We start from the raw sequence: 60948 nt of genomic DNA on the forward strand, positions 1-60948 counted from the left end.
GCAGCAAAAATGAGATTGTGGAAGACTCCACTAAGAACCTAGTTTTTTTCAGGAACTAATTAAAAGGAAAAAAAGTGAGAGAAAATCTATAGATTAAGATATTTAACATACAAATTCCAACATATGGATGTTGATTTTGATCTTGATTCCAACAATCTATACAACACTTAATAGATATTGGTAGAATTACTATTAATTACTAAGGTGTGCTAACTGGATTGTGGCTATACATTGTATATGTGTGTGTTTGTGTGTGTGTGTATTAAAGAGTTCTCATGTTTCACAGATGTGTCTCAAAGTATTTTCAGATGAGAGAAGCCGAGAAACAGACTAAACTATAGAGAACAAACTGATGGTTACTAGAGGGAAGTGGGTGGGGGAATGGGTGAAACAGGAGATGGGGATTAAGGAGTGCACTTGTTGTGATGAGCACCAGGTGATACAGGGAAGTGGTGAATCACTCTAGTGTACACCGAAACTAGTATTACATTGTATGTTAACTAACTGGAATTTAAATAAAAACTTAAAAAATAAAACTAAAAAAATAACTTGTCTGGCATTTGTTCTAACATAATCCAGTATGGGGAGATATATACGAAATAAAGATTGCTATGTTTTAATAACTTTGAAGCTGAGTGATGGGTACATGAGGATTCATTTACTATTCTATTTTTGTATGTTTGGAAATTTCCATAATAAGTAAACAAAAAAAAAATGTTGTGGAATGGTGTCTTAATGTATATCACTTTCCTACACAAAATCCTTCAAGGGTTCCCTTCTGATGACCCAAAGGAGAACATCTGCTAGACTCAACACTCAACTTTCCCATCCAGTGTTCTATACTCTAGTCTCAAACACTGTAACATTTCCCATCTGATCTTTGCTTTATTATTTCCAACTGGAATACATCCCCTCTCTCATTTGTCTTCTCAATTTTTATCTATCCTTTAATGTTTATCTCAGATAACAGAACCTGAGACTAAAAGAGGACTTAAATTTAGATGTAACTAATTTAATGGCTTTTGAACAATTTTTTAAGATTTTATTTATTTGACAGAGACAGAGACAGCGAGAGCAGGAACACAAGCAGCGGGACTGGGAGAGGGAGAAGCAGCCTTCCCACCGAGCAGGGAGCCTGATGTGGGACTCTATCCCAGGACCCTGGGATCATGACCTGAGCCGAAGGCAGCCGCTTAACTGACTGAGCCACCCAGGCGTCCCTGGCTTTTGAACAATTTTATAAGTTGAAATTTAGAAGTCTGAATTTTGAAGTTTGTTTTTCTTCAAGCAAAATATCTTATACAACCATAAAACATAAAAGAGGCAATAAGCATTGCTGTTTTTGATGTAGGGCAGTCTAGAGTCCTTTCTATCAAGCTTCTATCTCTGAACAAAGAATGACAACCACTAGTATCAATTTCAATCTTGCAAAGATACTTTTAGAATAGACAAAACACAAAAAACTTATATTGACCTCATCAGAGATTATAAAGACCCAAGCTAGGAGGAACAAAGTTTGAGACCAATAATGTTTAATTAATCTGTGATTGAAACTAAGGAATAGGTTGAAGAGGTTGAAGTATGGAACAAACTCAAAATTTCACTGAGGATATATAGCCTAATTCAAGTATAACTAAACTTTCTCTTTTGATCTAATCACTGTATAAACAAATATAAGTGTAAAGCTAAATAATTTTTGTTGATTATCAGAAATCCCTACTTATCTAAATTATAAATATTAAATCACATTTGGATGAATCTTACACAACACTTGAAAATAGTCAATCTTATTTAAAGCATTTATGATGACCTTTAATCAGAAGATAATGGTTAACATTTTTCTGCATGTATATGTGCAGTTTGCATTCATAAACTTCTTAGACATGAGAAATGGTGTTCTAGTTGTTGTTTTTCACTATCACACAAACATGGTTCCTGGCAAATATTAGGCACTCAAATGTTTGTTGAATTAATCAACAAATGAGCAAAAACTATTATTTGTATTCCTGGATTCTAATTTTTAATTTAAAAAGAAACAACCTGAATGAGATACCCAGAAACAATGTTGAGTATATTTGCTAAATAGATAGCTTTAAAGCAAAAACTTAAAAGAAATTTTCTTTTAAAGTACAAAAAGGGCAGTGGCTTTATAATGCCTGTAAAAATAAAGGCAAAATGGCTGCATAATGACCCAGGTTATAATTTTTCCAAAAGGCCACAAAAAATTCCCCAATATTTTAATGTAAATTATTACTATCAGCAATCTCTGGACACTGCTGTTGCAAGACTTTGGTTGTGGAAGCTGCAAACCACCAAAATTTTTAAAATATATTTACTAGTCAAAGACACCAAAAAATAAAAGATTTTTAATATGACAATGGATTGCCCGAATCACATACTAAATTGCTCTATACAGGGAGATTTCACAATCCAGGAGCCATAGCCATGTTGCTGCAAGTAGGATTTCAGCAAAGTTTTAGCTTCTTGATAGGATCCAGACATACACTATAGAAAGAAAAAAAACTGAATTATAGGATATAGGCAGAATTTGGCTTATGAAAAGTAAGGTAACCCTAATCTTGCTTCTTTAGTTTGACATTTTAAAATTTAATGAAAATAATTTTGAATTCCTATTTTTCTCATTTTTGAAACTAAACATTTTTCTTGCCAACACTCCCAAAGAGACAATTTTTGGGTTTTTTTTTACATTTTTTATTAAAATAATCATACTCATTACAGAAAACTTGAAAAGTAGAGAAAATATAAAGAAAATAAAATCTGCCTATAATCCCCAAACAATAGATAACCACCATCATTTTGGTTTATTTCATTTTTTTACAAATGAACATATAGATGAACTTCTTAAAAAGCTTTCCTGAAGTGTAATTACATACCATAAATGCACTCACTGCAAGTATAGTTTAATGATTTTTAGTAAATTTATAAAGGTATGCAACCATCCCACAGTAAAGTTGTAAAACAATTCCATCACCTGCAAAAAAGCTCCACTGTGCCCATCTGCAGTCCAATCTGTAATTCCCAGCTCCAGCCAACCACGAATCTATCTATGTTTTAGAGTTTTACTTTTCCTAGAAATTTCATAAAACTCGAGGAACACCATATGAACTCTTTTGTGTCAGGCTTTTTTTGTTTAGCATAACGCTTTCAGATTCATTCATGTTGTTTCATGTATTTGTAGTCTGATCTATTTTATTGCTGATTAGTATTCCATCATATGGATTTATGACATTGTTTAAGGATTCACCAACCGATGAACAACTGAATGTTTCCAGTTTTGGGCTATTATGAATAATGCTGCTGTAAACATTTATGTACAAGCCTTGTGTAGATATAAGTTTTTGTTCCTCCTGGACAGATACCAGTGAAAGTGCTGGGTCACATGATAACTATATGATTACCTTTGCAAGAGACTGCCAAACTGTTTTCCAAAGAGACCGTACTATTTTACATTCTCATCGGCAGTACAAATCTCCAGTTTCTCTGCAACAACATCTAGTATATAGTGTTTTGGATTTTAGTGTTTGTGCAGTTGTATGGTCAACACCTAATGCCTGATGAGGCTGAGCATCTTTTATATGTGTATTAGCCATTTGCATATATTCTCTGCTACTTTTAAAAACTGGGTTGTTTGCCCTCTCAATACTGAGTTGTAAGAGTTCATTATATATTATTACAGCTCCAAGACCTTTATCAGATGTAGGATTAGTCAGTTTTTTCTTCCAGTCTATGACTTGGATTTTCATTTTCTTAATGGTAACTTTTGAAAAGCAAGTTTTAAATCCATTTGAGTCCAAATGATCAATTTTTTTCTCTTACAGATTGTGCTTCTGGCATCACATCTAAGAAACTGTTTCCTAACATAAGAATACAAATACTTTGACATTTTCTTCGAAGTTTTATAGTTTTAGCTCTCTTAGATATATGATCTATTTTAAGTTTTTCTTTGTATGACTCATATGAGTCTAATTTTTTTTTTTTGTCCACAGATATCCAACAGTTCCAGCACCATTTATTGAAAAGACTATTCTTTCTCCCATTAAGTTAACTTGGCACCTTTATACAAAATAAATTGACCATAAGTGTGTGGGTTTACTTCTGACTTCTATTCTGTTCCATTGATTTATAGGTCTATCATTACATCAATACATTGTCTTGACTACTGCGGCTTTATGATAAATTTTGAAACTATGTAGGGTAAATCTACCTTTTTGAAAATTGTTTTGGTTCTTTATGTCCTTTGGATTTACTTGTCAATTTTGATCAGAATCAGCTCTTCCAATTTCTACACAAAAGCTTGCTGGGATTCTAATGAGTTTGCTTTGAATCCATAGATTAATTTGGAAAGAGGGGACATCCTAACAATATTTAATTTTCCAACCCATGAAATGGTACAACTCTCCATTTATTTAGGTCTTCAATTACTCTCAGCAACGTTTCATCATTTTCAGGGTATAGATCTTGTACTTACTTTGTTAGATTCATCACTAAGCATTTTTTATGCTATTCTGGAGAAAACAGTTTTCCCAATTTTAATTCTGGAGTGTTCATTCCATATATATATACATATACATATACATACACAATTTATTTTTCTACATTGTTCTTATAATGTGTACTAAATTCACATATGATATAGTTGCTTTTGGTAGAGTCCACAGGATATTCTACATACAAGATTACATTATTTAGAAACAAGAACAGTTTTTCTGTTCTTTCCAGTGTCAATGCCTTTTCTTTTTCTTGACTTGAACTTGCTAGGACCTACAGAACAATGATGAATAGAAGTGATGAGAGCAGACATTCTTGTTTTCTTCCCTAATCTTGTTGGGGGCAGGGGGAAGAGTATTCTTTCACCATTAAGCATGATGTCAACGGTACGTTTTTCATTTGAGGAAATTTACTTCTCTTATTCAGTATTTTTAATCATGAATAGCTGGTGGATTTTGTAAAATACATTTTGTACATCTTTTGAGGTAATTATGTGGGTTTCGAGCTTGAATCTAGTCATATAATGCTAGTACATTCAATAATTTTTCTGATGTTAAATCAACCCTGCATTCCTGGAACAAACCTCCTTTGTCATGGTGTATAATCCTTTTCATGGGTTCCTGGATTTACTTTGCCAATATCTTAAGAATTTTGCATTTATATTCCTGAGAGATAATGGTCCGTAGTCTTCATTTTTTGTGACGTTTTAATCCTGTTTTGGTATCAGGCTTATAGTGACCTCATAAAATTTGGCAGTAAACTTTTTAAAAACTTCCATTTTATGGAAGAGTTTTTTTGTAGGATTTTTATCTTTTTGCATATATGTTTGCTAGAACTCACCAGTAAAGCTCTATCTGCACTCTGCTTTTACTTTAGGAAATTTTTTTTTGTTTTTATCTTAATTCCAGTTAACATACAGTGTTATATTAGTTTCAGGTATACAATATAGCAATTCAACAATTCCATACATCACTTGGTGCTCATCAAAACAAGGGCAATCCTTATTCCTCATCATCTATTTAACGCATACCCTCCATCCCCTCTGATAACCACCAGTTTGTTCTCTATAATTAAGAGTCTGTTTCTTGGTTTGTTTCTCCTTTAGGAAAAGAATTTTAATTAATAATTCAACTACTTTAGTTCAATTTGGATATTCTCTTTATTTTTTTTTATGCTACCATGCAACAAAACTTTTATTAACATTTTGAACAGCTACTGAGAAAACCAGTGATTCAGCTATTACTGAAACTGGTAATTTCTAAATTTAAATTGGGGCAAATGGCTATAGTGCAGAGCAATGCCATCACTGGGCACTATGAATTCAAGACTGAAGAATTAACAGCCACCTCTCAGACGGAGAACCAGGTGGAGAGCTGACGCTTTCTGGATGTCATGTTTTATAATTTAGATCTTTCTAGGAATGTGTTCATTTAACTTGTCTAATTTTTTGACAAAAAGTTGTTTATACTGGGCGCCTGGATGGCTCAGTCAGTTAGCATCTGCCTTCGGCTCAGGTGGTGATCCCGGGGTCCTGGGATGGAGCCCCGCATCGGGCTCCCTTCTTTGCAGGAAGGCTGCTTCTCCCTCTCCCACTCCCCCTGCTTGTGTTCCCTGTTTCTATGTCAAATAAACAAAATCTTTTAAAAAAAAGTTGTTTATAATATTCCAATTATTTTAGCTCTTTGGGTTCTGTAGTGATGACCCTTCTTTCATTCCAAATTGTGATCACTTGTATGTTATCTCTTACTATTTTATGTTAAAGGATTATCAATGTTGATTTTTTTTCAACGAGTCAACTTTTGATTTCACTGATTTTTCTCTTTTCTAGTTCACTGATTTCTATACTACTTTATATTATTCTCTCTCTCTTGTTTTAATTTGCTCTTCTTCTAACATCTCAAGGTGGAAGCTCAAATAACTGATTCTACATTTCTCTTCCTAATGTAAGTGATTAAAGCTGTAAATTTCTAACCACTCCTTCAGTTATATTCCACCAATTTCAATATGTTGTATTTTCATTCTGTTGAAGATACTTTTTAATTTGCTTATAATTTCTTGACTCACAGGTTATTCAGAAGTTAATTCTCAAATGGCTAACTTCCCAGATTTCATTCCTCTGTTGATTTATAATTTAATTCCATAGTGGTTAAGAACATGCTTTGTCTGATTTTAATCCTTTTAAACTTATTAAGACTTGTTTTATTGCCAGTAATGGAGAATGCTTCATATGTACTTGAGAATAATGTATATTCTATTATGTAGTGTTTTATATAGGCCAGGTGGGTTGGCACTGATATTTAAGCCTTCCTATATTCTCACTTATTTTCTGTCTAGCTGTATTATCAACTGCTGAAACAAGACTATTAAAACCTCCTACTGTAGTTGTAGAATTATCTATTTCACCTTTCAATTCTGTCAGTTTTGGCTTGTGTATTTTGGGGTTCCTGTTACTAATACATGAGACTATTATATAACTATTTGTTATATGTTTCGATGTATTAGCCTTTCTATCACTATAAAACGTTGCTCTTTGTCTTGTAATATTTCTCATTTTAACGTATATTTGATGTTAATATAAACACTTCGGCTCTCTTTATTGCTACTGTTTGCATATGTTTTTTTCATCATTTCACTTTCAACTTGTGTTTTTTAATTTCATGTTTTCAGCAGACGACATACAGCTGGATCTTGTTTTTTTTTTTTTGTTTTGTTTTGTTTTTTTTACCGTATCTGATGAGCTCTGCCTTTTCTCTGGAGCATTTAGTCTAATAGAATCTAATGTGATTACTGATACAGTGGATTCATGTTTGCCATTTCACTGTTTTCCAAGTCCCATGTCTTTTATATCTCTGCTTCCTCTTTATTGCCTTCTAGCCTTTTAAAAAATGAATTTTAATACACCATTTTAATTCGTGTGTTGATATTTTGCATGTAGTTTTCCAGTTATTTTCTTCATGATTACTTTAGGAACTACAACATGCCTCTATATCTTACATTCTACTTCAGATTCATACTGACTTAATCTGGTAAAATGCAGTACCTTTGTTCCAATACTGACTGCTTTCTTTCTCTCTCCTTGTTACACTATTGCATCTACCTTTGTTACAAAATCAGTAATACACTGTTAAGATTGTTTTAAAGAATTTCCATTTTTTTAAATAAGAGGAAATACACACACATACACACACTGTTATATATTTACCCCCATGATTACCATTTTCAGTATTCTTTATTCCTTCCTGTAGATTTATATGTCAGCTGGTGTAATTTCTTCCAGGCTTCAAGGTTCCTTTGGAATTACTTTTAGAGAAGTTCTGCTAACAAAAAATTTTCTTCACTTTTTTTCTGCCTGGGGATTTTTTTCTTTTGCTTTTAAGAATTATCTTGCTATAAAATTCCTGGTTGCCAGGTTTTTCTTTCAGCACTTTATTTTCTTTTCTCAAATTTTTATTTAAGATTTTATTTTTATTTAGTTAAGGGGCGCCTGGGTGGCTCAGTTGGTTAAGCAACTGCCTTCGGCTCAGGTCATGATCCTGGAGTCCCGGGATCGAGTCCCACATCAGGCTTCCTGCTCAGCAGGGAGTCTGCTTCTCCCTCTGACCCTCTTCCCTCTCGTGCTTTCTATCTCTCATTCTCTCTCTCTCTCAAATAAATAAAATCTTTAAATTTTAGTTAATATATCACGTAATATTGGTTTCAGGAGAATTTAGTGATTCATCACTTACTTATAACACCCAGTGCCCAACACAAGCGTCCTCCTTAATACCCACCACCCATTTATCCCATCCTCCGCACCCACCTCTCATCCGGCAATCCTCAGTTTGTTCTCTGAAGTTTAGAGTCTTTTATGGTTTGCTTCCCTCTTTTTTCCCTTCCCTTGTGTTCATCTGTTCTGTTTCTTAAGTTCCACACGAGTGAAATCATATTTTTCTCTTATTTTGCTTAGCATAATACAATCTAGCTCCATCCACATTGTTGTAAATGGCAAGATTTTCATTCTTTTTGATGGCTGAGTAATATTCCATTATATATTTTATATATATACATAAATATGATATATCTACACACATCATCTTTATTCATTTATCAGTCAATGGGCATTTGGGCTCTTCCCGTAATTTGGCTATTGTTGATAATGCTGCTATAAATATCAGGGTGCATGCGCCCCTTTGAATCAGTATTTTTGATCCTTTGGGTAAATACCCAGTAGTGCAATTGCTGGGTCATAGGGTAGCTCTATTTTCAACTTTCTGAGGAACCTCCATACACTTCCAGAGTGGTTGCATCAGCTTGCCTTCCCACCAAAGGTGTAGGAGGATTCTCACCAACGTCTGTTGTTTCCTGACTTGTTAATTTTAGCCATTCTGACAGGTCTGAGGTGGTGTCACATTGTGGTTTTGATTTCCCTGATGATGAGAGATGTTGAACATCTTTTCACGTATCTGTCTTCTTTGGAAAAGTGTCTATTCCTGTCTTCTTGACTGGATTTTTTTTTGGGGGGGTGCTGAGTTTGATAAGTTCTTCATGTATTTTGGATACTAACCCTTTATCTGATATGTCATTTGCAAATATCTTCTCCCATTCTCTAAGCTGCCTTTGAATTGTTTCCTTCACTGTGCAGCTTTTTATCTTGATGAAGTCCCAATAGTTCATTTTTGCTTTTGTTTCCCTTGCCTCTGGACATATATCTAGCAGGAAGTTGCTATGGCCAACGTCAAAGAGTTTGCTGCCTGTGTTCTCCTCTAGGATTTTGATGGTTTCCTGTCTCAAATTTAAGTCTTTCATCCATTTTGAATTTACTTTTGTGTATGGTGTAAAAAGTGCTCCAGTATTCCCAACACCATTTGTTCAAAGGATTTTTTTCCTTTGGATACTCTTTCCTGTTTCTCTGAAGATTAGTTGACCATTTATTTCTGGGTTTTCTATTCTGTTCCATTGATCTATGTATCTGTTTTTGTGCCAGTGTCATACTGTCTTGATGACTACAGCTTTGTAATAGAGCTGGAAGTCTGGAATTGTGATGCCTCCAGCTACATCTTTTTCAAGATTGCTTTGGCTATCTGGGGTCTTCTGTCGTTCCACACAAACCTTAGGATTGTTCCAACTCTGTGAACTGGTGGTATTTTGATAGGGATTGCATTAAATGTGTGGATCGCTTTGGATAATATAGACACTTTAACAATATTTGTTCTTCCCAACCATAAGCACAACATTTCACTGCATTCTTTTCTAACAGGTTAAGATGTAATTTTTATATTATAAAATTCCTCCTTTTAAAGTGTACAATAAATGGTTCTAATATTTTCACAAAGTTGCATAACCATTACCAGTAATTCCAGAAATTTTTCATCACTCCAAAAATGATTCCTATATCCATAGCAGTCAATCCTCATTCTCTCCTTCCCCCAGTCCCTGGAAACCACTAATCTACTGTCTCTATGAATTTGCCTACTCTGGACATTTCATATAAATGAAATCATATTACCTGTTGCCTTTTGTGTCTGGCTTCTTTCACTTAACATAATGTTTTCAAGGTTGATCCATGTTGTAGAATGTATCATTACTTTGTTCTCTTTTATGGATGATTAAAGAGATATGCCACATTTTGTTTATCCATTCATCAGCTGGTGAACATTTGGGTTGTTTCCACCTTTTGTGTATTATGAATATGGCTGCTACAAACATTTGTGTACAATTTTGGTGTGAATATGTTTCCAATTTTCTTAATGCATATATCTAGGAGTGGAATTCCTGGGTTACATGCTAACTCTATATTTAACTTTTTTTTAAAGTTTATTTTTTAGTAATCTCTACACCCCCAATGTGGGGCTCAAACTCACAACCCCAAGATCTAAAATCACATGTTCTTCCAACTGAGCCAGCCAGGTACCTCTCTATATTTAACTTGTTGAGGAACTGTTAAATTGTTTCCCAAGGAAGCTGCATCATTTTACATTCCTACCAGCAACGTGTGATGGTTCGGATTTCTTTACATCCTTGACAACACTTAATATCTTTCTTTTTTACTATTGATATATCCTAGTATGTGTGAAGTAGTAAATCACTATGGTTTTTTAATTTGTATTTCCCTAATGATTAACGATGTCGAACATCTCTTCATATTCTTCTTGGCCATTTGTTTATTTTCTCTATAGAAATATCTATTCAAATTCTTTGGTCATTTTAAAAACTGGGTCATGTATCTTTCTATTACTGAGTTGCAAGAGTTTTTATATATTCTGGATACAAGTCCCTTATCAGATGTGTGATTTGCAAATATTTCCTCCTTGTATGTAACTTGCCTTTTCATTTTCTTAATTTTTGAAATGCAAAAGTTGTTATTTTAATAGTCTAAAATCCTAATTTTTTCTCTTATGGATTGTAATTTTTGGTATTAGATCTAAGAAACCTTTCTCTAACTTAAGAATACACACATTTTCTTCTATGTTTTCTCCTGAGAGTTTTATAGTTTTCATTCTTATATAGGTCTATCATCCATTTTGAGTTAACTTTTGTACAAGGCAGGAGGTAGATGTCCTCGTTCATTCTTTTCCATGTGGATATCAAGTTGTCCCAAGATTACTTGTTGAAAAAACTTTTTTTTCCCACTTATCTTGGTACTCTTGTTAAAAATCAAATGTCCATAAATGTTAGGGTTTATTTCTTAACTGTCAATTATATCCTATTGAGCTAAATGTTTATCCTTATGCCAGTATTACCATGTCTTGATTACTCTGGCTCTGTGGTAAGCTTTGAAATCAGAAGTGTGGATTGTCCAACTATACTCTTCTTATTCAAGACTGTTCTGGCTATTTTAGGTTGGCCTCCATTGTTGCTAAAGAGAAATCAACCTTTAGATGTACTGTTCTATGACTAATAACATTTCTTTCTTTCACTGTTTTCAAGATTTTCTCTTTGTCTTGGTCTTAAGCAGTTTCAATAGGACATATATAGGTATGGATCTTTTTATACAGTGTTATATTAGTTTCAGGTATGCAATATAATGATTCAATAATCAATACCTTACTCAGTGCTCATCACGGTAAATGTGCTCTTAATGCCCTTCACCTATTTCATCCATTCCCCCACCCACCTCTCCTCTGGCAACCACCAGTTTGTATTCTATCTTTAAGTTTCTTAAATTCCACACATGAGTGAAACCATATGGTATTTGTCTTTCTCTGACTAATGGATGGATCTAGCAGATATGGATCTTTTCAAAATTTTTTCTTTTCCTGGGGATTTGCGGAGTTTCTTGAATCTGTTAGTTTTTCATCCAGTTGGGGGATTTTTTCAGTATTACTTCTTCATATTTTTTTTCCTGCTTTTCTCTCTCCTTTCCATCTGAGATTCCTAATACACATCTGTTGGTGTGCTTAATATTGTTCCACAAATCTTTGAGGCTCTGCTTATTTTTCTTCAATCTGTTTTCATTCTGTCTTTAAAAAATAATTTCTATTGATCTTCAAAGTTCATTGATTTTTATCTGCCACCTCAAATGTGCTGTTGCACCCATCTAAAGATTTTTTCACTTAATACTGTTTCAATTCTAGAATTTTCATGTTTTCTTTTGTAGTTTCTCTACTGAGATGGCTATTTTTTTTCATTTTGTTTATTATTGTAGTATAATTAACATAGTGTTCTATTAGTTTCAGGTGTACAATATAATGATTCAACATCTCTATACATTATTCAGTGCTCCTCACAGTAAGTGTGCTCTTAATATCCTTTATCTATTTCAACCTCCCTCCCCCACCTACTTCCCCTCTGGCAACCACCAATTTGTCTGTGTATGTAAGTCTGTTTTTTTGTTTGTCAGTTTTTTCTCTTTGTTCATTTGCTTTGTTTCTTGAATTCCACAAAGGAGTGAAATCATATGGCATTTGTCTTCCTCTGTCTGATTTATTTCATTTAGCATTATACCCTGTAGGCCTATCCAAGTTGTTGCAGATGGCAAGATCTCATTCTCTTTTATGACTAATATTCCATATTTCTATCTTCTTTATCTGTTCAGCGATCAATGGACACTTGAATTGCTTCCATATCTTCACTACTGTAAATAATGCTGCAATAAACAGGTGCATAAATCTTTTTGAATTAGTATTTTTGTTTTCTTCAGGCAATTGTCCAGTAGTGGTATTACTAGGTCATCTGGCAATTCTATTTTTAATTTTTTGAGGAACTTCCATACTGTTTTCTGCAGTGGCTGCACCCATGTATATTCCCACCAACTGTGCATGAGGGTTCCTTTTTCTCCATACCCCGATATTTATTGTTATGTTAATCACCATACATTACATCATTAGTTTTTGATGTAGTGTTCTATGATTGTTTGCGTATAACACCCAGTGCTCCATTCAGTACGTGCCCTCTTTAATACCCATCACCAGGCTAACCCATCCCCCCACCCCCTTCCCCTCTAGGAGAACCCTCAGTTTGTTTCTCATAGTCCATAGTCTCTCATGGTTCATCTCTCCCTCCAATTCCCCTCCCTTCATTTTTCCCTTCCTACTATCTTCCCCCTTTTTTTTTTTAACATATAATGTATTATTTGTTTCAGAGGTACAGGTCTGTGTTGATACACTGTTATATTTTCTTTTAATTCTCTGAACATATTTATAATAGCTGCTTTGAGGTCAGCTATATTTAACATTTGGACCCACTTAGAACCAGTTTCTATTGACTATTCCTTTTCCCAAGTATATGTTTCACCTTCCTGTTTTTTACAACTCCCATCTTTTTTGGTTAAAACTTAAACTTTTCAGACAATATATTATAGAAACTCTGGACATGGTTTTATTTTTTCTGAAGTTTTTTTATTTTTTAAATTTAGCTTACTTAAATTGTGAGATCTGTTTTCTCTGTGGTATGCAGCTGCTGTTGTCCCTTCCCAGGTTTTTTATTTTTATTTTTTAGCCTGGTCTCCTAATGGTTACCCTACATCTGCTTAGCTTAATGATAAATGATTTCAGCAGACACTGTTCAAACACCTTAAACCTATAAGGCATCTACCTTCTCATCAATTTGTGTGTGTGTGGGGGGCGTTGTGTACATAGTCCCTTCACCCTATCCATGGTTTTGCTTTCCCTGGTTCCAATTACCCATAGTCAACCGCAGTCTGGAAGCAGATGATCCTCCTTCTGATATATCAGGAGGTCAACAGTAACCTCGCTACGTCACAATGCCTACATCATTCACTAACTTCAACTCATCAAATAATCATTTTATCATTTAATATCATCACAAGAAAAAGAAAGGTGAGTATAGTACAAGATATTCTGAGAAAGAGACCATATAACTTTTAGTACAATACACTGTTGTAACTGTTCTATTTAAATTATTGTTGTTAATCTCTTGTGCCTAATTTATAAATAAAACTTTATCATAGATATGTATATATAAGAAAACAACAGTATATATAGGATTCAGTATTACCTGTGGTTTCAGGCATCCGCTGGGGTTCTTGGTAGTATCCCCCATGGATAAGGAGGGACTATTGGATTTAATGTTGCAGCCAGTTCTCTTTTACAGTTTCACTCTTTACCGGGTTCTCTAGGGTCTTCCCTGCACAAGTGTAGGTTCTCATTCAGCCAAGGATATATGGAGAATTTATCTTAGCCCTTCCATGGCTCTTTCATTTTTAAAATCTACCTAAGTAAGTTACTAGTTGATCCATCACTTGTCCCAACCAGGACTGCAATCTTGGGTCAGCAAAATTATTGATTTTCCCCATTTGTTTCATACTAGGTTTGGCACTTTTAGCTGACAAAGCTTCAAATTTTTACCCTCTGCCCCAAATCAAGTCCACCCTCAAGCAGCAAATCTACTTCCAGTGGCATCCTCACTATAGTAAAAACTATAGTTCCTGCCACTGAAACTAGCAGAAAGGAGGGAGAAACAATAGGAACAGTCTTGGGTGAAGGCACCACAAACTCCTGTTGTTCTTATCCAAAGCTCAAGAAGTTTTTCAATAATACATACTTCTGTCTTCAATTTCTAGAGTTGTGAAAGGTGGTTTTTTGACAATTTTGTCCAGTTTTTATACTTGCTTTTATAAATATGATCTGCAACTTCATGCCACCAAAACCAGAAATTGCCTAGATAAGCTTTTATACTTAAAAATGTGTGTGCATACCCATAAATCTTGTAGTTAATATAATTGTTTCACAGGTTGGGTTTTATACATGTCTGAGTATTAAGATACTGTTGAAATTAAGAGACTTTCATACAATACTAGATTACGACTGAAACCGAATTTAGGTTATCAGAAACAATTTGTATTTAATAACTTGATGTCTTAGGTATGTCATATTATGATAACATGGTTTATGTCAGACTATACCAAATGAAAAAAAGCAGATTAAAAAACACATTCAGTATATTTTAAGATATATGCATACACAAATATACATATATATGCAAGACACACATGAGAAAATGAAATAACATGCTTACAGGTTTAAGAGTATCATAATTTGAATAGTAGGAAGGATTACAAGTACTATTTTCCCTCTGTATTAAAAAAAATCGCCAAATTCTCTATATATGCATTATGTTTGTAATACTAAAAAAATAAATATTTTAAAGAGAGAAAAAGTCTATATATATATATATATATATATATATATATACACACACACACACACACACACACATCACCTACTTAATCAGGCCCAAGTGACATGCTGAAATTAAAGCAGTTTCACAACTTTAAAACAGGAAAATTTATATGGATATCTTAATGTATTATTTTAGAATACTTCTAAAGTTAGCACAGTTAATATATACAGAATAAATTTTATTACCATTTTGTTTTTCTGGGTATGAAAGCAGGTTTTGATCAAATATCGTCAAAATAAGTACCACCATACTAAGGTGGCTACTTTAAGTGGCAGCACTCATTTACATATTCAATTTCTGGCATTATCATTTAAAAATTAATCCTACCAGTACATGGCAATACCTTATATTCAGTAACTATTTCAAGCAACTTCTATGTCTCATTATCATAAAATTACATTTTTGTTGTCTTAAATTTTATTTCTATGATCAATTTCTTTCCTTTAAGGACTTACCTTTGCTGCATGGTATGTACTAGCTTCAAGTAAATCTTCTTTCTTAGCTTCTTTGGCAAGCAGGTTAAATCGACTTAACATTGCAGCTTTACAAAGTCGACTTGCCATTGACACACCACTTTTAAATGGGGAACTAAAGTAGAAAGGAATGAAACATCCACTAATCATTATTCAAGGATTTATGCTGACAGTTGCAGAGATTAAAGTCAATATAGAATCTACAAATACTTTTCTCAATCATATACAATGAAGATAGTGAAAGATTTTTACACAAAAATTGTTCTGAATATTTACTTTCTGAAGCTAATTTCTTTTATTAACTTACAGCCTAAAATATTATAGTGTTGCATTAAAAATTAAAGAAGATGGATACTGGAACATTTTATTGTTTGAAGCAAAATTAATCTATGTTGATACAAATTAAAACAGTGGTTGTACCAGAATTGACTGGAAAAAGGCACAGAAATATGTTCTGGAAGGATGAGAATGTCCTGCATTTTAATGGAGTGATGGCTATACATGTGTATACATATATCAAAAGGCATGAAACTATATAGTACATTTCACTGCATGTAAATTTTAACTCACTAAAAAAAACATATATACACCCCTCCTCATGACCTTCCTATAATCTATGTATATGTATGTGCATGCATATATTTTTCTGTTTCTAATAAAAGTGGGTCCACAGACCATGAAATTTTTTGCTATAACTCTCTTCATTGTATCTTATTAGTTGTTCTTGTATTTACAAAAATTGCCCAAATCCTTCATTTCTCCCTGTCTCCATACTCTTTATAATGTGACTTTTAACATTCTCCTCTCAGTAACTGTGGTTGATTTCCCCTCCCCCTGAATTTGGGCTAGTTTTGTGACTTATTTTGGTGAATGAATAGAGGATGTGTCAGTTCTGAGCCTGGGCCTCATAGGTTTGTGTGCATTCTCTAGGGAATCATTCCTCTGCCAAATGAGCCAGCTGGGACTAGTCTACAAGAGGGCGAGACAACACATGGACCAGAGCCTTGTCATCCCTCTAAGACCAGACAGGTTGAATTTCAGTTAACCTAGAGTTAACCCCAGATGAATGAGGGAGCCCAACAAAATTCAGCGCAGTTGACCCTAAAAACTTGTGGGCAGTAATAAATGGTTATTTTAAGTCACTAAGTTTTGAGGTCGTTTTATATACAGAAATAGTTAACATATGCTCCTGTGCATGAAATCTATTGATCTCTTTATTAATATTTTCACCATGATACCTTTTGTTGTAGTTTTCCCAATGATTCTCCTGGGCTTTTCTCAGGTATAATATGATACCATATGCAAAGAATAGTAATTTTACCTTCTCCAGTATTTGATAATCACTCATTTCTTTCTCTTGTCCAAATGCTTTAAGTAAAATGTTAACAACAGTAAACAACTGTGTCTTGTTCTGGATGTTATCATCAAGCACGATGATACTTTTGACTAATAAACACACATTTTATCCTTAACAAAAATATCAAACTATTGCTTTTTTATTATCTTTATCTAGAATAGCTGAAGAGATATATTATATGCCTTCTTAGGATTTAGAGAGATGAATATGTGGTATCCCTAGATCATTTAATGACTATTTTAAAAGAATTTCTAATCTGGTATTATTTCTATTATGTTATTTACTATCCTCAGTCCTACAAAAAATACCAATTGATATTGTTGTATAAAATATGTATTTTTTAATGTACTGTTACATTCTGCTTATTAGCTATTTTGCCTGGATATAAAAGAAAGTTTCATCTGTAACTTTTGTGGAGGGAGGGCAGCAATCTTCTATCAGATTTAAGTAGCAGTGATATACCTGCTCCATAAAAGGATTTTAATGTTTTCCATTTTCTTAGACAGCATTGGAAAGTTCTGCTATTTAAAGGTTTAAAAATTCCTCTGAACCACCTCAGAACGGTGCTTTGAGAATAGTTAGTGCACCTTCCTGATAACTTTCTTGTGAAAATAATCTGTTTAGGTTTTTCCCTCTTCTGCACCAGTTATAGAAATAATTTTTCCTAGAAATATATGCATTTCACAAGGATTTAAAAAAGTATTTATATGGTTGAGCAAATAAGTTATGATTCTTTTAATCTTCTATTTCTGTTAATTACTCCCTTTTTATTAAATATGAGATTAGCTAGTGACATTTTCCCACAGAATCAGATTTTTATTACTTCTTTTTGTTATTTAGCTCTTTAATTTACATTTCTAGTTTTGGTGATTTCTTCATTCTGCTTAATTTATTTCCATTATCTCTTGATAGAAGCATCTGAAGTACTGGCTTTTCCATTCAGCTTTGCTTCAGCTGTATATCCTACGAGTTCTGATATGTAATGCTTTCAATATCCTTGTTTTCTAAATATTCTGCAGTTTCATTTTATATTTCCTCTTTGAGCCAAAAGTTAGAGGACTTTTTTCCACAATGAAAGAAATTCCTAGTATACTGATTTTGTTTTTTAGAGATTTACTGTATCATAATCAGAAAATACTGTCTACATTGCTTCTAACTTTAATTTAAATTCAAGTTAGTTAACATATACTGTATTATTAGTTTCAGGGTAGAGTTTAGTGATTCCTCAGTTGCATATAACACCCAGTGCTCATTACATCAAGTGCCTGCCTTAATGCCCATCACTCAGTTTCCCCATCCCCCACCCACCTCCCCTCCAGCAACCCTCAGTTTGTTTCCTACAGTTAAGAGTCTCCTACGGTTTGCCTGTTTTTATCTTATTTTTCCTTCTCTTCCTCTATGCTGTTTTGTTTCTTAAATTCCACATGAGTGAAATCATATGGTATTTGTCTTTCTCTGACTTATTTCGCTTAGCATGCTTTAGTTCCATCCACGTTGTTGCAGATGGGAAGATTTCATTCTTTTTGATAGCTAATATTCCCATATATATACCACATCTTCTTTATTCATTCATCTGTTGATAGACATCTGGACTCTTTTCCACATTTTGGCTATTGTGGACATTGCTGCTATAAACTTTGGGGTGCAGGTGCCCCTTCAAATCACTATTTTTCTGTCCTTTGGATAAATACCTAGTAGCGCAATGCTGGGTCATAGGGTAGCTCTATTTTTCATTTTTTGAGGAACCTCCATCCTGTTTTCCAGAGTGGCTGCACCAGTTTGCATTCCTACCAACAGTGTAAGAGGGTTCCCCTTTCTCCACATCCTCGCCAACATCCATTGTTTCCAGAGTATTATGTTTTAGTCATTCTGACCAGTGCGAGGTGGTATATCTCATTGTGGTTTTGATTTGTATTTCCCTGGTGGTGAGTGGTGTTGAGCATTTTTTCATGTGTCTGTTAGACTTTTGTAGGTCTTCTTTGGAGAAATGTCTGTGCATGTCTTCTGCCCTTTTCTTGACTGGATTTTTTGGTTTGGGTGTTGAATTTGGTAAGTTCTTTATAGATTTTGGATAGTAGCCCTTGATCTGCTATGTCATTTGCAAATATCTTCTCCCATTCCATAGGTTGCCTTTTAGTTTTGTTGATTGTTTCCTTTGCTGTGCAGAAGCTCTTTATCTTGATGAAATCCCAGTAGTTCATTTTTGCTTTTGTTTCCCTTACCTCTGGAGACTGTCTAGTAGAAAGTTGCTGAGGTCAAAGAGGTTGCTGCTGGTGTTCTCCTCCAGGATTTTGATGGATTCCTGTTTCACATTTAGGGCTTTCATCTATTTTGAATTTATTTTTGTGTATGGTGTAAGAAAGTGGTCCAGTTTCATTCTTCTGCATGTTTTCCCAACACCATTTGTGAAGATACTGTCTTTTTTCCTTTGGATATTCTTTCCTGCTTTGTTAAAGATTAGCTAGCTGACTATAGAGTTGAGGGTCCACTTCTGGGTTCTCACGTTGCTTCTAACTTTTGGAATTTGAGATTTTCTTTGTGGCCTAACATAAGATCAGTTTTTTTCAATATTCTATAGGTTCTTCAAAAGTAGGTGTATTTTATATTTTTACGCTGCCATTTCGTGTAAGTTAAACAAATCTACCTTTTTGCTATTTAAAACCACTATATCCTTGCGTATTGTTTTGTCTATTTGATCATGAACTGAAAGGTCAATTATTGTCCCAACCAGTAGTGGATTTCTATTTTTCCTCCTCTTCTGTAACTTTTGCTTTATGAATGTTGATATTATGTTATCTGTTGCATAGGTATCCCTAACTGTTCTTTCTTCCTTGTGAATTATACATAATAATAATAGAGTCTTCTGCCTTATGTAATGCTTTGGAGCTGAACTACACCTTGTGTAATATTTAGATCACATCTGCTCTCTTCATTTGTAATCACCTAGCAAGCATTTAGCTATAATAAATTAGTTAAGTTCATTTTATACTAATTTTAGCTTTGTTATGCTCATATTTTATCTGCTTTCAGTAAAAGACTTTTTCATGTCTTATCAAAGACTTGTTTTGTTTGTGTATAATTTGTCCATTATTAACAGCTGATTCAAGGCAAGAATAGTGTAATTCACATTAGTTGAAGTAATCAATAGTATGCCTGAGTTCATACCAAGAAACATTTGTATGTGGTCTTAATTTAAACCCATCTTTCACAAAGAAAGCAGTTTAAGCATTTAAATTTTTAACATTATTCATTACCTCATTATAAATGTATGGTCACTCTAAAAGAACAGTTTTAGTTTTACTTGATAATCAATGGCAGGGATATTATAAAGAAATGTCTAAAAGTCATAGCGTATTACGGTTATTGACAAGGGCTTTGGAAATAAAATGTCCAGATAAGAATCCCAGCTGTGTTACTTATTATTTGGGGGACTTTAAGCAAGATATTAAACCTAGCTTGAATCAGTTCATCTGTAAAAGAGCAACAATACCACCTAATCTATAGGGTTATTATAAGAAGACAGTATAACATAGTACATATTTTAACACATGTTAAAAATACAGGTTCTTAGCTTTAGATCCAGAAATTCAGATTCAGTAAAAGAAAATGTATTTTTAAAACAAATACATTATATGATCCTCGTGTTAATTAAAATCACAAAATGATACTTAGAAAAATATAGGTTCTGGAAACTGATTTTGAATACTGGCTCCATTCAACTTAATTAACTCCAGTAAGTTATAGAACTTCTCCAGGTCTGTCTTCTCATCTGAAACAAAATGTGTGTTCTTTTAAAATTAGTACAATGCCTACGAAGTAGTCACACTCAGTGGTAACTATAATTGTTCAGAATTCAAAACACTGCACCTAAAAAAGAATAATTTTAAAAGTTCTATTAAAATGCATTTTTGCTTAGTATTTTTAAGGGTTTTGTTTTTATTAAAGTATAGATGGAGGTAGATTTACTGTGAAGCTTAACCTTCTGGGCCCCTAACACTTACACAGGATCCTTCTAAATATAGCTGACCCTTAAACAACCAGGTTTAAACTGCACAGGCCCATTTATATGCAGATTTTTTTCTGACACAGTATTGTAAATGTATTTTCTCTTCCTTAAGATTTTTTTTTTTTAACTTTTATTTAAATTCCAGTTAGTCAACACAGTGTAGTATTAGTTTCAGGTGTACAATTTAGTGATCCAACACTTATATACAACACCCATTGCTTACCACAAGTGTCCTGCTTAAATACGTGATTTTAAAAGAAATTAGTAATGCTAACCTTTCAGTGATCTTTCCACTTAGGCCATCCACAATCTCCAAAGAAATGTCCCCTTGTGCCCAATTCAGACTCAGGGATTTATATTCCAAGTTTGTTTGAAGTAGATATGCAGAAGGTACTAAACTAACACGAGGTCTGTTGACCAAATAAAACATTGGAAGTTTTGAAGTGAGTGTATCATCAACACGTTGCTTTACAGCAATTTCTAAACCTCTAGTATCACTGCAATTCCCATCACCTAGAAAGTAAAAACAAAACACTCAAAGTTCAATATCAAAAGACTAGGCCAAAAAAAGGAAACAGTCTAAAGTCTTTTTATCTTTTTCTTGTAACCTTTCCTTTCCTACTTCCCAGCAACTACTTCTGTATTTTTTTACAAGAACCAGGACAAGGTAACAATGGTCATAATTTCCATTTAAAAAGGAATCTACAGAAAATAACAAATTGACATTCCAGTGAATAAAAGTGAAGAGCCAGAACTGACCCAGAAAAAAATACAGTACTTTTTACAGGGTTCTACCAGAGAGAATTGGCTTATCCTGTCTTGATTTTTCAGATTACAGCATGAGACCAGCAAATAATACAGGAGATGAATGTGGCTGAGACATGGCTGGTGAGATTAAGTTATTTTTCCACATCTAAGGGCCACAAATTATAACTATTCCAGTACCACAATGTTCCAGTTTCACAACACAAAATAATTTAAATAATGACCATTTCCGGTTACAATTTGGGCTAATACCAAAACCTTTGAGTTTTCAGTTAAAATAACTGTTGAAAGAATGCTCAAAAAGATGTAATATCATTAGTATAGTATAAAATAGTGGGCTCATCAAACTTAAAATAGAAGTTAGACAAGTCATTCCTATTTAAAAATTAGTAATTCAAAAGTAGATCTCTTTTCTCCTTAAAGGGTCAGAAGTTCTCACAAAGAGAAATTTTACATACCACTAGACATTACATCACGAAGTTTTGTTTCCGTACATTGGAACTGTTGAGATGGCTACTGGTCTTACACTCATTATGACTATTGGGAAACTAGAAAATGATGTAAAAAGAACACGAATTGCTGTTGACACCCTTTTTCTAAGCACTCTTTTGTATGTGTGTGTGTGTGTGTGTTTTAATCCCAGTATAGTTAACATACAGTGTTAGTTTCAGGTATATAATATACAGATTCAACAATTCTATATATTACTTGGCACTCATCAAGATGTGTACTCTTAATCCCCATCACGTATTTCACCCAGCCGCCCACCTACAACCATTCCTCTGTCTGTTCTCTATAGTTAAGAGTCTTTTTCCAGTTTATCTTTTTTTTCTTGCTTGTTTCTGAAATTCCTTGAGTGAAATCACATGGTATTTGTCTTTCTCTGACTTATTTCACTTAGCATAACACCCTCTAGATCCACCCATGCTGTTGCAAATGGCAAGATTTCATTCTTTTTTATGGCTAAGTAATAATCCATTGTATGTATATACCACATCTTTTTTATTCATCAATAGAGGGTAAGTATTCCACTGAACATTCCAAATTAAGAAGTACTGACAAATGAAGACTAGTTAAAAATATGCTTGGGCACAAAAAAAAAAAAAAGATATGCTGGGGCACAAACATTTGGGAAGAAATAAGGTCTGTGGAATAGTCACTGTATCTATAACGAACAGAAGACATGGATTCAAAAGACAATGTTAACATATTATTACTCACTGTGCTATAGACTAAATGTGTCCCCATAAAATATGTTAAAATCTAATTCCCAATATAATAGTAGGCCTTTGTGAGGCACCCTTGTAAAAGAGGCTCTCATCCCTGCTACAGTATCAGGACACAGTGAGAAAACAGGCATCTATGAATCAGGAAATGGGCCCTCACAAGACACTGAATCTGCCAACACCTTGATCCTGGAATTTCCACTACAGAACTGTGAGAAACATATATTTGTTGTTTAACACACCCAGTCTGTGGAATTTTTGTTGTAGTAGCCCAAACAGAATAAGACATAGTGTAATGAGATAATGCCACTGTTTGTGCCTAAAATACCTTTTGGTATTCCCACACATGTGGGGGAAAAAAAAAAAAGCCTGCAAGTCAAATTCCATTTAAGATTCCTTACATACCAAATTGTTTCACCTAAATGTTTTAAAAGGTGGTATAAAACACTATATCAAAAACTAATGATGTAATGTATGGTGATTAACATAACATAATAAAATAAAATTTTTAAAAAAAGAGATGATGGACTCTGAAAAACAAACTGAGGTTTCTGGAGGGGAGGAGGGTGGGGGGATGGGTTAGCCTGGTGATGGGTATTGAGGAGGGCACATTCTGCATGGAGCACTGGGTGTTATGAACAAACAATGAATCATGGAACAGTACACCAAAACAAATTATGTAATATATGGTGATTAACATAACAATAAAAAATAAAAAAAAGATGGTATAAAAGCAATAATGTAATAGAAAAAAGTTTATTAATACTAGAAATTTTACTTTTCCTCTTTATATATGTATGCTTTAACTATTAACTAAATCTGAAGTATGGTTTTGGTTATATCTGGAGGCTAAATCTTGTTCCTGGAAAAATATAGCTCTAAAATTACATCATATAATAAGGAAAGTTCGATTTATCTCAGGTCATCTAAAATAACATGAAACTCAAAGGTGAAGTCAAAAATTAAATCTCTAATAACAAAAGCAAAGAAACACATCGACAACAATACAGTAAGAGTGGGGGACTTTAACACCCCCCCTCACTGAAATGGACAGATCATCTAAGCAAAGATCAACAAGGAAATAAAGACTTTAAATGACACAATGGACCAGTTGGACTTCACAGATATATTCAGAACATTCCATCCCAGAGCAACAGAATACACATTCTTCTCTAGTGCCCATGGAATATTCTCCAGAATAGATCACATCCTAGGTCACAAATCAGGTCTCAACCGGTGTACCAAAAGATTGGAATCATTCCCTGCATCTTTTCGGACCACAATGCTTTGAAACTAGAACTCAATCACAAGAGGAAAGTTGGAAAGAACTCAAATACATGGAGGCTAAAAAGCATCTGACTAAGGAATGAATGGGTCAACCAGGAAATTAAAGAAGAATTGAAAAAATCGATGGAAACAAATGAAAATGAAAACACAACTGTTCAAAAACTTTGAAATGCAGCAAAGGCAGTCCTAAGAGGAAAGTGTATAGCAATACAAGCCTTTCTCAAGAAACAAGAAAGGTCTCAAATACACAACCTAACCCTACACCTAAAGGAGCTGGAGAGAGAACAGGAAATAAAGCCTAAACCCAGCAGGAGAAGAGAAATAATAAAGATCAGAGTAGAAATCAATGAAATAGAAACCAAAAGAACAGTAGAACAGATCAACGAAACAAGGAGCTGGTTCTTTGAAAGAATTAACAAGCTTGATAAACCCCTGGCCAGACGTATCAAAAAGAAAAGAGAAATGACCCAAATCAACAAAATCACGAATGAAAGAGGCGAGATCACAACCAACACCAAAGAAATACAAACAATTATAAGAACATATTATGAGCAACTATATGCCAGCAAATTAGATAATCTGTAAGAAATGGATGCGTTCCTAGAGATGTATCAACTACCAAAACAGAACCAGGGAGAAAGAGAAAACCTGAACAGACCTATAACCACTAGAAATTGAAGCAGTCATCAAAAATCTCCCAATAAACAAAAGCCCAGGGCCAGATGGCTTCCCGGGGGAATTCTACCAAACATTTAAAGAAGAATTAATACCTATTCTTCTGAAACTGTTCCAAAAAATAGAAATGGAAGGGAAACTTCCAAACTCGTTTTATGAGGCCACCATTACCTTGATCCCCAAGCCAAAGACCCAATCAAAAAGGAGAATTACAAACCAATATCCTTGATGAACATGGATGTAAAAATTCTCACCAAAATACTAGCCCATAGGATCCAACAGTACATTAAAAGGATAATTCATCACGACCAAGTGTGATTTATCCCTGGGCTGCAAGTTTGATTCAACATCCACAAATCAATCAACTTGATACAATACATTAATAAAAGAAAGAACAAGAACCATATGATCCTCTCAATAGATGCAGAAAAAGTATTTGACAAAGTACAGCATCCTTTCTTGATCAAAACTCTTCAGAGTATAGGGTTAGAGGGTACATACCTCAATAAGATAAAAGCCATCTATGAAAAAGCCACAGTGAATATCATTCTCAATGGGGAAAAACTGAGAGCTTTCCCCCTAAGGTCAGGAACGCGGCAGGGATGTCCACTATCACACTGCTATTCAACACAGTATTACTCCTAGCCACAGCAAACAGAAAACAAATAGAAATAAAAGGCATCCGAATCGGCAAAGAAGAAGTCAAACTCTCACTCTTTGCAGGTGATATGATATTTTATGTGGAAAACCCAAAAGACTCCACCCAAAAACTGCTAGAACTCATACAGGAATTCAGTAAAGTGGCAGGATATAAAATCAATGCACACAAATCAGTGGTATTCCTATACACCAACAACAAGATAGAAGAGAGACAAATCAAGGAGTCGATCCCATTTACAATTGCACCCAAAACCGTAAGATACGTAGGAATAAATCTAACCAAAGAGGCAAAGAATCTGTACTCCGAAAACTATAAAATACTCATGAAAGAAATTGAGGAAGACACAAAGAAATGAAAAAACGTTCCATGCTCATGGATTGGAAGAACAAAGATTGTGAAAATGTCAAAGCTACCTAGAGCAATCTACACATTCAATGCAATCCCCATCAAAATACCATCCACTTTTTTCAAAGAAATGGAACAAAGAATCCTAAAATTTCTATGGAACCAGAAAAGACCCTGAATAGCCAGAGGAATGTTGAAAAAGAAAAGCAAAGCTGGCAGCATCACAATTCCAGACCTCAAGCTCTATTACAAAGCTGTAATCATCAAGACAGTATGGTACTGGCAAAAAACAGACACATAGATCAATGGAACAGAATACAGAGCCCAGAAATGGACCCTCAACTCTATGGTCAACTAATCTTTGACAAAGCGGGAAAGAATGTCCAATGGAAAAAAAAGACAGTCTGTTCAACAAATGGTGTTGGGAAAATTGGACAGCCACATGCAGAAGAATGAAACTGGAACATTTCCTTACACCACAAACAAAAATAGACTCAAAATGGATGACAGACCTAAATGTGGGACAGGAGACCATCAAAATCCTGAAGGAGAACACAGGCAACAACCTCTTCCACCTCAGCCACAGCAAGTTTTTCCTACAAACATCGCCAAAGGCAAGGGAAGCAAGGGCAAAAATGAACCACTGGGACTTAATCAAGGTAAAAAGCTTTTGCACAGCAAAAGAAACAGTCAACAAAACCAAAAGACAACTGACAGAATGGGAGAAGATATTTGCAAATGACATATCAGATAAAGGGCCAGCATCCAAAATCTATAAAGAACTTATCAAACTCAACACCCAAAGAACAAATGATCCAATCAAGAAATGGACAGAAGACATGAACAGACATTTTTCCAAAGAAGACATCCAAATGGCCAACAGACACATGAAAAAGTGCTCAACATCGCTTGGCATCAGGGAAATCCAAATCAAGACCTCAATGAGATACCACCTCATACCAGTCAGAATGGCTAAAATTAAGTCAGGAAACGACAGATGTTGGCGGGGATGCGGAGAAAGGGGAATCCTCCTACACTGTTGGTGGGAATGCAAGCTGGTGTAGCCACTCTGGAAAACAGTATGGAGGTTCCTCAAACAGTTGAAAATAGAGCTACCATACAATCCAGTAATTGCACTACTGGGTATTTACCACAAAGATACAAATGTAGGGATCCGAAGGGGTACGTGCACCCCAAAGTTTATAGCAGCAATGTCCACAATAGCCAAACTGTGGAAAGAGCCAAGATGTCCATTGACAGATGAATGGATAAAGAAGAAGTGGTATATATACACAATGGAATATTATGTAGCCATCAAAAGAAATGAGATTTTCCCATTTGCAACGACGTGGATGGAACTGGAGGGTGTTATGCTGAGTGAAATAAGCCAGTCAGAGAAAGACATGTATCATATGACCTCACTGATATGAGGAATTCTTAATCTCAGGAAACAAACAGAGTGTTGCTGGAGTGGTGGGGGGTGGGAGGGATGGGGTGCCTGGGTGATAGACATTGGGGAGGGTATGTGCTATGGTGAGCACTGTGAATTGTGCAGAACTGTTGAATCGCAGATCTGTACCTCTGAAAAAAAGGAAGAAGCTAGGAGGGGAAGAACGAAGAGGGGGTAATCAGAGGGGGTGACAAACCATGAGAGACACTGGACTCTGAAAAACAAACTGAGGGTTCTAGAGGGAAGGGGTTGGGAGGATGGGTTAGCCCGGTGAAGGGTATTAAAGAGTGCACGTTCTGCCTGGAGCACTGGGTGTTATACGCAAACAATGAATCATGGAATACTACATCAAAAACTAATGGTGTAATGTATGGTGATTAACATAACAATAAAAAATTATTTAAAAAATTAAATCTAATCAAGGACCATAGCTGACCTGACTGGACAGCTTTTTATACAGAAAAGATTCTCAGGAGCTTAATCTACCATAAGTGTAATGTAAGTCAGCAGAAATGGTTGCTGAAACAGCTATTAAAAACTGAGGCTGCATGAAGAAGAATAAAGTATATAAATAAAAAAATCAAACATTAAACAACTATGCACTGGTCCTACCATATCTGGAACATCCTAATTAGTCTGAGGCATTACATTTTACCCACACCACCGATATATCACAGAACATCCAGAGAAAACAAATCATGTTCCTGTGAAACACCAATGTGTGGCCAGGAGAAGACATAAAGGCAAGAAGCATCTTGCCTTTGTATTCATAATGCTCACTCTGTATTTTATTACATAAATGGTATCCCTGAGAATAATGCAACAGTGTACAACACCTAATATATAGTAGGGGGCTCAATAATCACTGATAAAAAAAGAATGTGAAAGATTAGATTATCAGAGAGCAATAATCAATCCTGGATGCACATTAGAATCTTGAGGGATTGGGATATTAATACCAATGCAATTCTCACATTATTTTCAAAGCTTCCTGGGTAAGCATAAAAAGCTTTGCATAAAGAATAAAATTTTTCAAGTGTTCCAGGCAAAATTTGTTTTAAGTAGAAAAATAAAAGCACTTTCAAAAACAAAGCATGCTGACCCAAATCATTTATTCATGAAATATTTACTGACCCCCTAGCACAAACTGGACTAAGATGAGTGTGGCAACGCATGTGCCTTCAAGAGTGTCAAGGTTAACAGACACAGCAGTGAGATTCTAGTACTCACTATGCTCAGACAAAGCTATCAGAGTTCAATTTAATACAAAAAGCCGCAGCATGAGAAGTTATAAAACTGGTTTTGAGTCCAGGCTCTGCCAATAGGCAAACTGAATGATTTGGGGCAAGTATTTTATTAACATTGTGAAACTATTACAGATCTAAAATATATATATATATATATATATATATAAGGGAATGAATAACAGAACCTCTTAAGGTTATCAAATATTTCCTAAAAGTCCATGAACTATGTTTAAAACAGATTCTTTCCTGAGGGTTCTAGAGGGGATGGGGTGGGGGGATGAGTTAGCCTGGTGATGGGTATTAAGGAGGGCACGTTCTGCATGGAGCACTGGGTGTTATGCACAAACAATGAATCATGGAACACTACATCAAGAACTAATGGTGTAATGTATGGTGATTAACATAACAATAAAAAATTAAAAAAAAACAGATTCTTTCAGTAGGAGGGAATCAGCAATTGGCATTCTTTATAATCCAAATTAGTTTATTAAAAGAACTAGATGGAAATACCTCTGGACAAACACTCTAGAAATATTTAGACAGATGATCTTACCATAATAGAATACCAAACTTGTAAATATACCTTAAAAAGCTTGAAAATATAAATCCAGCTGTTTTTAAGTACTTAAGCAAAGTGAATTTTCTTCCCAATATGGACTTTTTTGAAGATTTTATTAATTTGAGGGAAAGAAAGAGAGCACACGTGCATGAGCAGGGCGCAGGCCAGAGGGAGAGGGAGAGAATCTCAAGCAGATTCTGCACTGAGCACAGAGCCCCATACCGGGGCTGGATACCATAACCCTGAGATAATGACCTGAGCCAAAATCACGAGTCTGACGCTTAAATGACTAAGCCACCCAGGCACCCCTACTCTGGATTCCTTTCTATTCAAATAATAAATGTCTTTTTAATGCAAGCCTAAGACTTTTTTCCTAAAAAAGAAGGAAGACTACTACCACAAAGTGATAAAATGAACATCTAAGAACACCCACAGCATAAAATTGGCTTCTGTAAACTTTCTGAAAAGTTAAGTAAGTCTTAGAATGTAATACTCTCCCCACTGGTAACTGATCAAGTAAATAAGGTTTTTAAGAATTAAAATAAAGAACTGTAAAAGATTTCATAAAACTTTCGAGAGAACAGGATGACGTCATTATTTTCAAATAATTAGATTTAACTTATAGTGTCAGTACAGAATTAAAGGGAAGCAAATTTCAATTCTAAATAAGGAGGAATTGTTTTAAAAACTGGGGCTATTCAATTAATAGGATAGATTGGTTTTAAATCCTACACTCCACATTACTGGAGGCTTTTAAGCTAGGGTTAGATGATACTCTATCAGGAATGGCGTAAAAAGAGTTTATGTACTAAGTGAGAAGCTGTACTAGACTACTAATAAAGTTCAGTGAACTGAAGATTCTTTTGGCTCTCTAAATTTCTCTCTTTTAGTGTACAGAAACTTTAAATGAGTATTTCTCAAAGAGCCATTCTCATCATCTGTATCAGAACCACCTAGTGGTGCTTTTAAAATGTATATTCCTCTGTCTCAAAACTCCTACCCCTTCCCCCAGATACAGAATAGAGATCTTAAGAGGTCCAAAAATCTGCACTTTTACCAATAACTTAAACACATTACAATCATTTAGGTTATACCAGACAGAACACCAATTAGCTTTAGGTATGCCCCACAAAGATGCCAAGAAGGAGAACAGAAACAATTTTACAAAGTCTTATATGGTGTTTTTATTGCTACCTGGTGTTCCCCATTGTGAGGTACAAGATGACACTCAAAATGACAAGAGATATAATTTTTAAGCTCCTGTCCCAAACCACTAGCTAAATAAATACTAAATAATTTTATAAGAATCTATACTCATCCTTTTAAGAAACTAAATATAGTATGGAGTTATGTCATATAAATGACAAATTTTATAATATTTTATTCACCAAAGTCAAAGAAAGCTGTGATTCTGGAGAACGCATAGACAATTCTTAGATACTTAATAGACATTCAAGGAAAAAAAAGAGCCTTTCTTAAACGAGACTGAGATAAGTTTAAGTGCCTGAGAATGTATCAGACCTGACTAAAAGAAAACAAGCCAAAGAAATTTAGTAAGCAAATTAAATCTAAGAAATGTATCATCTACAAGAATATATATCTGGAAAAAGTAGATTTAGAAGTAATTACTTTTGAGGGTAAGAATAACTGGCATTATCATATATTACCAATGGGAATGTGATTTGGAGGGTAACTTAATAACATTTTTCAAAATTGCAAATGCATACGTCTTTGCCTGTGATTCTACTTCCAGGAATTCAACTTAGAGATAGATATACTTTTACATGTGCAAATAACAAATATAAAAAGGTCACTATAGCATTTTAGTAGCTGAAAAAATTTAGAAACAATCTAAAATTCCCTCAACCTACAAGTGGTTAAATTATGATACCTTTATACAAAGAAATACCATACAGTGAGACACAAATAATAATGAGGAAACTCTTTACATACTCGACATGGAAATATTTCCAAGATACATCATTAAATGAAAAAAGCAAGATGCAGAAAAGTATGAGCTGTATTACCTATTCATACAAAATACAAAAAGAAAAAGAGAATATTCATTTACTTCTATAAATATAAACTATCTTTGGAAAGAAAAACAACAAACTAATAACAATGAATGCCACTGAAGGAAAATGGGTGCCTGGGGACGAGGGTGGGAGGGAAAATTTTCACTGAAAACCCTTCTGAATCCTTTGAATTGTGAATCAAGTAATGCATTTTCTATACAAAGAAAATAAGCTTAATGTTAGAAAATAAATCTTTTCCTTTTTACAATTTATTAAAGCCAAACAAAAATAGCATCTTGTATACACATGGAACTGAAAAAACATTACCTTTAAGAGAAATTCCTAAGAAATGGGTATAAAATATATAAAGAACAAAAAATCAATTTAAAAAACAGAAAATATCACCACCTGAAAACAAAAATATTACCCATATGAGGGTCTCAAGCTTACACATACAATTGTTATAAAAAATTAATGGCAAGCCAAGAAGAACCAAGTAACAGTAGTATTTAAAGTATTTCACAGGGGTAAAGTTTTGCAACACTCATGGCTTTATGAAAACTATACAAATGAGCCCCCAAATTGTTTATTGACATAATGTCTGAAAAACAATTCAAATATAATTACTAGTAATACCTCCCACACCAAAGAAAAAAGTAAATTACTAATTCACATTATTTATCTTGTGTTCTAGTTACTTCCTACTCATTTGACAAACTAAAAGGATCCAGATCATAACCAAAGGTATGAAAAAGGTAGCAAAAAAACCAAATGGGCATTTAAGATTTTTCTTATTTTAAGGATTAAATATAAGCTTTTAGACTTGAGAAGTTCAAAGAAACATCTTTTTCCAAAAGAAAGGGGAAAAATTTAAATGTTGTGCAAACAAAAGTGTACATTCAAGGTATAATACATCTAACTGGCTAATTTAAAATATTAATTCTTCTCCTCATGATAAGAAGATACAAGTCATATTATGCCAAGTATGATCACAACTTACCATGAAATGAAAAGCTCAATGAAACAATGAATGTGTTTTTTTACCTTAAATAAAGGATCATGTATGCAAAATCCAATTTTATACCGATATAAAATATATTTACTTAGGGAAAGAGGCCAGGAGGTACTGAAATCCCACTTACCAACAAGTATACTGCTGATATAAACTGGCTGTATAAAGTGACTCAGCAATGCTCCCTGTACACCAAGCACTTCCCATCTTGTCAATTTGTCACTTGAGGACATACTGCTTACTCTATTAACAACATCTGCAGGACAGTAGACAGTCAGATAAATTTTGCCTTCAACAGCCACATGGAGACTCAGTTCTTCATTGGCTTCAAATGCAGATATGGAATGTGGATTAAGACGCCTAGAAAAAGGAAAGTTTTTTTCCTTTAAAAAACAAAGTATACACAATGGAATATTACTCAGCCATAAAAAAGAACAAAATCTTGCCATTTGCAATGACATGCATGGAGCTAGAGAGTATTCTGCTAAATGAAAGTCAATCAGAGAAAGACAAATACCGTATGATTTCACTCATATGTAAAATATAAGAAACAAATGAGCAAAGGAATAAAAGAGAGAGAAAGGCAAAACAAGAAACAGACTCTTAACTACAGAGAACGCACTGATGGTCACCAGAGGGGAGGTGGGCAGGGGGATGGGTGAACTAGGTAATGGGATTAAGGAGTGTGCTTGTTGTGATGAGCACCGGGTGTTGTATGGAAGTGTTAAATCACTATACCATACACCTGAAACTAGTATTACCCTGTATGTTAACTGGAATTTAAATAAAAAATCTAAAAAATAAAAAAAAAAGTTGACTAGATTCTAGAGGGGAGGGGGGTGGGGGGATGGGTTAGCCTGGTGATTGGTCTTAAAGAGGGCACGTACTGAATGGAGCACTGGGTGTTATACACAAACAATGAATCATGGAACACTACATCAAAAACTAGTGATGTAATGTATGGTGACTAATAATAATAAAAAAAGAAAAAAAAACAAAGTTGACAAAATAAAATCTATATGTACTTAAGAATTGTTTTCAAACCTAACTTGCCAGTGTACATTTAATTCTAGTAACAGAAACAGATGCAAAACTAAAGCAGGGTAGGAATGGAGTGACTTGGTTCCAAAAGATTAATACCAAAGAGAAATTAACCATATGTAGACCTTATGGCAAAGATAAATTCTTTTTACTGCCTTTATGTCCCTTAAAATCAAATGGTAACCTAATTTTTGTTCCTACCACAGTTCTTATTTTCTTTCTCTGTACGAAAATTTTTAAAAACTACAAAGAGAATGAAGAAAAAAAACTCTGACAATTTTTATTCAAGATTCTTCTCCAATAAAATGTTAAAAAATTAAATGTAAAATCATTTGTCCTGAATTTTTTCTCCAGGGAACACTCCTTGTCCTTGTTTTCAAAGGTGTAACTGGAAGAATTTGTAACAAAATATTAACCATGGTTATCTCTAGATAGTCAGACTTGCTTTCTCCTCTGTGCTTGTCTGTACTGTTTAAATTTCATGCTGATGCTACCCATTCATCAAGATAATGAAGTTTTGGCTACAATTGACCGGAAAAACAAACTGCATTTTTCTTAGCTCCTGTATTAGTATGTGAGAGTGCATAAATCCATGCTTTCCTAACATTTATGAAGCCTTAAAACTCGAAAGAAAAAAATTTTCAACAGCATAGAAAGAAAGTGGTAGAGTACATGGAAATATTTAAGTAGTAGTAGTAGATCAGATGGAGTGGAGGGGAGGAGTGAAGTAGAAATAGATCAGATTGAGTAGTAATAGATCAGATCTGATTGAGTGGCCCTCTAGCAGGCCACAAATAACACCTCAAGCCAGAGGGAGAATACGAACAGATATGAATTTACTTGTTCTATTGCTGTAGGGATTCAGAATATATGATACAGCCATCCTGATTGCTTTTAAAAACAACTTCCATGATACTTACAATTGTGACTTAATCTGAGCTGACCCTTTAGGCAACTGGTTCATATAGAGATAAATGTTGATAATCTGTTTGAGAGTGAGTAGATTAGAAGCTGGTTCTGTACAAAATATTGATTTTTCCATCATAGCAGGATTTTTGCTGTAGAAGAGTAGAAGTTGTCTATAAAAGTACCTAAAATAAAAGGATTATAACTTTATCAAGTAATAAGATTTTAAAGTAATTTATCTTAAGTGTCATATTCATATGTGTTGTGAGCAATGTCGCTCCCCATGTGGAAAGTTTTGATATTGATAAGAACTCTGAAAATAACTTTAACCTTACTTAATGAAGTGTTAAATCCTGTAAGAAGTCCTCAACTGGAGCCCAGTCTGACATGTGACCTGCCTAAAAGTGCCATTCCTGGACTACCATTCCACTCATTTCACATTTGAGTCCTCAACTGTCATATCCTGCAAAAGACCCATTTCTCTACTGATCCCTCTTTTTGTTCTCAGACAGTTCTGCTTTCAGTCTCCTACCTGGAGTGTCAAAATTCTGCCTTGCTTCTATTTTCCTTTCCCCACCAAAACAGACAAACAACAACTGTGGTTCCTGCTCCTTAGTGGTTTCAAAGGCAAAAACACAGAAGTACAAAAACAATACAATGAAGACCATAAGTTATACTAAGAAATGAAACAAATCTCCTGAAAAACTAATACTAACCACATCAGGGGACAAATACTATTTTGCTTATTAAATAAAAAACATGATTTTAGCCCTTTCATCAGAAATAGTAAGAAAATTCAGCACCAGCATATAATAGGGCCAAGCATGGGAAGAAATAAACATAAAAGAGGTAATTTTAAAGAGGTCAAATAATTCAATAAGTACCAACGAGGATTAGAGGACAACGACTTGCATTACCTTCATGGATTTCTGAAAAACTTTCCTTTCCTTTTAAGATTATAGGATTCTTTCCTTATAGAGACATGTATTTAAGTTTTTCAGGCAAAATAATGTCTAAATTTGTTTTAAAATACTCTACCAAAGAAAATACCATCAACAAAAAGTGAGGATGCATAGGTTAAATAAGAACAGCAGAATGCTGATAACTAGATACGCTGATAATTAGGTATGATCATTGGATACTGGTATCAGAATGCTGATTAACTGAATGATAGAATTCATTATCCTAGTCTAACTTGTGTTTGAAAATTTCCATAAAAAAGTTTTATAAAAAGTAAGCTCAATGGCCTAACAGAACCCAAATCTGGTGGATTCTGGAGAAGAAAACAAATTTCTCACTTTTCATATGAAGGATCTTCTAAGGAGTAACATTCCTGGCTTCTCTCTCCTACCTGCTATTTACTCCTTTTGTAAGGAGCAGAGTGACTACTGAAGAATTTGGGAAAAGAAACTAGGTATGCTCACTTCAGCCCTTTTCTCTCTCTTTGAGATCTGCCAGCCTGTACAAACTTACAGTTATAAAACAAACAAGTCAGGAGGATGAGAAGTATAACACAGGGAATAGAATCAGTAATACTGTGATAACATCATATGGTGACAGATGGTGACTACACTTACCATGGTGGTGAGTGTAGTGAGTGTTGAACATTAACATGTATAACACTGCATGTCAACTATACTTTAATTAAAAAAAAAAGAATACAATATCTACATTCTGCTATATAGTAAACTTTGCATAGACCTCATAAATGGAAGCTTACTGGTTTCCGGCAATGTCTTTGGGTAAGTATGACTAGTTTGGGGGGGTGAATATTACCAAGCCTACTTGGTCCAGATATAAAGCTATATATTCCAATTACTTTGATCAGTAATAAAGATAGTATATTTAAAAAAGTTGTAGAACTCTTAAAACTGAGTTCATAAGGTCTTGATAATAGAGGCCACTAAAATCCACAGATTATGGACACTGCAGTTACTGTAAGCTTTTCAAAAATGACATGGAAAGACTGTCATATCCATGGCTCAATGATCAGTAAAATTCCATTTGTAAATAAAGATACCGATAGGTGGTTACTTTGGGCTGAAAGCATTAATATTTGGTGGCATTAAATATACATGTTACCTTACCTAAGGAGAGACCTTCTTGCTGTAACAACAGCATGAGTGTCATGTAACACTCTTCCATTTGGCTTAATGCACTGGCTGTAATTGTATTCACCTGTGCCTATAGCTACAACTTCATGCTGTCCAGCTGAAAGGAAAAGGTTAACAGTAGCAGGTTATTTTGACCTTCTTCTTGCCTATGTTCAACCTCTACCTTGCCATTTTTAAAATTACTTATATTGACCAAAAAGATGGAAAAATTTCACGGTTCCAAATAAGAGTTTTAGGAACCAATTTTTTTAATAGTTCAATAGCATTTTAATAAAAAAGTTATTTTATAATAGTTCATTTAAAATTTTGCCACAATCAATAAAATCATCAGATATCCTTAGTTTTCAAACATGCATTTATTTCTTCTACATCTAGATATGTTTGGCTTACTAGAGACTTCATTTGCCATTCCACTTCTGCCTTAAAGTTATCTGTAGTGGCTCTATTTTTTTCTTAATCCACTCAAATTCTCTACAAATCAAAGTTTCTCTGTTCTACTGACACTGCTCTTTTAAAGATTTTTTATTTATTTGAGAGAGTGTGTGTGCACGAGCAGGGGGGAGGAGCAGAGGGAGAAGCAGACTCCTAACTGAGCAGAGAGCCCCGCGTCGGGCTCCCTCTCCCACTCCCCCTGCTTGTGTTCCCTCTCTCACTATGTCTCTCTGTGTCAAAGAAATAAAATAATAAAATCAGGCTTCCCACTGAACAGGGAGCCTGATGCGGGTCTCGATGCGGGGCTCAATCCCAGGACCCCAAGATCATGACCTAAGCCGGAGGTAGATGCTTAACTGACTGAGCCCCCCAGCACCCCTAAAACTGCTTTTTTAAAGAGAAAAGCACCTTATTCTTTTTCTAATAGTTTTGCTCCATTTACTTTTTGCTGTACCCCATTCGAGATTTCCTTATACAATTCTTTTCTCCTTTCACATCCTATGAGGCCTTTCTATAGTGTAGTCACTAAGCTCATTGCTCTTTTTTCTCTAGAATATGCTCCTCTTGTTTTTTCTTTTACTTCCATGTTGATGATTTCAGAAAATCTGTAATTTTAGACTCTCAAACAAAGTTCCAGGTGCTAAAGTAGATGCTAGGAATAAAATGTTGAGCAAGACATGCCCTCATGAAGCTTCTAATAGGAGACAGAAAAAGACTAAACAAACCACAAACTGTGATATGTGCGTTAAAGGAAAAAAAAATATGGGGCCAATGTAAAGAATAATGGGGGGAAGGTTACCTCATGCAAACTAGCTGCAGAATCTCTCTTTATAAAATTGAAATTTAAGTTTCAGTAAGAAGAGTGAGCAGCATGAGTGAGGTACAGGGTATTGCAGTCAAAAGAAAGAGCTTGTGCAGACCCTGGGCAAAGAGAGACCAGTATAGCTGCTCCAGGAAAGAGTGAAGGGAATGGCATAAGATGAGTTTAGAAAATGAGGCATCATAAACCATGCTAAGGAGTCTGTGGATTTTACCCAGGAGCTATGATGAAGCTACTGAGGGTAAGGGAGTGAAAAACCATACTGGGATACATTTTAAGTTCACTCCTTTATGTGGAGAATGCTATAAGTCCAAGAAGCTGAAGACATAATGACTTAAGACTTGAGTAATGAAGGGTGGTTGGAAAAGAATAATCAGATCTGAGAGTTTGGAGACATAATAAAACTTAGAGATAAATTTTAGGGTATTAGGGAAAGGACTTAGCCTTTTCGTCTGTCTGAGCAACTGGGAAAATGCCATTTACTGAGATGGAGAAAGCTGGAGGAGGAATAAAATTAGATGGGAAAAACAAAAAGTTCCATTATCACAAATGTAGCTGCTCTAGTAAGGAGGGGATGGTGATGGTAAAAGTATATAGTGTCAGTGTAAGTTCTGGAATGGAGATGTAAAGTTCTGAGTTATAAATACTCAGTTTCTATTTCAACTCTGTAACTCGACCTGCCATGTTTCAGGGAGATGCTAGTTTGATAAGGCAGGAAAAAGAGGGGATAACCAAAAGAAGCAATGCATCAAGATGTGAGAGGGAATGGAACCAAAATTTAAGTGAAGGGATTAGCTATAAGAGGAAAGATCCTTCTTCCACTCACAGTAGAGAAAATGAGCACAAATGCAAGGAATTACATAGATTTGGTGGTAGAGAACAGAAGGAAGTTTGGATTTGACAGCTTCTTACAGACACAATTAAAAATTATGAGGCATGGCCATTAGTTGAAAGCAAGGTTGGAAGAGAGGATATAGGATATTTGAGGACAAACGAAAGTATGAAATGGACATTTCAGGGAATGTGATCAACCCTACTGGAGACACAGGCTGGCTGGGCAGTGAGGAATACCCATTTGAGGTTTCTAATACATTTTAAGTATGTACTGATTGTGTGAGTCACTCCAGGAATATGTACTTGATTTTACTCAGTCTTTCCCCACCCCACATTCACAACCGTATTTCTAAAACCAGATTTATTACTTTCATCCATGCTATGCACACAACTTCACATCAGCTTCCACATTCCAGTGTATATGGAAACACCGTTCTCTATGTGAACTTGAAATGTTGTTTTATTCATCTCATTTCATCTATCATTTGTTGTCACTTTCATCTTATCACATCAATTTCTTTTTTTTTTTTTAAGATTTTATTTATTGACAGAGAGAGACACAGCGAGAGAGGGAACACAAGCAGGGGGAGTGGAGAGGGAGAAGCAGGCTTCCCGCAGAGCGGGGAGCCTGATGCGGGGCTCGATCCCAGGACCCTGGGATCATGACCTGAGCTGAAGGCAGATGCTTAACGACTGAGCCACCCAGATGCCCCTTATCACATCAATTTCTAAAAAAATATTTTCTTTCCCTGTTCATTCATGTCTATCTCAACTCTAACATAAGCAGCTCCATCACAGTCACCTAAGTTATGATTCCCTAATTCAGGCCCAATCCTCGTAGTATTTAAAAAAAAAAAAAATGTTGGCAATTATTGCTTAAACATCAACTTACTTTAATCATTACAAATGGGTAATTTAAGCTTTTCCTAAATGCCAAGTACTGTGCCAAATATTTTATTTATATTATCACATCTAATCCTAGTAACTCCATGAAGTAGAGATTTCTATTTTTAAGAAGTTAGAAGAAAACCGAAGCAGAGATGTTAAGTATATAACATGCCCAAAGTCATTTAAGTAGCAGAGCTAAGTCTCCTGCTGTTCCCAACAATTAGAGTACTGTATCAATCCCTGACCAAAAGTCTTTCACCACTTACTATCTATCTCATTAAATCCAACTTCTGACTGGATTTTAAATGACTGCATAATCTGGTAACATCTTATCAACCTAAGTATATTCTGTATTACCCCTGTATATATATACTTGTCTGCACTAGTAATAAATTTCTCATTGTTCCATAAAGTTTTCTCACTGCTGCTTTCTTCCTTTATGTCTTTTTCTCTCCAAAAATGTCCTTTCCTCTATTTATCCAAGTCTTATTAACACTTAAAGTTTAGTACCCAAAGATTTTAACTCTATCAGTTCTCTACTATCTATGATCAGTTCTCTATCTATGAATTTTCATGCATTTTTGGATTACAGAAAATAATTTTATATATAGGTATCTGTATATAGATATATATATAGTTTTATATATAAACATATCTATGGACATAGATATAGATTTTATATATAGATATCCATATCTATGTATATCTTCTCTCCCCACCTAAATTATAAAAACTCCTTAAGAATAGGAACCAAATCTCAAATTTGTTTTATATCATCTCTAATATCTTACTCGGAAATGAATATAAAATCCTAGTACTTTTAATTAATGATCAACCTAGAACACTAAAGGGTAAATAAAAGATAAAATGTAGTTGGAATCATATCATAATACCCACAAGAAAAAAAAACACAGTTTCATGATTTTTCATATTGTAATCCTTTCTTACTTAAAAGAGAAAATTTGTTCATTTTTATCTAGACCTTCTCAATGTTTGTTACAATGAAAATTAGATTTCAGGTTGGTAGTAGTTCCAACAGAGTTATTGTTTAAAATGTTAGTCATTTTACCATTCTGCAGTTCTCTATTAGTTTCTGGTTAGTATACTTTAATTTTGAGAGCCTTTGTATTTAATGATCTACGCCCACTAGAAAAGGCCACTTCAAATCAATCAATGCAACACCGTTGTAAAAAGGGTCAAAGATAGTTAAAATACTACTATATATAGCTCAAATGATTAGGATATTTAATAGTTGTTCTACAAACCAACACATCCCAAATATTTGGACTTACCTCTTTCAATTATAAAAGCAGCCAAGGAATTGCTACATTTCAGATATTCTGAATGATTAGAAATTAGTTGATTAAATGTTTCTTTAACAATCTGTGAAATCTTTGCATACTGAATATATCTCCCTTCTGGAAAAAAATTAAATGGAATATGAATTTGAAGACATGGTACTTTCTCCCAGAGGCCTCTATTATTCCTATTATATAACATTACAATTGAGTAAGTTTGTAATTTATAGATATGGGAGAGCAAATTATAATTTATGTCACGATTGATATTTTAAAGCATTCAATCTAAAAAAAGACTATATTATTGAGCTTTATGGAAAACTCCAGAGCTTAAAGTTTAGATTCTTGGATAAGGCCCTGGCCATTTGTCGCTTTGTGTATCCCTACTGGAGAACCACTGTTCTAGAGAATGAGAGGTTGCAGAATCACCTAATATAGTGTTTTTCAAAGGTTAATTGTAAGCCACTGATAGTTCCTGATGTTTCATGATGGCTGCTAAGTAGTCTATCAAGTGGTTTGCAGTCCATTTCATATTTTTAGAGGAAAAAAAGCAATGAAACAACTTTGTTGTCATCATTATATGAATAACTATAATTTTCACAGAAATCATTTTTACCTACTTAATAATCATTACAATAAAAAAAGCACACAAATGATACAAGTATGATGTTAACAATCTCAGCTAACATTCTGCTAATGGGACACAATGCATTTCAGTTAGGCCACTTACATGCTTTTGTTTATTTGTTAAACTTTAATTTTTCTCTGTTAATATTGTTAATGCTCTCTTCTTGGCAAAAACAAATTCACATGATCAGGAATAATGTGAACAATCACAAAATTAATTGCACAATGAAGCTCTGAGAGAAAAAAGAATGAATAGCTATATTCTTCTATCTCATCACAAAGCATATAATGTGGAGGTGCCAATTATTACTATAACTGCATACTAACACATATTTAACTTAAGTTGGTACAACAAAACCAATGTGTGGTGTATAAATTAGTCTTTGGTCCTTACGTAGTAAAAATACGAGAAGTACTCAGCAACTTGGCTCTGCATATCACCAAAAACTCACGATACAGAAGAAGCAGTATCCATTTAATGATATTTAACTTTTTTTAAGATTTTATTTGAGAGGGAGAGAGAGAGAGCACAAGAGAGCACAAGACGGGGGAGGGTTGGAGGGGAAAGCAGACTCCCCGCTGAGTGGGAAGCCTGATGCAGGGATCCATCCCGGGATCTGGGACCATGACCTGAGCTGGGATGGCAGAAGCTTAACTGAAGGAGCCACCCAGGCACCCCAAATTTAACTTTTTTTTCACTGAAACAGCAGTATAAAAATATACATTCAGAAGTTCCCCCACCAAATGCAGGCAATGTTACCAGTTTCTAATAGAAATTTTGAGAATCTACAAATATATATAACTTCAAAAAACAAAAACTGGCTCATGCTAAAATGCACCTTCTGCATTTACTTGATCTTGGACATCACTCAAGGGTAGACATTAGTATTACCTCATCCTTCTTAATGAGTCCATAGAATGAATGTACCATAATTTGTTTGATCATGTCATATATAGTTAGCAAGTACTGTGTTATGATATAGAGTAGAAAAACACACAGAGATTAGTATAGAACAAGAATTGTGTATGGGGCGGAGCGCCTGGGTGGCTCAGTTGTCAAGCGTCTGCCTTCGGCTCAGGTCAGCTTCTCCCTCTCCTGCTCCCCCTGCTTGTGCTCCCTCTCTCGCTGTGTCTCTCTGTGTCAAATAAATAAAATAAATAAAATAAAATAATTGTGTATGGGGCAAAAAAATATTCTGCTACACATTTAAAGGTTGCTCTTAAATATCATAAAGTACATCTGGGACTTAACAACATACCAGTATACCTCTTGATCTTAATTCAGTGTTGAAGAAATAATATTGTGAATATAACCAAGTCTCAGTTACTAAATGTATCTCTTATTACCAATGCATGTAAAAAAATAAAAAGCAAGTGCAACACCATTTTCCTTATACATACACCCTGGCTATTAAGGAAATAAAATATTCTCCCAAATTACTGAAAATTAAGGATAAGATAAAAATGTGACATTCATAATGCCATTTAACACCATTTCTTTGATTTCGAGTAGCAAATTTCAAGTGATCTTCAGTATCATGGGTAATCTGAACCTATCTTCAGAGCCAAAATATCACTTTCTAAAATTTTTATTTATTTGTTTAATTTTTAGGGGGGGGAAGGAAGTACAAAGGGAAGAAAGAGAGAATCTTAAGCAGACTCCACGCTCAGCATGCAGCCCAATGCGGGGCTCCATCTCACAACCTGGAGATCATGACCCGAGCCAAAATCAAGAGTCAGAACCTGAATGGACTAAGCCACCCAAGCACCCCAAAATAATTGCTATTTTTTAAAAAGATTTTATTTATTTATTTAATTGACACAGAGAGAAAGAGACAGCGAGAGAGGGAACACAAGCAGGGGGAGTGGAAGAGGGAGAAGCAGGCCCCCTGCCGAGCAGGGAGCCAGATGCAGGGCTCAATCCCAGGACCCTGGGATCCTGACCTGAGCCGAAGGCAGTCACTTAACCAACTGAACCACCCAGGTACCCCAATAATTGCTATTTTTAATGAAATATGGTCCAGTTAGAAATAGAACAAAGCAGACAGGCTGTGAAATAGTGATACACTCTATAACTGGCCCAACAGGATATGTTTGGGAAATTACTGTGGGTCTCAAATCTTTTTTCTTCAAAGGCAACAACATCCAACTCCTATGTTTACCCATAAGCTTGAAGGATGAGGTTGGCTCTCCATTTTCTGACAACCTGACTCCTGTCTGAGCCTACTAAACTTGACTCTAATCATGTATTCCTTTAAACATACTGTTAACCACATCTTTCTTCCTCGCAGACTGATCTGTTTTCTCAGGGTAATATTAATCCATATTGTTGGTCACTGACCAAGATTCTGTCTTACTATTCATTGAAATTGCCCACAGAGGCTGAAAAGACAGACTAGAGCCCTCTCCCATAGTCAGGGATGATTATTGCTGGATTCATCCCTCACTTCCCTTCTTTTCATCAATTCTTATGACTGTTAGATCAAATTACTGTATTAAACTTTGGTGAATTTTGCCATTTGAATAGGACTATTTTCCCTGGTCTGGGCCTTTTACTCCAAACAAGGCTCACAAATGTGCACAGTTTTTCTCTGTTTTAGAAAGATAATGTAAATTAAAAAATAAATGGACAAACCAAGTCTGAATAGGCATAAAGTTGGTTTTCAAACCCTAATCTCCAGACCTTTCCAGAGAAAGAAAGGCTCATTTCCATTTTAATTCTATAAGTATTCTAAACTTTGAAGTCTGAAGTGTTAACTATACGTAAGCCATGTAGAAATAATTTCCTGATTTTCAGAGGATTCATAATCTGATAGGAAAAGTATACAAATACCACCACACAATGTCGAATATGACAAAGTGTTATAATAAAAGGTTACTATTTAGGAAGCATCTACTGGCACTGATTTAAGTATTTTACATGTATGAATTCATTTAATCCTCATAATTACACTATGAGATAATTATTGTTACAGCCATTTTATAGATGAAAAAATTAAGGTACATGGAGAAGTAGCTGATTGTAGACCATACAATTAGTAACTGCAATTGTAGTTGTAGTTTTCTTGAGCTTGAGCGACAAATAACTGCCATTAAAAGTAAATAGATTTAACATAAATGTCCCAACCATTAAGCACCAGAAAGCCATCGGTTTTCATTGATGACAAGCCTACTAAAGCAAAGCATCCTCAAAAAAAGCAGCTATATGAAACTGATGAACCACCTCCTTATAGAAAAAAAGCCATTTCTTCAATCTTTCCTCTCCCTTCCTTATTTCTCTTTTTTAGCACAGTACAAAAGGAAATTCTCCTCCTTGTAGAAGTGTGACAGGTTTGAATGATAACATACTAATGTATATTTTCATACCTAAGCATATTTTAATTATATGTTGAATTATAATTTTTTAATGGGTTATTCTTCTAAAAAAGAACATCATAAAGGATTTTCCTACCATAATGTACTTTTGAGACATATACTGGTTCAGGTGAAACAAAAGGCTCTGCAGGGATAGGAGGAGGACCTGTAAAAAAACAAAAACAACATAAAGAAACATGAAACTTCAATGTTCCAAAGAACAGGTATTTTACTATTCTATAATCAACAGCAATCTTAGAATGATTATTTTTTCTGTATAGTTCTGCCAACTCTAGGCCATCAAATTACCCATTAGTTCAGCCTTGATAAATGTCTTTTCTATACTAAAATTATACAGTTAGGGATTTCCTGACTTTATGCTGCTATATGGTTTGTGCTGTCATAGATGCCACATTCCAAAAAGCATTTAGAATGAAACCTTGTTTTAAATGCTCATGAACAATTTTCTATTTACAGTAATACTATGCAAAATACTTAAAATTAACGTATCAAAATTCAACAAGTAAAAGTTATGATTTTTTCCTAGGGGGATACTACATTCAAGGTTTTCAAAGCTTTTAGTCTCATTCTTTGCAATGGCTTTCCAAATTAGATCCCGAGTTAGGGAATCCAGGAAAAACAAAAAAAGAACATGACATTAAACCAAAAAAACAAAACAAAACAAAAAAACAGAAAAGTTTAAATGCAGAGTTTCCAAGAGCAAAGGTTCAACTAAATTAGTATCTTTCAAGAATCATTCATAAGAACAAACGAAGCAAAAAATACTGCTCTTCCAGACTTAATTCTGAGTAAGACAAAATACCGACTGAATACATTAGAATTAGCAAGGAAAGACTGGCAATGTCATCTGTGGCTCATGTTAGTTAAACAAAGGCTAACTATAATGAGATATATACACTCTGGACTTTAAGCAGAACTTTAAAAACTCAGAGAAAGATGGATTTTTTCCATTTACTCAAGAGAGTTGGGCTCAGGTAGAATGAAAACCAAAAATATTAAATCCTGTTCATCAAGCACAAATAATTTCAATAAAGAAAATATGACTGCACAAGTTGGCCTGCATTTTAAAGCACCATGTACAAATAGGCAAAATAATCTTGAAAAAGAACAAAGTTGAAGGACTCACACTTCCTATTTCAAAACTTAATACAAAGTGACAATAAATCAAAACAGTATGGTAATAGCATAAAGACAGATACATAGACCAATGGGATAGAAAACACAGAAATAAATTCTCAACGTATTTTCTCAAATGATTCTTGACAAGGGGGCCAGCATCATTCATTCAAAGGGGGAAAGGGCAGTCTTTTCAATAAATGATGCTGGAAAAACCAGATATCCACATGCAAAAGATTGAAGATGGACCCCTACCTAACCCCATATACAAAAATTAACTCAAAATGCATCAAACACCCAAACATAATGGTGAAAATCATGAAACACTTAGAAGAAAACAGAAGAAAAGCTTGATGATGACACCGGATTTGGCAGTAATTGCCTGGATAGGACACTAAAAGAGGCAACAAAGAAAAAATTGCAACTTCATCAAAATTAAATACTTTGGTGAATCAAAAACCACTACTGAGTAAAAATGCAAATCACAAAAAGGGAGAAAATATTGGCGAATCACATATTTAATAAGGGCCTGATATCCAGAATACAAAGTAGCCTTCTCCTTACCTGAGGGGATTAGTTCCACCACAGATAATACCAAACCCTATATATATGTTTTTTCCTATACGTATGTCCTAATGATAAAATTTAATTTAGAAATTAGGCACAATAAGAGATTAACAATTATAGAATAACATACATAGTGTAATAAAAATTATATGAACATAGTCTCACTCTCTCTCAAAATATATTATTGTACTGTACTCACCCTTCTTGTAGTGATGTGAGATTTTAAAATGTGATGAGATGAAGTGAATGGCATAGGCACTGTGACAGTGTTAGGCTACTATTACCTTCTGATATGTCAGAAGGAGGATAAGCTACTTCCAGACCACAGCTGACCACAGGTAACTGAAGCCGTGGAAAGTGAAACCGTGAGTAAGGAAGGAATTACTGTAGAGAGGACTCTTAAGACTCAACAAAAAAACCCCAATAATCCCTCTCAAAAATGGGGAAAGGAATTATCACATTTCTCTGAAGATATACAAATGGCACATGAGAAAATGCTCACCATTATTTATCAATAGGAAAATGCAAGTCAAAGTCACAATGAGATGCCACATCATACCCTGCAGAATGGCTACTATAAAAAAAAAACAAACAAACAAGTGTTGGTGAGGATGTGGAAAAACTGGAACCCTTGTGCACTATAAGTAAGAATGTAAAATGGTGTAGCCATTATGGAAAACAATATGGCAGTTCTTAAAAAAATTAAATATAAAATTACCAAATGATCCAGCAATTCCACTTCTGGGTATGAAACCCAAAGAATTGAAACCAGAATGTCATAGCTATCTGTACACCCACATTAATAGCGGCATTATTCACAATAGCCAAAAGTTGAAGCAATCCAAGTAACCATCAATGGATGAATGGATAAACAAAATGTGGTATATACATAAAATAGAATATTATTCAATCTTAAAAAAGAAGGAAATTCTGGCACATGCTGCAATGTAGATAAACTTTAAGGACATTATAAGTAAAAAAAGCCAGCCATAAAAAGACAAATACTATATGATTCCACTTTGCAATACCTATAGTCAAATTCATACAGACAGAAAGTAGAATGGTAATTGCCAGGAACTTGGTGTGAGGGGGGAGAGGGGAAGATGAGGAATAATTGTTTAATGGGTATAGAATTTCAGTTTTTGCAAGATGAAAAGAGTTCTGGATATTGGATACACAACATAGTGAATGTACTTCACACTAAACTGTACATTTAAAATGGTTAAGATATTAAAATTTGTTTTATATATATGCATTACAAAATTCTATTTGACTACACTAAGAACTTTTTAAATGATTTTTTAAAAAGGAGTACTGAAATAAACTTAGAACAACATTTTTTTTCTAAGATTTTATTTATTTGACAGAGAGACACAGCAAGAGAGGGAACACAAGCAGGGGGAGTGGGAGAGGGAGAAGCAGACTTTCCGCCCGATGCGGGGCTTGATCCCAGGACCCTGAGCCGAAGGCAGACACTTAACAACTGAGCCACCCAGGTGCCCCTAGAACCAGATTCTTAAATCACTGTGTCAAAAAGTGTTAGATTTTCTGGGTGCCTGGCTGGCTCAGTCAATAGAGCATGCAACTCAATCTCAGGGTCACTGAGTTCATGCCCCATGTTGGGCATGGAGCTTACTTCAAATAAAAATTAAAAAAAAAAATTTTTTTTTAAAGTGTTAAGATTTTCAAAACTTAAAGTATCATTAATAACACTATCCTTGAAAAAACTAGAGCAAGAAGCTTTGTATGATTAAAAAAATAAGATTATACTTTAAAAACATGTACAAAATATGAAAAGATATACATGGAAAATAATTTTGATGAGTTCAAAATTTTGAAAAAATTAAAAAGTTTTTTAGGTTTTATGTTATAAATGAACAGATCAGAAAAACTGATATAAAGCTCACAGCAAAGAAAAGAAATACTCAGCTCTTATCTTCCATATCCCTTCACAAGAAAAATAAATCTTTAAACTCAGCTGTTTAGGACATTTTAAAGAATGTAAGGAAAAAGGTGACCTAATTGAATTATTAAATTATTACTAGGCTCTGTGAGAAGAAAAAATACATTATTAAAAAAACCTTTAATCATAATTAAGGTACTATTGGTGACTTTTGAGGAAACAATGGTGAATATAAAAAGGGGTATCAGTGGAGATGGGGAAGTGCTACCTTGATTTTCACAGAGAAGGTAAAAGATAGATATTTAGAAACTAAAAACTGTAGCCCACCAGGCAAAACATTTGTTAGCCCTAGATAAGCATTTTAAAGACCCTTAGGGAAAAAGTATTTATCATTAGAAGCCAATCATAAACATCCTTTTCTGACAATTAAATTAGATGCTTGGGAAATTCTGTAGATATGTTTTAATGTAATTTCAACAAAGCATTTTAGTTTCTTGAGGGTAGAGGACAGATCTTACTTGATTTTTGATTCCCAATACCTACCACAGTCCTTGGAACACAGCACATCCTGAAAATATAGATTTACTGATTCTAGCATGCTACAGTTGGAAGGAACCTGGGAAAATATTGCTGGGGATATACCTAGGTGGGTCAATAGCTGATAAAATAATCACATATAAAGAATTCCCATTAATATACTGAAGGAATGCCTTAAGAATATTATTTGTCACCGATTCTGCATTTCACATTAATTTGTTAAAGACTCTGGAAGGGCAAAGGCATATCTATAAAAGAAATAAATCACTCATCACACTAAACTCCAGGTGAGTAGGATTTGTTCACCCAGAGGATAAATCAGTGTGAGACTGAATAAATGAATGATGAACAAATATGAATATTAGTAAAGATAGCGAAATTATCAAGTGATAAAATCAAAACTCAAAATTATCAAAATTGAATTCATATCAAAGAGAAATTTCTAGGTTAAAATCGGTACAGACCCTCCAAATATTTAAAAGAAAAAACAATGAAAACATTATCCACAGGACAAAAGGAAAAAAAAAACCATAACATGACACTTACCATTCATAATAAATGCAAATGTTAAATTTTTTATTGAAATATTCTTTATGTCAAAAAAATCTAATTTTTAAATGTTATTTTATTATGTTATGTTAATCACCATATAATACATCATTAGTTTTTGATGTAGTGATCCACGATTCATTGTTTACATATAACAACCAATTTTATGCAAAGAAAATTATTAAAAGCAAAACAGGATAAAGATATTAAACAAACACAAAAGGTAACTAAAAGTAGCACTGTGAGAATTAAAAAAAATTTCAAGACCCAAAACATACATAACATATATAAAATATGCAAGATTAAAAAGAAATAACTTTATACTGATTTTAAAAATTTCTTATACTCTCTAACAAAATGAAATCACTGCATCATTGCTTTTTATAGGCCAAATAACATGTAAGAATCAAAGTATTTCAATAAAATAAAGATAATGACATTTATATTGCCAGCATATATAAGATAAAATCACACCTAACCCTGAAAAATTAATCTGAAAAATAGTGAACAGAAAATAACATGAAAATTAACAAAATACTTTCCTAAGTACTTAATATATGACAAACTATTTGAAAACAATGAAAAAAACTACACATCAAAACTTACATGTAGCAAAATAAATCATTTTTAATTACTAAATAATGGTTTTAAACAAAAATAAAAGGCCATCAAATAAGAGTTAAACTTAAAGAACAAAATGAGCTTAAGTATTACAAAAGAAAAAATGAATAGACTAAAAACAAAAAAAGCAATAGTATAATAAAAGTGATGATTTGAGTTTAAAAAGAACGAATTTATCGTCGCTGCTTAAATCAAATTTGTTTTTTTAAAGTTAACTTATTTATGGATAAACCTAAATGTAATCTACCATTAAGTGACCACTGACAAAAACTGCTTATTATATGCTACCACATATATAAAATGGTAACATATTCCTCAAACTGATTAATATTTAATAAGAGTTACTAATCATTTTATTACAAATTATTCACCAAGCACTGGTTGAGAGCTTTGCATGCATTATTTATTTAATCCTAAGAACAGCCATAGGGGGTAGTTACTATCAAGAGTCACCATTTTTTATTACTTATTACTTTTTTAATGTCCCCATGTTTTAAAAGATGAAACAGGTTTAGAAAGCAAATAACTTGCCTATCCACGGTCAATATTTCAACCTGAGCAATCTGATTCTGGAGTTTAATTAACCTAATTTGCTATGTTGCTTTAGGCCATTATTTTCTCAAGTAGCTTTACCATTACTGAATTTAATATAGATAGGCAAACTTCACAAAAATTGCATTTAAAAACTCTAAGCATTAAATGCACAGTATTAAGAGCATAATAAGAATCTAATAAATTACAGAGAAAATCAAGTTTCTAGATGTGAAGCTATTGAGAATCTGACAAATTGTGAGACAATTCAGTCAACATGTTTATAGCTTATGGTGCTGAAACATACAAGAGCATTTTTTTTTATATAAAACTAATTTTTTTATTTTGCTATTTTTATTTTAAATTCCAGTACAATATACAGTATTATATTAACTTCAGGTGTACCATATAGTGTTCAACAATTCCATACATTACTCAGTACTCATCACCATAAGTGTACTTTTAATCCCCTATACGAGAGCATTTTAACTAATATCAACATGTCAGCAATCAGATAGCAATGGAAGGAAATAAATTCTGCTACTTCTATCTTGCAGTTGCCATGTAACTCTTCATTAAATCCTTCAGGTGATTCCTTCTGGAAAAAGATACATTTTAAAAATACTTTATAATCAAGAGTATTTACCTGCTGCTTCTAACATTCTTGGTTCAGGTTCATCCAATTGTAGAAGCTCATCGAGAGCTAATTTCGCTGCATTGGATCTAGACTCCTTTTTATTTTGTCCCAGTCCAGTCTTATATTGAATACCATCCACCACAGCACAAAAAGCAAAATATGGTCCCATAACATTACCTTGAAAAAGAAGTCAGAAGGAATGCTGCAATAATTCACAGTATGATCTTGCAAATGACATTTGATAGAGAAAAATATCCCAGTATAAAAATTGTGGAAAACGATCTTGGCCTATCAGTTTTGTGTTTTGTTTTTTAGAGCCAATGCAGGTTAAAAGTAAATCTGGGTGAGCCCCTGAACTTGTTCTGAGGAACCTATCAAGCAGCCAGGTTAGCTCCAGATTCAGCATGAACAGTAGGGACAGCTTTAGAGTACAGATCATACATGGAGCAACAGTGTCTTGTATAATGAAGCCTGGCAATAGTAAGCAACCAGATACCTACTGAATGACCAATAAGAGGTAAAATGTGGAGCCTCTGGCAATAGCTCTCTCTTTCTGAAACTCAATACCAATAAAGTTGAATTTCTCCCATCTTCTGAGTGCTCTGATACTCTTATGTAAGTTCCAGAATAAAAGGGATCCCTTTGCAGAAATCTTGTGAACCTATCAGGGAGTTATGGTTAGCAATTCACACCACCACAGCCTTAAGGGCAAGTGGAGGGGAGAGAATCCACAAGGAAAACCAAAACATAATAGAGAAGATATGCTAAAGAATTAAACTCAATGTCCAGCCACCCAAAATTCCTAGAAGGATTACCTTTACACAATTACTTTTACCTAGTTTTCATTTTTGCCTAATGAAAAATGAAATGGAATCATCTAAATTTATAGGGCAAAGATTTTTCCAGTTTAAGTTCTACTATTTGGTAATTCAGACTTTAGAAGGTCTTTAGTTACTTAAGATTCTACCTGGTTATGGATGTCTAGGTACAATGTCACTCCACATAAGCCTCATCATCATTATTTTCTCACATATTACACTAACTTCTGGGTTTTTAAAGATGTACATTGAGGTTTTATAAGCAACTCCCGACTGCATCTGAGTAAACTGCTTTCCTCTATCTATGACTTCAGTTTCACAAGTTCCTTCCTTATGATCACCTAGGTTCCAATCCAAATTTACAAAACCTGAGAATATTTTGTATTTTTAACTAATGGCCCAGACGATTCTTATGTGTGAGATATCGTCCATCAAATTCATTAAGTACTCTGTATCAGAGTGCTGAGCTTTTAAAGCTTCATCCTATCACACTTCAGATTCTCGAACTTTAGTATGTATTTAAATCACCTATAAAGTTGTTAAAAAACTGATACTGTGGTCTCATCACTAAACCTACTGATTCAGATTATTCAACTAGTACTATGCAAACAAAGTGAATACCATTACTAATCAATGCATTGTGTTTTTGAGTAGCTTTTGCTCAGATCAATAAAGATTTGCCCTTACACATTTATTTTTCTTACTGTGACCCATAGTTTACATTTTCCAAGAATAGTCTGAGAAGAATGGAGGGAAAACTATTGACACAAAAATTAAGTCCACAGTATTGATTATGAAGTAATCCAACCTACAGTGAGTGGACCTAGGAAAACTCCACCTTATATATTAAGACTCTATTTTTATCATGTTTACTGTTATTTCCTCCAAAAGAACAGACTGGAAATTTAACTTCACTATGACAATCTTAGCTAAAATCTCAAAAGCTTTAAATTCTTTTATAAGGATGACTTGAGACCCATATTGGCAAAATTTAGCAATGGTAAAACTTAAAAACCCAAACTACTTGATGTCTTTGTACACACACATTTGTGCACATATATATTTAAGGACTGTGTTTCTTTGACTTTCATACTTTTACCCTGTCCATGTCTATTAAAAGCACTTATTATCTCATCCCTCCACTTTCCTAAAGTTCTTTCTAATCACTGGTTGGTCAGGAGGTAAGGAGATTAGAGGCTGCTTTTGCATTTTATTTGATCTGTACTATTGCAGCCTTCTACAGGTTGGGGGGCGGTTTAAGAGAGAATGGAAAAATAGTCACAGACAATTCTGCAGATAGAGTATCAATCATGTAAGTGCTATTTTCACCGCTAAACCTTGAAATTCAGAAGCTAAATTTGACCATAATTTTGTTAGGTATCATCATCATCACAGAATTCTTCTCATTAGATAATCATAGTCCAAATATTCAACAACTCTTCAAAAGTATGATTAGTCTACAAGTACTTACACCTGAAAATAATCCACAAGGCTGATGGGATTTCAACTAGCCATACACAAAAAATTAAAACTTGATTGTAAAAATTTTGTACATTTGTTATTTGCAGAAAAATATGAATATAAAATTTTCTGAAGTATACGTGTCAAAACATACCAGTAGTTACCTAACCCCAAATTCTGTAAATAAAGAAAATAATCAAATTTAGTACTATTTATATGCCCTGCTTTTAAAAGGAAAATATCTTCTAGTACTGTAATAACCAGACACAACTTTGCACTTGCCTGTTGTTACAGTTTCCTTAAGGTCAAGGTGAACCCGCTGCATTTGTGCAAACTGGTGCAAAGCTGACACAGGATTTATCTCTCCACGTTTGTATTTCATTATGAATTCCTTAGGTATTTTTTTTGGAGGAAGGACAGGGTTTGAAATAGATGAAAGACCTTTGGAAAGCAATGGTTCTGGAAAATTACCTAAAAATATATGGTTACAGTTGTCAGTTCAGTAAAATTAAAAAAAAAAAAAGCAAAAGCACTAAATCCTCCTCTAAAATGGAAGATTGTCCCTGATACATCTGGTTATATGTATTCTTCATTACAAGTAAGTTTCTACTAAAAAATTTTGGCACACATGACGAGTGTAACCTGTTGATGCATATACCCTTTTGGAGTAGTAAAACCATTTTTGCAAAGAAATGCTATCATTGTCCTAACGTGAAGTGATATCAAAGAATCACAGAATTTTAATGATGTCAAGGTCTTCAGAGGCTCTCAAAGCTTTTTTTTTTTTTTTTAAACACATTACACGTCACTAAGGCCTGGACTACAGATGCAGAGCTGGGACTAAGATCAGTTTCTGTTTTCTATTCACTATTTTATCTTACTTTTCACACTGAATTCAACTGAATTTAAGTGTTTGTCCCTGCTTTATACTTACGCTAAGCGATATGTGGAGTAGAAACCAGTGTGTAAGTCCAGTCCCTTCCCTGAAAGGACCAACACAACCTCACCTCAAAAAGGCAAGACAGGCTTGAAGCGGTTGAACAGTTAGTAAAGAATAACTGAGCAGCGAGGAGAAGGATTTCCATGGCCCTCTTACAGTGTTCAGAGTCAAATGGGAATTCCAAATGAGACACAGCCACTGGTAAATGTATATATATCTAGGCAACATTTAACCTGGAGGCTCAACAGTACTTATTGGCCATCCCTGAATCTTAAAGAACGAAGGCATTATTGCAAATGAAAAAGAAGTCATACCTGTCACCTGCGTCACCTTGGAAGCCATACTCGACAGGCTGTAACTTTCTGAAGAATATCCTGTGGGTGTAGTTACCGTCTGGGTTGATGGCTGAACTGGCAAGTTCTTTTTCAGCATTTGAGCAAAGCTAGGGACCCGGGAACTCTGAAACCAGTCATTGTTGCCAGACATTTTCTCACCTACAAATCGTAAGAAAATTGGCAGAAAACAAAAAAGTACTAGATAAAAATACTCTGAAATTAAAAATATACAGATTTCCATAAATGGCTTAAACACACTCCCACGACATACAGCTAAATCTCTTTAACTTGATGTCATGACTTTGTGACTAGAGTTTTTAACAGGCACGGGGCTCATCCCTCCTATATCCTTTCCAAAGCACTGCTACAAAAGGGTAAAGGGTCGAAGCGGTTCGCGGGGAAAGCCCTTACAACTACTGGGGGTTCAGGGAAAAAGAGAAAAAGAAAACCTAAAAACACGAGACGCTCAACGGCCTGGTTCCCAGCCCAACTCCCACCCACCAAAGTTGTCCTTCCTGCCCCGTAGGCCGGAGACCGAGCCGCAGGCCCGGGGCTCGCCGGCCCCAAATGTCGACGCCGTTGCTTCCTCCTCCCGGCCTCAACCTCTGGCTGCGGGGGCTCTGAGCAAGAGCCACGCGCCCAGGGTTGCGTCTTTCAAAAAAGCCACCTCGTGGCGTCCCTGCAGTCCCCGGACTAACACCCCCCCGCCAAGTCTCATCCAATCACCAACCGTCTCCGCGGCTGGGCTTAGGCCCTGCGCTCGCGCCTGCGCCAGCACAGCGCCCCCGGGGCTATGTGGGCCAGGCTGGCTCCGCGCTCTGCGGCCTACGTCAACAAGCGGAGAGACGTCGGATGCCACGCGCGCGCGTTCGAGGCCGCGTGACGCCGACCTTGTCCTCTGAGCGCGGGTGCTCGGGCCTATTGGGGCCGTTACTGTCACAGAAGTCGGGTTAAAGTTGCACAGTGTGGCCTGTTCACTGTCCTACCAAGTGCTGTCCACATCCCCCTCACCGCCGTCCTCACAAAGCACTGTTGGGACCTCCTTATCCAAGATGCTTGGAGGCTGTGCTCGGGGAGCCAGGGTGTGGGTGGTTTCAAGGAAACTTTTGGCGCAAACCCTAGTTAGACTCTGAGAAGTCCCCTGTAGACAAGGTTTGGCCTCAACTGTGTCTTTAATGTTTACAGAAGAAAACCAACCTGGACTCCCGCATAAGTTTCACTGGTGGAGCCAAACAATGAACAATCATGAAAACAGGTGGGGACATTGAGAGCTAACGACAAACCCATTGTGGGTGTTTTCGGTTCTTGGCACTCGTGAAAGTTGGAGGCCCTAATGGAAGTGTTAGCTGACAGACGGTTAAATGTATATATATTTCCATATGAAGGCAATTGGTTTTCTTATTTATACACATTATGATGTTGTAGACAAGATTTCAATATGTGCTAGGTCAGTCTTGGCCTTAGCCCAAATCCAAGGGAGCTGATTTTATTGAAGAAAATAACCTCAATCACTTGTTGATGTGTAATCACCTTGTAGAGACTCAAGCCCTCCCCTCCTCCTCAAGGAGAATATTAAAACAAGACCACACTACATCTATGACTAACTAATTATGTTCTGGCTAATGTCTGTCTCAGTTTTTCTTTAGTAAATTACTGATCAAGTTTGGCTTGTAACCCAGAAGGAACTCAAGGAATTGAGTGATAGCATTATAACAATATGTAAATGCCCCCCTACTTTTTTATGTAGATAAGATTTCCCAAGGGTTAAATTGTTTTAAAGGAAAAGGGAAAGGAAAAGAAAACAGAATTGATAGTATTCTACCTCATTACAGCAAGAAGTAATATCCACCCACAAACGCATGGGCTAATTGGAAGAAGGAAAAAAAAAACAGCTTCGTTCCTCTCATTAAGCAATGCATTTTCAATAAACGCTTGTTTTTCTTTAGTGATTATTGAAGCGTATTGACATGTTGCTTTGATCAAATGCCCATTAATAATTGTAATGAAACCCAAAGCAGAATTTTTTTTCCTTAACTTCTGGAGACTTTTGCTTACAGGAAATTAAAAAATTCAAATGCTGTTGCCAAGAAGTATGATAGGGATGATGAATAAAACTTCGGAGTATGAAAATATACAATTACATTAGGATCAAATTTGAGGAGGGATGTGGAATGGAAATAGAAGCTCAAGAAGTAAAAGGAATGGGTAAAAATTACTCTTAAAGATAAAGTGGGTATATACACAATGTTTTATTTTGAAATAATTTTAGAGTTACAGAATTGTAAAGATAACACAAAATTCGCCTACCCTTCCATCCAGTTTTCCCTAATGTTAATATCATACGTAACCACTGCACAATTATCAAAACTAAGAAATTGGCATTAGTAGATTATTAACTATACTATACACTTCATTTGGTTTTCACCAGTTTTTCATTTAATGTCCATTTTCTGTACCATGATTCAGTCCAGGATATCGCATTGCACTTAGTGGTCACATCTTAGTCATCTGTCTCATATAATAGTCTTTCAGTCTTTCCTTGTGTTCATGACCTTGCCACTTTTGAAGGTAATGGTTGGATATTTTGTAGCATGGTCCTCAGTTTGGGTTTGCCTGATGTTTTCTGGTGGTTATACGAGAATTAAGGGTGTTGGGGAGATGACTGCATAGATGAAGTGCCCTTCTCATAGCATATCAGGGAGTACATGATGTCAGCAACTATTGGTAATATTAACCTTGATGACTTGGTTAAGGCTGTCAGGTTTCTCCACTCTCAAGTTACTGGTTTTTCCTTTTCTGGACTGTATTTGGTAGGATTCCATCCTACACAGAAGGGGAAGGAAATAGAGATCCACCTACTGGAGAGAGGAGTATCACAGAATTTATGGACATATATTAAAGCCACCATATTAATAAATATTTTGAGGAAGATAATTTGAGTTTATGCAAATATCCTGCTTCACCCTGGAGTTTCACTAATTTTCATTCATCTTTGGGTCTTGCCTGAAGCAGTTATTACTGTGGGTTTTTTTTAAAATATGGTTTCTGAGTTAAATTTCTTTTTAATTGAGATATGATTGACATAAATTTGTTTCAGGTATACAGTGTAATGATTTGTTAACTGTATATAATGTGAATTGATCACCATAATAAGTCTAGTTACATCCATCCCACAATATTTTTCTTTTTTGTGATAAAAACTTTTAAGATCTACTTTCTTAGCAACTTTTAAATACAAGCATATTTCAGAGATATAGCAGACCGAGTTCTAGACCACTACAATAAAGTGAATATCAATATAAAGCAAGTCGAATGAATTTTTTGGTTTCCAGTGCATATAAAAATAATATTTACACTATACTATAGTCTATTAAGTGTGCAATAGCATTGTGTCTAAAAACACAATGTACATACCTTAATTTAAAAAATATTTCATTGGGTGCCTGGGTGGCTCAGTTGGTTAAGCAACTGCCTTCAGCTCAGGTCATGATCCCGGAGTCCTGGGATCGAGTCCCGCATTGGGCTCCCTGCTCGGCAGGGAGTCTGCCTCTCCCTCTCACCCTACCCCCTCTTGTGCTCTCTCTCTCTCTCTCTGTTTCAAATAAATAAAATAAAATCTTTAAAAAAATAAAAAAAATACTTTGTTGCTAAAAAATGCTACCACCATCTGAGGAGTAATCTTTTGGCTGGTGGAGAGTTTTGCCTTAATGTTGATGACTGCTGAATGATCAGGATGGTGTTGCTGAAGGTTGGGTGGCTGTGGCAGTTTCTTTAAGGCAACAATGAAGTTCCTTTCATCAGTACTTTTCCTTTCACTAATGATGTTTCTGGAGTACACAGTGCTTCTTGAAACCATTTTACTAACACAACTTCTTTCAAATTTGGAGTCAATCGTCCAAACCCTGTTGCTGCTTTATCAACTTAGTTTATGTAACATTTTAGGTCTTTTGTTGTCATTTCAACACTCTTTACAACATGTTCACCAGGTGTAGGTTCCTTCTCAAGAAAATACTTTCTTTGTTCATCCATAAGAAGCAACTCCTCATCCATTCAAGCTTTATCAATGAGATTGCAGCAATTCAGTCACATCTTCAGGTTCCACTTCTAATTCTAGTTCTTTTGTTATTTCCACCACATCTGCAGTTACTTCTTCCAAACTCCTGTTAATATTGATGTTTTGACCTCTTCCCATGAATCATAGATATCCTTAATGGCATCTAGAATGGTGAATCCTTTCCAGGGGGGGTTTCCATTTACTTTGCCCAGATCCATCAGAAGAATCCTATCTATGGCAGCTTTGGCCTTACAAATGGATTTCTCAATAAGACTTGAAAGTTGAAATTAATCTTTGATCCATGAGTTGCAAAATGGATGTTGTGTTAGCAAAAATGACATTAATTTTATTATATATCTCCATCAGAACTCTTGGGTGATCAAGTGCATTGCCAATGAGCAGTGCTATTTTGAAAGGATCATCTTTCTGAGCAGTAAGTCTCCATAATGAGCTTAAAACATCCAGTAAACCATTTTATAAACAGATGTGCTGTCATTCAGGCTTTGTTGTTCCATTGATAGAGCATGCAGAGGGAGAGTTGGGACAGTTCTTAAGGGACCTAGGATTTTCAAAATAGCAAATGAACATTGGCTTCTATTTAAAGTTACCAGCTGTAGTAGCCCCTAACAAGAGAGTCAGCCTGTCCTCTGAAGCTGTGAAGCCAGGCATTGACCTCTCTAGCTCCGAAATTCCTGGGTGGCATCTTTTTCCAACAGAAGGCTATTTTGTTTACAATTGAAAATCTGTTTAGTGTAGCCATCTTCATTAATGATCTTAGCTAGATCTCCTGGATAACTTGCTGTAACTTCCACATCAGCACTTGCTGCTTCACCTTGTACCTTTATGTGATGAATATGGCTTCTCTCTTTAAACTTTATGAACCACCTCTGTTGGCTTCAAACTTTTCTTCTACAGTTTCCTCAGTTCTCACAACCTTTGTAAAATCAGAGAGTTAGGGCCTTGCTCTGGATTAGGCTTTACCTTAAAGGAATGTTGTGGTTTGATTTTTCTATCCAGACCACTAAAACTTTCTCAGTATCAGCAGTCAGGCTGTGTTGCTTTCTTACCATTGGTGTATTCACTGGAATAGCACTTTTAATTTCCTTCAAGAACTTCTCATTTGCATTCACAGCTTGTGTCTTAAGGAACAGGGAGATCTGAGGAGAGGGAGAGAGATGGTGGAACGGCTAGTCAGTGATGCAGTCAGAATATACACATTTATCAATGAAGTTTGCCATCTTAGATAGGTGCAGTTTTTGGCACCCTGAAACAATTATAATAATAACATCAAAGATTGCTGATCCGAGATCACCACTACAAGTTTAATAATAATGAAAAAGTTTGGAACACTGTGAGAATTGTCAAAATGAAACATGAGACACAAAATGAGCAAATGCTATTGGAAAAATGGTGCCAATAGACTTGCTTGATGCAGGGTTGCCACAAACCATCAATTTGTAAAAACAAAACAAAACAAAACAAAAAAACCATTATCTGTAAAGCACAATGAAGTGAAGTGCAATATAAAGAAGTATATCTCTATCAAAGTTGGGAAGCATTTTTGGAGTAAGGTGCTTTAAAAAGCACAGAAAGAGAGCAAGTGCTATCAAGAGTGACAGCAAGTAGACCCTTGCCAGGTCATTAGGTGTATATGCAGTGGTCTACATATGCAGAGTGATATCAGGAGGTTGATGGCAACAAAGCATGGGCTCTCAGAATAAATACAGGTTGACCTGACGCTCATCAAGTCAAATGGCAAGTGAAATGGTACAGGATAGATTTATAAATTTGTAAATTTGTAAACTAATTCTCTTTGATTAGCTCCTTTCCCCAGGCTTCATGTTTCTATTATGAGGAGATTCCACCAGAATAATAACCTAGTTTTTCTCCCAACACTTTGTTTACTACTCCCCAGAAGTTAATCTCTTTTATGCTCTGGAGACAGGAAAATAAACTCAGCCCCTTCCTCTCTTTTCACCTTTTGAAGCTAGCCTGCCTGCAAGGAGGATGAAAACCTGACTTCCACTGTTGTGCATGCTGTAAAGGGAAAACTGAATTTGTCCAGCTTGCATTAATAGAATAAGTTTGTGTATTTAGAAACCATTAGCAATCCCATTTGGCCACACCACTAGCCACATTTTCCAATTTAGATTCTTTAAGCAATAAAGCCGACTTTTTTTTAACCTCCATATCTCTGATATCTGTGTGTTTCAATGAATTCCAGCCTTTGAAGAGGAGGAAGTCAATATTTATTAATCTTGAGCATCAAACATGAAGAGTAATAGTTTTCTGTTTAAATAATTTTTTGTTATTACTATGGTCTCCTGTTAACAGAAT

General features: G+C 34.8%; 1 protein-coding gene across 2 annotated transcripts; it reads right to left on the reverse strand.

Moving 5' to 3' along the window:
* Nucleotides 1-2391: 2391 nt before the first annotated feature.
* ADAD1 (adenosine deaminase domain containing 1) lies at nt 2392-54708 on the reverse strand. Of its 2 annotated transcripts, none has more exons than XM_028102313.2 (11): nt 54537-54708; nt 53565-53753; nt 51013-51180; nt 44619-44687; nt 40535-40660; nt 36242-36365; nt 34169-34306; nt 32338-32567; nt 21241-21478; nt 15585-15717; nt 2392-2505 (listed from the first exon to the last, which is right to left on the reverse strand). In XM_028102313.2, the coding sequence occupies exons 1-11, from the start codon at nt 54706-54708 to the stop codon at nt 2392-2394; spliced, it is 1701 nt and encodes a 566-aa protein (XP_027958114.1). The 2 variants fall into 2 exon arrangements, with proteins under 2 accessions (XP_027958114.1, XP_027958113.1); XM_028102312.2 differs by having other exon boundaries at nt 34169-34339.
* Nucleotides 54709-60948: the final 6240 nt, after the last annotated feature.

Source organism: Eumetopias jubatus, unplaced genomic scaffold (assembly GCF_037043125.1).
Source record: "Eumetopias jubatus isolate StellerSeaLion01/CBP00866 unplaced genomic scaffold, mEumJub1_p1.0 scaffold_2, whole genome shotgun sequence".
Classification (NCBI taxonomy): domain Eukaryota; kingdom Metazoa; phylum Chordata; class Mammalia; order Carnivora; family Otariidae; genus Eumetopias; species Eumetopias jubatus.

Excerpts from the sequence above, each read along its gene's own strand:
- ADAD1 (XM_028102312.2), bottom strand. The coding sequence starts at position 54,708 with ATGTCTGGCAACAATGACTGGTTTCAGAGTTCCCGGGTCCCTAGCTTT. Across the intron at positions 44,688-51,012 it reads AAGAATGTTAGAAGCAGCAG|GTCCTCCTCCTATCCCTGCA; the intron begins GTAAATACTCTT and ends GTTTTTTTACAG. Across the intron at positions 15,718-21,240 it reads AGTGGAAAGATCACTGAAAG|TTCCCCATTTAAAAGTGGTG; the intron begins GTTAGCATTACT and ends TTTCTACTTTAG.